This window comes from Saccopteryx leptura, chromosome 1, assembly GCF_036850995.1.
Source record: "Saccopteryx leptura isolate mSacLep1 chromosome 1, mSacLep1_pri_phased_curated, whole genome shotgun sequence".
Lineage (NCBI taxonomy): Eukaryota > Metazoa > Chordata > Mammalia > Chiroptera > Emballonuridae > Saccopteryx > Saccopteryx leptura.
In genome coordinates this window covers 369993297-370065098 of record NC_089503.1, presented here as the reverse complement: position 1 = coordinate 370065098, position 71802 = coordinate 369993297, and the positions used below count along the sequence as shown (strand labels likewise).

Here is a 71802-nt window from a genome sequence, read left to right as displayed (position 1 = left end):
CTATGAAGGTGACATTTTTCTATCTCCGGCACTCACATCTTAACCATCCCATGATTTACTTAAATGATGGGTGCAATCCCATAATTTACTTATATCTGGGCCGGACCAGCCTATTTGAACTAATTAGCTATAAGAATCTACAAGTTCCAGATCCACTGAACAGGTGAAAATCAGTTTATTCTCATGAGTCATTATTTTAAAGCAATGTAAGGCCCAGAGACCACAGTGGAGATATCTTCGAGTTGCCGTTCCTGACTCAGAGAGCACTGTGAGGCAATGCGAGTGTCCTCCCTGCCATCTCAATTGTTCCGGGAGCGATATCTTTTGTCTCCTTGCAGCCTGTCCTCAGCCCTGATTACTCCATTATCCCTTCCATCATGCCTCCTCCTGTATAGAGTGTTTACATTCCCTGTTTGCTTCAACCATTTGATGTGGTTTCTCCAAATGATTGAAATGTGCGTCTTCAGATCTTTTCTCGTGTGTCGGCTGCTCCAACCTGTATAGGTAAATAACAAATGGGAAGGTGTCATTACTACACCTTACTTGCGAGCCACAAAATTATATGGTTCATTTGTAGACCTTCTGGTAAAATAGCCTTTTATGATTCTGAGCTGGAAAATTTGAGGGGATTTCCACTTAACTTCAGGTTACATTCCATGTAACTAATTAGAACATTTCAGCGGCATATGGTATTTCTACTTTTCTTAAAACAAAAATACATCAATTTTTATTCCTGTAAATATTCCCTGCTGGAAGTCCCACCATCTGTCAGTCATGAGGAATGATGAGGACAGGTGTAATATTTGTAGAAGGTTGATAGGTAGAAACCTGGTCCTCACTCCCCCGCTACCGGTTTGCCATCTTTCAAACAAACCCGTCATGTGACTGTACAGATTTATGTGGAAATAAACTCACAATTTATAGAGAATTATTCACTTTTCAAAATAAATGATCATATTTTTATAAATGATCTCTTTAAGTATCTCAAAAGTAAAGCTTTGTTTCACAAACACAAAAACATAACAATTTTAGCAACTCATTTATCGAAGCCTCATTTTATCAGCTAATTAAGAACATGAAAGAAATTGGTGCTTCCTATATATTTATTTTGTGCATATTTTTCTTTGTTCTAAATATACCTTACATTGTTATCTGCTTCCCACAGTCAAATAGGCTAAACTTCTCAGCTGTATGTCTATGGTCCTTTTTAATTAATTTTTTTTTTTTACTTGAGAGAGAGGAGAGAGAAACATTGATTTGTTGTTCCACTTATTTGTATATTCACCGGTTGATTCTTGTATGTGCCCTGACCAGGAATCCAAGCTGCTGGTGATTTAACCAATTGAGCTACCCAGTCAGGGCCCATGGTCCTTTTTAATAAAGACCCAAATTACTGTCTAGATTCAAAAGCCCCACTCAGCTAATCAATAAATATTTGTTGAAGATCTACTATGTTACAGATATTCTTCTAGATACTGGGGATATATCAGCAAATAAGAAATAAAAAGAGTATCCCTGCCCTCGTGCTGCTTACATTCTAACTTGTGTTATATAATAGAAGAGAAAGATCTAAGAAATAAGAAATTTGAGTACTAATCCCTATTTTCCAACTTATTCTTTATTAAACATTTCATTTTTCCCAGCCTCACAGCTGTTCTTCTTATTAAATTATTAGGTTTTTAAAAAAAGATATCTTTTACCTACCCCCTTCACGTGTTTTGAGATTTAACAAAACAGCATTGATACAAAAAGCTATGTACTTAAAAGAATATAAGAGGCATCAGAGGGATATACTGAGGGAAAAGCCATGTTGTATACCCTCAAGGAAGTGCTCGTCTTGTCCAAGGAGATGGCTATGTCAAGAAAGACATATGATGATTAATTACTAAACTGCATGCTGATGACTTTCATTGCAATTGGAGAAATCAATGAGACTCAATCAACTGAAGGAGAATTCCTGAAGAAGGTGGAACGTGGACTGGGTCCTAGGTAATATTAAAATTAGGAAGTTAGAGAAGTCTAGAGATGGACATTGTAATGATGAAATTGATGTACAATGATGAGAACTGCTTGATAAGACTAAAAAAAAATAATCAACCAAATCAAAGGAATGGAAAATATTTTGGAAGCCTTAAAGTCCCAAAGAGGGTTTGATGCAATAGAAAGCCAGTCAAATCCGTGAGCATGAAGAAGAGATTCCGACCGTGCTGTCTTAAGATACTGATTCTACTCTAAGTTTCTCTTAAGAATAAGCATGTCCTGACATTTTCAACCTCTCCCAATGATGAGATGCCTTCCCTCTCCAGACCTAGTCTTCACAGAAGTCTTTGAAGAAGGGGAGAAACATATGTAACCCCTACGTCCCAGAAAAAAACTGTCATCACTATGCCTCTGGTCCTCCACTTGTACCCATTGGGAAAGATTCGAATGGTGAAGCAAATGTTTTTTCTCAGCCTTCCTCTATCAAGCTAAAGAAGAGTACCTTAGTCTCAGTCATATACCCATAAGACATGCCAATCTTGAAGGGATGATGAAATCTGATTTCTATAGGTTTGATCCCTTAATATAGTAAGTGCCTGGAGAAATTGCATTGTTGTTGAGAATATCAAAGTAATGTGGTAAATCAGTTAAGAAAATTTTAACAGAAAACTTCAAATTATAAATGGCATTAAGTGAGAAAAACGTTTCTTTCTCTCTTACATGAAAGAAATCCAGAGGTATGTATGCAGCCCAGTGTTGGCGTAGTGACTCCAGTTGTCAGTGGCTCAAGGCTCTTTCCGTCCTTCAGCTCCATCATCCAGGCCCTGGCTTCCCTTTTTAAGGTTCAGTCCATGGTCCAAGATGACTTCCATCATACCCACGATGCAGGCAAGAGGAATGGGAAGAGACATTCAGAAAAGCCTAACTGTACCCTTTCCAGCTGCGTCTCTCTCTGGGCACCCTTCCCGGAGTCCTGACACTTCACTGCACTTAGGGCTCACTGGCCATGGGACTCTGTGACCCTCGGAGGCTGGGAACGACAGCCTTTCAGCAGGTCTGTAAAACTGAGCTCACTAAGGCTGTAAAGTAACTGCCTTTCAAAGTCTGAATATAAAGTTTTTACAAATGGGAACAGAACAAAGTAAAAAATACTGAGAGTGATAGCCAAAGTAGTAAAGAACAAGATGTCTAAGTATATTTCCTAGGATGAGACGGGAAATCAAAACAAGGACCAGCTGCCAAAACTCCGCCTTTTCTTCTGCCTTAGAGACTGCGGAAGTATGCGTTAATGTACACTCACTCTGATTCTGCGCATATTAACATCCTACATCGCTTAGCTTAGCTCTCTGGGAATAAGTTGCAGACATAGTGCTGCTTTATCTGAAATACTTCAGCACATGTTCCCTAAATGCAAAGACATTCTCTTATTACAGCCACAACACGGTTTTTTTTTAAATCAGAAACTTAGTATTGAGAAAATAGTACTTATAATCTATAACCTTACCTAGATTTCACCAATTATACCAATGACATCTTTTATAGCAAAAGAAAATATCAGATCATGCATGGCATTCAGTTGGTGTATCTCTTTAATCTCCTTTAATATATGAGTGTCCTGGTCCTTCTTTTAGGGTATTAGCAATTAGTTTGTGGTATATCTCTCAAACTGCATTTCTCCAGTGATTCCTCCTTGTAAGGGAGTGACTTGTAAGAAAAGAGTGACTTTACAGAGGAAACACCTGATAGACGCTGTTTGAGCGAAGCAAACAGTTACTATCACCAGTCACAACGCAGATTGGCATCATTTGCCTCCTGACATGACACAATGAGAATGTACAAGTTCTACTTTGTTCCCATCGAGAATGCATAACCTGTGTCTAATTTAATTCTTTCGCTTCTTGTAATGTAATAAAAATCATTCAGAAAATGACTTCCATGGTTCTCCCTTCTATCTATCCTAATTGCATGGTGAACCATGAGCATTTATATCACAAGTACTGAAGTCACTCACCTCATTTGTTCAAGATCTAGACAGTTGGCGTAAGAAGGGTGAAAACTTAAAGGAGAATACTAAGTATATTTTTTTTCACTCTTGACCACAGCTAGATTTCTAGGCTTTCATAAGTTCCTCCACCCTTTATATCTAACCAATTTGTTAGATACATAATATGTCACTATTCCTTTGTATAGAAATATGCAGATCCAGAATCGGGAAAGTTAAAGGGAAAATTTAGTTCCCATCCAATGTTATGGTATTTGAAAGAGACAATAATATTGTTCATGTGTTATTGTTGAACAAATTCCTCAAGTTGGTTCCGATTTCCTCACTCAGATCAAAATACCAAAAATAAAAAAATAAAAAAATTTAAACATTTGTTAAAATAAATTTTCTGTTTCTTTTCCCATGAATGTCCGAAGTATAATATTGCAATTATTTGCATAGAGAGTAAAAGCTATGTTTTCCTCATTGTCTAATAGCAGCCAATGCCAAGATTTAAGTTTCAAAGCCAGATGAGATTTAGTTTCGCATGAAACTCAGGCTACATGGTAATGAAAAGGAACATGTTTTCTTTATCCACATTGGTTATTTATCTTCCTTTGCCATATTCCATTCATTTTAATTTGTTTCATTTTGTATCGGGATTAAAATAGAATGTCTGATTTTAATTACAACTCCTCTGTACAGAACTTTTAAAATATGATTTTTAATGTGAGTTATAACTAACTTCAAATCCTGAAGACAAGACGTGTCCATGGTTTCTAATAACTTTCTTCTAAAGCAGGGGTTCCCAAACTTTTTACACAGGGGGGCCAGTTCACTGCCCCTCAGACCGTTGGAGGGCAGAACAATAAAAAAAAAACATGAACAAATCCCTATGCACACTGCACATATCTTATTTTAAAGTAAAAAAACCAAAATGGGAACAAATACAATATTTAAAATAAAGAAGAAGTAAATTTAAATCAACAAACTGACCAGTATTTCAATGGGAACTATGCTCCTCTCACTGACCACCAATGAAAGACGTGCCCCTTCCGGAAGTGCGGCGGGGACCGGATAAATGGCCTCAGGGGGCCGCATGTGGCCCGCGGGCCGTAGTTTGGGGACCCCTGTTCTAAAGATTGCATGAGTCCCTGGGGACTGGGGCAAATGAGCATCCCTGGGGGGGGGGGGGGAATCAAAGAGAGAAAAGCAAACATAAGTCGGCAGGTAAAAACAGCAAGATTCGCTTTCAACACAGAATAGTCTACTGCCCAATGACGTCAACGATGCCTCGCATTCTCTGCACGGCCCCGAGATTGCCCCTTAGCCTTATCTTTCTACCCCAATTCCCTACATATCAAATATAATAACCAGGCCTCTTCGTATTAGTTCAACTAGAAGTAGCCATGCCCCGCCTCAAGAGATTACTATGATTTATGAGCAGAATGTATTTTTGTTTGCTTGTTTTTTATTTTATTTTAAGAATTACATGGAAAGGGGTGACATTGATCAATAAGAGTACACAGGTTTCAGTAGAATGTATTTTTAACAAACCACATAATGAAATTTCATACCCAGGCTTTAGTATTTTGTTACAATTTCTCGAACATACTGTTTTAAAATAATTAAGTTCTGTTAGTGAAACAAAGGTGGTGTTACTGCTGCTTTTTTTTAAGTCAACTCATTCTGTATAATATTAAGTGAATTAAACCCCTAAACAAAATTATTTGACTACATCAGTGAGCCAGTTTATCCACCATCCTTTGCACATCTCTGTCACTAAGAAAGGGACTGTTTCTTCTTCTTTTTCTCCTCCCTTCAGTGAGATTATTAGCTAGATTAAGAAACAAACTACTAGGTGCACTGGGAGACGTAGACTGACTCTTTATCACCATCCCCGAAAGGAAATTTTATTCATTTATGTATCAGGAAAGATCCCCAGTCCTTCGGCTCAGAGCCCCTCCTAGCTCTGGCCAGCTTCTCTCTGGTCTGCACACAAAACCTTCCTGTACCACGTTCAGGAGGGTAAAGTTGACTCCACTTCATCTGCATTAGCTTTAGAACTCCACCTTCCAATATAACCATGGGAAAATATCTATCCGTACATGCACCTTCCAATACCATTAACAGGATTTTCCAGTTGCAGTTGGGAGGGAATACTTTATATAAATACTTTAACAATTCCTGGCACCCATTTCTCCAATGTCTCTCTTTGGGCTTTTTTCCTTCTCCTCTGCTTACCTTACATTTAAGCTGCACACCCACCATCTCCTATCTAGAGAGTCCCTCTGATTAAGATCAAGTTCTGACCAGTACTGGCTTCCCTCTCAGACGGATCAACTATTTCCATGTATAAGTGGGTTTTAGCCTCATACGCGTTGCTCCCCTGATTGAAGACATAGTCTCAAAGGACAAAGGGATCTGTATTTCAATTCCTTCTCATCTCCAGGCTGTACAGTGGAATAGTGCAGCATGTGAGATAACACATACAGCAAACAGACGCACAACTTTGCCTGATACAGAGAAGCGGCCGTTTAGTGTTAGCACTGCTGTTACTACCTAAGGTGCTAAGGACAAGTAACAGGCATCTCACAAATGTTCGTACAGTCGTGCATGGTTTCTTCACATATTTGATTTTAATTGTTGACCTCCATTCTCTCATGGTTAAGTTACACTGATAAGAAAGTTAGACACATTTGAAAACTGCATTCAGGGAAGAGGAACGGTGAACTGGTAGTGTTTTCCTCAGGGACTATAATTTGTAAAAGTTTACAAACTACTATCATAACAAAAGCATACTCTGGTTCTATCAAATGCAGTACCTCACTATTACTACATTTCTCTTCTCAGAAGAAAGAACCAACATTTTATCACTCATCACAAACTTTTAAGAGTCTGTAAATGTTAATGTGTGTATGTTAGGGTATGTGCTTGTGTCCTTGGGAGCTTTTAACCTATAGACCGGAAGAATTAAAGAGAAAGATACTTGGCCCTGGCAGGTGGCTCCGCAGTGGAGCATCAGCCCGTCATGTGGAAATCCTGCATTTGATTCCCAGTCAGGGCACACAGGGCAAGTGCACATCTGCTTCTCTACCCCTCCCTCTCTCCCTTTTCTCTCTTTCTCTCTCTCTTTCTCTCTTCCCCTCCTGCAGCCATGGCTCAAGTGGTTTGAGGGCATAGGCCCCAGGTGCTGAGGATGGCTCTGTGGAGCCTCCACCTCAGGTACTAAAAATAGCTCTGTTGTGAGCATGACCCCAGATGGGCCAAGTATCGGCCCCAGATGGGGGTTGCTGGGTAGGTCCCGGCTGGAGCACATATGGGAGTCTATCTCTGTATCTCCCTTCTTCTCACTTAAAATATAATAAAATTAAAAAGAGAAAGATACTTAAGTTGTTTCCACTGTGAGAAATAGTAGTGAATTGCAGAAACAAACCAGTAGAAGGTAGAAGAACTGGGGTCTTGTCCAGACCCAAGTATGACCTTAGGCAAGTTTCTTCACCTTTCTACGCCCCACCTTCCCACCCTGTAAAATGATGGGCCTGGCAGGATAGTTCCTTATGTCCCTCCCAGTTCTAACACGCACTCACTGAAGTACTTACACAGAACAATTAGAACTGGCTCTTCAACCCAGTTCTGCTTCCTTAAAGTTGACTGAATTTAGTTAAATTGAAATTTATATTGAGTACTATATATTTTCAATTTATAATAAAAATGTAAAATGTAGTTATCATCCTAAAACTACATAATATAATTTTTTTCTCTCAAATATTAAAGAAAACAAAAGGAGATTAATACTAAGGCCTCTCTGTCTTTTGTACTATAGACTTGTTTGATTATTATGATTTTAAATCTCCTAGAAATTTACAAAGTTATTTGTAATGTCCCATCTTCATGGTTGAACCAGCGGACCCTAGACTGGGGTTTCTCTCAGCACCATTAATATGTTAATAATTATTTGTTGAGGGAGCTGTCCCATGCATTGGTTAATGTTTAACAGCATTCCTGGTCTCTGTCCACTAGATGACAGTATCACCCCCTACACCTCAAACTGTAAAAATTAAAAAAGTCTCTAAACATTTCCAAACTGCCTCTGAGGATCAAAATTATCCCCACGGTGAAGACCACTGGCTGGACAGGAAGTCAGCCCCTCACCATGTGCTATTATCTGTTTTCTTTCCTTTCTGCCCATTTTCTATCTTTCTACAATCATCTCTTTCCTTTCTTCCATCTGATTTCTTTTTTTCGCTTCCTATTAGTCTTCATTATTTCTTTTTTCTGACTCCACTACCTGTGATTTAGTTTTGTCGTTGTTCACGTCACGGGCCTGTATGTCCACATCACTGACCTGCAGAAGTGAAAAAACAACAAAAACCAGCTGACTCTGGGCCTTGATGGACAGCCATAGAGTGGCTCTCAGCTGAGGGAACCAGTGGGAGTCAAGATGGGGCTCAGATCCCATTTCTGTCTTTTATCAGTCCTATGACAGTTTGGGATATTCACTTCATCTCTTTGGGCCTTGGCTTTTTCATCTAAAAGTACTGAAGGAATAATACCTTTTTCATAGACCTTCTGAGGATTAAATTGAGTTCAAATGTTTAATATGCTTAGTTTAGGGTATAGGACATGGTAAGGTTTCAACAAGTGGCAACTCTAATTTATATTCATGCTAGTGTACTAAGAAAAGGAATCTATACTTTAATCATGGTTAAGAGATTTTAAGAAGAGTTCAAAATAGAAATTAAAGTATTGTAGTTGTTGGTTGTTAAAAACGGTAAAATTTAATCAGAGGGAAAAAAAGAAATATAACATAAAGGGCCAAGTTCATGATAGTTATCTTTTTGCCTAGTTAAATCCAAAAATTGCTAATTTAATCAAAGTGTCTATGATGTGACCTTTCACTTAGGAACAACTGCATTTGTTCTCAAATGTAAGTCAGTAATACTAGAATATATTAACACAGGGTGGGACAAAAGTAGGTTTACAGTTGTTCATATGGAAAACAATACCTTAATTAATAATAATACAAGAATAAACTCTAGCCTGACTAGGTGGTAGCACAGTGAATAGAGCATCAGAGTAGGATGCAGAGGACCAAGGTTCGAAACCCTGAAATTGCCAGTTTGAGCACAAGCTCATCTGGTTTGAGCAAGGCTCACCAGCTTGAGCCCAAGGTCCCTGGCTTGAGCAAGGGGTCACTCGGTCTGCTGTAACCCCCCAGTCAATGCACATATGAGAAAGCAATCAATGAACAACTAAGGTGCCGCAATGAAGAATTGATGCTTCTCATCCCTCTCCCTTCCAGTCTGTCTGTCCCTATCTGTCCCTCTCTGTGTCTCTCTCTGTCTCTGTCAAAAAAAAAAATAATAAACTCTGTGTTATCTGTTCTCATAATTGTAAAGCTACTTTTGCCCATGCTGTATAACAATTATTCCAAATGTAGTGTCTCCCTTCTTCCATTGAAGACAAAAGATGTTAGCTGGAAATAATAGTTTAACTCACCAAATCATGTTCAAAGAAAAATTTTAAAGGACTTTGATTTCAAAATGCTAAAGCTGATATGCTGCTCCTTTTCAAGTCTAATAAAACTCTAAAGGCCTGACATCTCTGGTCTCTCTTTGTGGCCAACATCATTTGTTTACATGGAGTCTCTTAGGCAAAAGGTCACTGAGCAGCCAACATCTTGACATGGTCTAAAATTGTGTTCCTCAGTTTTTTAACTAGAACTGAAATGAAAAGTATTTGTAAAAATAACATTAATAAAAAGTGTCATTGCCCCATGACACCAGGTTAAGAATGAATCATGATCAGACATGCATTACAGACTTGTGAAAATCAGAAGAGTGTCTGCCAGGTAAGGCCATAAGCCATGGACTAGATCCTTTTTAGCATCTCTGAGTAGCTGACTACTTGCTGCCTGATCCAGCTCCCTCCATGAGCTGCCATTCAATACATGGAGACACCTAGTCACAGAATCCTGATCCTGGAGTCTGAGACTGAGGGAGGTGAAAGACCAGCCCAGACCAGATAGAATTTTGGTATCCAGGCCAAAACTAGCCTCCTTATCAGTTCATAGTAGAATGGTCTTTGCTTTCCTTAGGCCAATGGCCAAGAGCTACAATGATGATTAGAGATGTGGTCCTGAAGATAGGCTTTCACCAGTGACTGCATAAATCAAGACCTGAGAATGCTTCAGGTGAGACTTTAAGGCAAAAGCCGCCACTGGAAAAACATGGAAGAAATGAAAAGTCTGAAGGAATCTCAAGTGTTGAAGAGGATGTAGAGAAAAAGGAACTCTCATATTCTGTAGGTGGAAATGTATATTTTTACAGCCACTATGGAAAACAGTATGGAGGTTCCTCAAAAATCACTAAGAATACAGCTACCATATGACCCAACAATCCCTATTCTGGGTATCTACCCCCAAATTTGAAAATATTTATTCCTAAAGATCTATGTACCCCTATGTTCTTTGCAGCATTATTCATGGTAGCCAAGACATGGAAACATTTGATGGATGATTAAATAGAGAAGATGTGGTACATATATACAATGGGATACTCCTCAGCCATAAGAAAGGGTAAAATACTGCCATTTGCCAAAACATGGATGGATCTTGAGAGTATCGTGCTAAGTGAAATAAGTCAGACAGAAAAGGACAAGAGCCATATGATTTCACTCATGTGTGAGACATAAACCAAAAAGCCACAGAAACAAACAAGCAAATCAAACAAACTCAGACAGTAGTGTGGTGGTTCCCAGAGGGAAAAGCGGGTGGGGAAGGATGAAGACAGAAGGTAAAGGGAGTCAAATGTATGGTGATGGAAGGAGACATCACCTGAGGTGGTGAGTACACAGTGCAATATATCAATACAACTGACATATTATAGAACTGTACACCTGAAACTGACATAATGTTTTTAACCAATGTCACTCCAATAAATTTAAATATTTGTAAGTCTGGGATCTTGGAGCCTGATAAGGAATAAATAGACCCTACCCCCCACCCCCCCCACACACACACTCCTATGCGTTTCATATACTAATCACTAATTGTGATTTTTATTTAAAATAAAACAAAACTCCTAAGCAAAAAATGTAAAATTTGTCAGTATTAGCATATTTAAACACTAGATAGAATGTAATAGTTACTTAACACTTTAACTTAGAAACTAGAATACCATTTAATATAGTTTCATAGTCAAGCTCACAAACTTCTCATCCTATAGTTATTTGATTTTCCTTACTAAGACAGTAAAGTCTTTCCAAGAAGTTTTCTTCTCTGATTTATCTTTATGTCTGCATAATCCACTGCAAAAAAAATTGGCTCCTAATCAATATTTATTGAAAGAAGGAGCCCCACCAAGCTCTCAGATGGTGTCAGGAGCTGTAATTATGACCTCATTCAAGTTCTCATTCCAGTTCCTTCAAACCCTTCACACAGTCTTCAGACTGAAAGCTCCACATTTTATGTATTGAGCAAAATTCTGAAGGAAACTGGTGAGAGAAAGATGACTAAAAACTGACTGTCCAAGCCCTGGCCAGATAGCTCAGTTGGTTAGAGCATTGTCCCAATATGCCAAGGTGGTGGGTTCAATCCCTGGTCAGGACACATACAAGACTCAAACACTGAATGGTCTCTCTCTCTCTCTCTAAAAATCAATAAATTTAAAAAACCTTTAAAAATGGACTTTTAGTTGGGTCTTATAGTATTTTTCACTTTGTGTAGGTTGTGATAGTAGAGTTAATAAAAATATTTTTACAATGCAGTAGGAAAAGTACATGCTTTATAATTTCTTTATAAATAATAGCAAAAGTTTTATAAAGAATCTTTACATTTCTCTGCAATTAATAAAAGATTTAGAAGAAATTGTTTGTTAGTTGTGTGCTTATTAAATCATGTGAAGATTTTTGATTTTGAAATTATTTATTTATCAATTGATTGATTGATTGATATTTTTATTTATTTAGTGAGAGAGACAGACAGACAGACAGGAAAGGAGAGAGATGAGAAGCATCAACTCATAGTTGCATCACTTTTGTTATTCATTGATTGCTTTCCCACACATGCCTTGATGGGGGGGCTCCAGCCAAGTTAGTGACCCTTTGCTCAAGCCAGTGACCTTGGGCTTCAAACCAGCGACCTTCGGGCTCAAGCCAGCAACCATGGGGTCATGTCTGTGATCCTGTGCTCAAACCAGCTGAACCTGTGCTGAAGCCAGTGACTTCGGGGTTTCCAGCCTGGACCCTGTACCATTGCCTGGTCAGGCTGAAATTATTTATTAAATATACCTTTTGTCAGTTAGAGTGACACTGTATTACTGTAATATAAAGAGCAAAAAGAGTCGTTTATACAAAAGAACCCAGAAACAAAAGTTACTGTTCATTGTCTAGAGTGACAGAGCTCTAACAGCTTAAAGGCTTTTGAAATTTGCTCAGAGGGAGTCTGGCCTGGAGTGTGATCACTGGATAAATCTTCTGCAAAGGATTTATTTCTTTTAGGAATCAAACAAATGTCCCTCAAAAAATGACTGCAAATAATAGCCTACCCGGTCCTTCATTCATACCCTAAATAGACAAATGTCTGTTTCCTTATTTGATACAGCCACCCACGGAAATCCTATGAAATATGGGGAAAAGTGGTAATAACAGAAGTAAAACAATCAGGAACTGACAGCCCAATAAGGCTACTGAGTGTAATTACTGTGTTGCTATTTCTACTAATAGAAATCAGACAGTATGTGCAGCGCATGCAGACACGGGCTCCGAAAATGATCAATTCCGCAGTCAGAGAATCCTTACGCAGATGCAGACATAACGCGCTCTTCCACATTCACATCCCAACGCCAGCCCCTCGCAGGTATTAATCTGCTGAACTCACGATGCCGAGCCTGGGTAGCGGCCTCACGATGTTTCGCCGTTGTAAAGGGTCTCCTGCCCAGCACCCCACCCCCACCCCGACACAGGTCATCTAGGCTCTGCTAGGTGTCCCCTGCAGGGACAGGCAGTTCACCGCAGTCAAAGCTGCCCTGTCCAGTCCTTCACATGTTTAGAAAATCTTTTTCTCACACCGAGTTAAATCTGCCCCCTAGTAACATCTGTCTCGTGATCTTTATCCTGTATCTTTAAAGGGAGAGAATTTTTTTCACCGAAAATGCTTTGAGCAGATTGGAGCCAGCACTTTGCTCTGTGCTGTCAATATAGCTGTGAACAAGATAAATGACATTTTTTTCTCTTCGATGTCTTCCCCAAGATCGACGCCAAATATTAGAAGACAGAGTTCACATCCCCAAGTTTTCTCTGTTCTGTGATGACTATTCCATAGTTTTCTCAGCCCTTTCTCCCTTCACATGGCTTCTAGGACTTTTTTTTTTAATCCCATCACTTTCTTTTAGAGACCTTTCGGTTTATCAGGAACAGTCTTAATTAAAGCACGCCATCCCAACTGAACACAATGCCAGAAATCCAGTTGGGCCAGTTTAGAGGTCTGTGGGATTGCAACTTCTCTAGACCTGAACATATAATCCTTCCTCATGCAATCTGGGATTGCGCTCATGGTCTGTGTGTATCGGTCTCAACAAGTTGTTGAGTATGATGGCAATGTGACAATTGTGTTCCAGAAACAACAAGAACCTCGAGCAGTGGAAAAGTGTAGGTATTTTCATGTCTTTCTCTGTCGGTCTCTGATCTTCCCTTTTACACTTCATGTTTGTGTTGCTTTTATCTTTGTTAGATTGTAGCTTTTGGGATTTGTTCCAAAGTATTAGCCTGTCAAAATATTTTTGAATCCTCTTTCTGTAGTTAAGTGTACTGACAATTACCCCCAATGTTTAGCATCTGAAAAATAACGAATATGTCTTCTAATCCTTCTTCCAAATCACCATTAAAAGAATATATAGATATATATTAGAAAGAATAAGACCAAGAATAAAGTTTCATGGTAAACTATTAAAGCAATTGCTTTGATTTTTTTAAATTAATCAATCAACTTCTTTGGGAGAGAATTATTCAAACAGCTGCAAATCTGTGATGGTCAGAGTGGATTCCATATACTGGGTAGCTTCCTTATGCTAGAGACAATGATAAGCGTTTTCTATGTATCATCTCTTCATCATGACCACCCTTGTGCAATGGTTATTGCTATCCACATGTTTTAAATAATGAGTATGTCACCTATATGGGAAAATGTATCAAAAACTTCATATAAGGAAACTGAGGCTCAGGGAGGTTCAGTAATTTCCCAAAGAGCCAGGCGAGAAAGCGGCAGGTCTGGAATTCACACACACATCTGTCTCACTCCAAAGTGCCTGTCCTTATTCAAATGGCAGGTTGTCCCCAAATACCATCACTGACCTCAGATAGGGGAGCCAGTGAGGAATTTTTGTAATGTCTCCATGATCTGCTGGGACATGACATCTCCCCTCTAATAGATTGATAATGAAAGGAAAGGAGAACATGGAATGACCCGTTCTTCCTCAATCCATGCTGGTTCCTAGGGGTCCCCTCCCTCCCTTCTGGAGTGTAGGACTAGCCACTTTGACAACCTGCACTATTAGTTTCCGGGGAAAACAATCACATGCCTCCTCACCTGTTGCTTCCAGTACTCATGTTTTCCCCTCTTTCTGAAAATGAAGTGTTTTCCAGCCTCTGCTAGTAGACGTTGCTTCCCTTCTACATACTTTATCAAAGGTGACTGACCATAATTTCAAAACTTTTCCTACATCAAGCCATCACGTTTCTAGACTCAGATGTTTGACCTCTTTCAAAGTGCCCAGTAGGTATAAACAATTAAAATAATATCCTCTTTCCCTCGAGTTTCATTCTTATCTTTGTTTGCTTTCTTCTAAGATGATATTCCTAAAAACTTTTTTTGTGTGTGCATGTGTTAATAGCATTATCAAAAGATCAGAATCAATTTTCTTAAAATATCCCCCAGTGGGTCCCAGAAAGCTGAGATTTGGTGACAACACATGTAGAAAGAAATACTTCCATTTTAAATTTTCCATTAATTTCTATGTGATGCTTTCATAAATCTCATAAAGTCCATTCCTAACAAAAGAACTTGGATATCACTCAGTAAATTAATCTCTTTTATAGATGAAAATAGGTGAGGCTTGGAAAGGCCAAAGGACTTGCCCACAATAATAGCTGGCAACTGAAAGACTCGTTTTATGTTAAAGATATAAAAAAGATCATAATGATCATAACATGAATATCATTCTATTTTTTATCAAAAGTAGTCAACGTGAGTTTTAGAAAGTAGTTTCAATATTATGTTAATTTCTCTTAAATCTCCCCTGTACTTAAGAGATACTTCAGCTCTGAAGTTGTACGTTGTTTTTATTCATGCTTTAAAGTTTATATTTCTGCTCTACATTTTTCCACCTGTTTACTTGCAAATTTTCCCTCACTGTTATGTATTGGTCTATTGGTTGCACTTTGAAACTAGATTGTTTAGTGTTCTCACCCTTTGAGATTGCTCCTTCTTAAAGCAATAACATGGAAAATGTCCACAGTGGTGCAACACCTGTCCTCCTGCATTAGTCATGCCGGGAAAAAGCGCACCTCTTCCGTGTTGCATGGCAAATAGCAACTGGCGTGGGAAATTACTGTTCTAAGGGGGTTGCATCATCTACTCCAACCCCCCAATCTTCCATTCCTTAACCTCTTTATCTCCAGGAGACAGGAATTTAAAAACTGTCCTCTTGGCAACCTTGTACCTTCCGATTAAACAGAAAAGCCTAAGGACTTACTTCAGAACATTTAAAATGTGTAATAAAATTACTCCTGCTCCTCAAAAGTCCAAGATAAAGTCGGAGTTTCTCACAGTCACATCAGTTTTCACCCACACAAGTGATTTCAGCTTTACGAATTCATTGATTGAATACTATGGTTAAAGTAAGAAATGCTATTCCCTTTGTAATGTTTGCCTCAAACTGTATAATCATGAAGAGTCAATGTAGACATAATTCCCCCATTGTTTAATGTTTTTTAAACACTGTTAATGCAAACATCAGTCTCTCCTATTTCTTTTCTTCAAACCCAGATCACTGAAACCTCTGTGGTAGCAAAACCCTATAAATCCAAGTGCAGGCGGCCTGACCTGTGGTGGCACCAAAGAGAAAGGGCCCACCTGGGCCAGTTCAAAACCCTGGGCTAGCCCAGTCAAGGCACATATGGGAGTTGATGCTTCCTGTTCCTCCCCCTTCTTGCTCTTTCTCTTTCTCTCTCTCTACTCTCCAAAATAAATAAATCAAATCTTGAGGGAGGCCTGACCTGTGGTGGCGCAGTGGATAAAGCGTCGACCTGGAAATGCTGAGGTCGCTGGTTCGAAACCCTGGGCTTGCCTGGTCAAGGACATATGGGAGTTGATGCTTCCAGCTCCTCCCCCCCTTCTCTCTCTCTCTCTTTCTCTCCCTCTCCTCTCTAAAATGAATAAATAAAAAATAATAAAAATTTAAAAAAAAAAATCTTGAGGGAAAAAAAATCTAAGCATGGGTGATTGAATTGTAGTTTCACACATTCAACAATAATTTTTTCCAAATTGAGGATAAAAATACATAATCAAAATTCTCCAAAAGTATGATCATGAGAAACCCTGAAGCTAGAAACATGGGAGAAAAATGGAGTCGGGTTGTCACAATAAAAAGTAGTTGTCAAGTCTTATTAATCAACTCAACTTGCCATAATGCTTCTGATGGGTACGAACTGGGGATAGTATCTGGGTTTGTCACAGTCAGTCAGTGCTCCCTCTGTCTCTTCTTGTGTATAAATCTAGAACAAAAATAACTCTGAAGAATTTTACTAGTCCCCAAATATTGTCTTTTCATTTTTTTTGGAGGTGACAGGAGGAAAGATAGTGAGGCAGACTCCCACATGCCCTCCCACCAGGATCCAGCCCAGTTCCGGATGCTCAGTACCGAGCTATTTTTATTGCCAGAGGCTGATGAACTCCAACCAAGGCCACGCTGGAACCAATCGATGGTCCCTTCTGTGTGCCTTGACCAGGAATCAAACCAGGGATGTACATACGCCTGGCCAACGTTCTACCCACTGAGCCACAGCCAGGGCCCCCAAATACTGTCTGAACGAAGGAAGGAAGACGGCATCATGGTGCTGTGGGGAAGTGCTGAGTAGTGAGAGGACCTTAATTGGGATTCCCACCTCCGCTTTCCAACCAGGAGCTTAGCAAGCCCTGGCTGACAGAAGTCTTCACTTTGTTGTTTCCAGTGTCTTGAGTCGATGTTGAGATATTAAATTGTTGTACAAAGTGACAATTTGTGAAGTCTCGAATATTCCTTCATCAGTGTTTTAATGAATTCTCACAATCATTCCCATTTCATTGCTCAGTACACTGAAGTTCATGCTAATAATAAGTAGCTTGTCCCATCCCTGAGAATGAAAAGGCTCAGGGCCCTGACTTGACACAATAATCCTAATTCTAAATCTTGTCCCTGTGATTCTATTATTTTTGTATTTTGGGGAAGATAGAAAAGGAAAACCCTGGTGAACTGTGTAATATGATTTAAAAAAAAAAAAAGACAGTTCATAGCCTTAAATCATAGGTGCCAAGGTTAGAAATAGGAGAAAGAAGTCTGTTAAATTTAAATAATTTAAATGATATTTTTAGAACAAAGAAGAAATAAGACGTGACAATGCTAATAGTTGACCTTATTTGAATGTAAAGCTATTTTTCAGAAACTTTTTTAGGTTATAAGCCTACTCCAAAAACCGCCAGCAGAGGGCTCCATGCTAGGTGCATTCTCTTCCCATCAGCGGCTCCCACATTTATCGTAAAATATTCTCTCTGAGGCTAAGAAAAGGAGGGTGTTATTAACTCTCCCGTCTGCTTTTATAAACCAATATAAATATAAGTGAAAGAGGAAAACACAAATATAATTATCTAGGATGTCTCCAGCAAGCCTCGACCTAGGGCGAGCGCGTGCGCGTCCTGAAAAGAAAACACGGGCACTTGGCAAGACGACAGGGAAAAAAAAGAAATAATGATAAAAACACATATTTTAGTCGTTTAATTTCCCTTCGAACCCAGAGTTTGGTTCTCCTATGCATTTGCATTTATTGAGTCCTTGTGGAATCTTTTCTTACATTACGTGGTTGGAGGTTAAAGCGAAATGCAACAGAAAGTTAAGGGCTAGAAAGCCGGCTCAAGTTAGAAAAATTTTCTCAGTGGAGCTTGAACTTTTATTTGTACACTTTTTTGAGGCGTTTGAACTTTTTTCATATACTGAAACAATCGTTTCTAAAAATAGTAGTTATAATAAGAATTCTCTTAGCAATAACAGGTTTTCAAGAACCAAAAGAAATTGCTGAAAAAAGATATTGAGCGAACGTGCAGGATTTGCATATACAAAATCCCGACAGAGGGCGCTGTTGCCCGTCCAATGACTTAGAGAAGGCGCCTAGAAAAAATTTCCCTTGCAATTTCTACGAATTTTTTGAATAATGTCCACGTTGAAAAATCGACTCGGGTTTTAATTATCGCTATGTATGTCTTTGGCTGTCTCTATATATGTGTGTATACATTTTAAATTTATGCATTATTCTTAATAAAACAAGATTGGTTATTTTCAATTTTCCTAAAATATTTATATACATTTTAACCAAATATTGTAAGACATTTCTAATTCTAAAAAATACCCACTATTAGCATAGAATAAAATTCGTATGCAAAATTTGAAATTATACATATATAAGGCTATAAAGTACTTATACCAATATATATTTTAATTGTTTTGTATATAAATTATCTCTCTCAGGGTTTTTTGGTTTATGCTTTAGAGTTTTTTGTGTTTTTTTTTTTCATCAATGAGATACCAAAAATCTGTTTAAAATCTGTCAAAATTGTTTGAAAAAAAATAATTTTTTTCAAATGCTTTTCATTTTAGGTAGAAATAATCTTTAGATTTAAAAGAGAGAGAGAGAGGAGATATTGATTTGAAAGGCAGAAGACAATTATTCCCATTAATAAAATCGCATCTAGAGAATCTGAATTTCCTAGTCTGTAATCTGTATCTTGCAAAATATTGATCTGGCACTGAATTTAGGTCCAGAAAAAGTGGAAGGGGAGAGTAAAACTCGTTTCAAGTACCACTACGACACAATAAAAGTAGGAAGAATGCCTTCCATGTCCAAAACAGCTCTGGGGGCAAAGGAAAAATATCTTTGCTCATGCTTCTCGCGGAAAATCTATATAGATTTTGTATAATTTAAGATATCAATATTTGAAGTAGAGAAAAGGAGGAAGGAAGGAAGGAAGGAAGGAAGGAAGGAAGGAAGGAAGGAAGGAAGGAAGGAAGGAAGGAAGGAAGGAAGGAAGGAAAGAGAAGGAGGGAAGGAGGGGAAGGAGGGAGGGAGGACGGGAAAGGCAACGCATAAAAATTAATACTGGAAATGGAAATGAACATAAGATTCATTTCCAGAGTTCCTTTTGAAGAGCCTTCTTTGTATGCCTTTCATTTAAAAAAATAAATTCAAAGTCTGCCGAATTGTCCATTCTGCACTGTATGAAGCATCCGCTGGCTTCAATCGGTCGATGTCCACCGCGGCTGTCCGGAGCCCTCTCCTGGAATCGTGCCCGTCCCTGTCCGCTCAGCACAGCGCTCAGCGGTCCTGAGATTTACGGACAATTACTCTTTGCAGATCCACTCTTATCAGGTTTAATAACTTCCAGCCCAAACTGCCCTGGTCCCTCCTCATTCCCTCCTGTCATTTCTTTTCTGCCCCAGGGGCAGAGATATTCCCCTGGACTCCCCTTCTGGCTGTGGGGACCCTTCTGCACCCTGAAAGGGAGTCGAGGAGGTGGGGAAAGGGGCAGGAGGTGAATAGTCACTTCGTGAGGAAAGTCAGAAACCCTGTGCCTCGGAGGGGGCCCATTTTCTAGGTTGGGTTAACTTTGTTCTCGTTGTTTACGTTGTCCTTTAGAAAGAAAAGCTATGCCAGTTACCTTACTACGAAAAAACACTCTCAATATAAACAAACAAAACCCCACAAATCCCAAAATATTTTTCACTACTGTCTTTAAAGAACATTCTGCTCAAAACTTCCAAAGGTTGAGGTGATCATGTCCTGATTTCCCATGATTAAAACCACTTAAAAGTTAGAGACAACAGATAGAAATATAAAATGTGCTGTCTCTGCAGAGAAGGCTCGCAGTCCCTCACTGTGTGGACGTGTGCATGTGCCTACGTCGCTCCCAACATCTGAAGGGGGGGGGGGGGGAGGCTTCATAAAATGGAGACTCCAGCCAAGAAAAGAAAAGCACATGGAATCTGTTGAAAATCCGTAAAAACAAGCCCTAAAACGACAACCGGTGCAGAATGAGGTGTAGGTATAGGAGCTAAGTTACCACTGTGTTGGGCAAAATGACCAGAAAATATTACAAATGGTCACCGTGGTGAGCTGGCTTTTTGTTCTGCAGTGACAGAGGTACAGTTTAGGGGGGAAAAAAAAGTTGTGTAGCCATCAACACAGAGATCACCCTTAAAAATCCTCAAATCCACCTTTCAAAATACTCTCCTGCTGAACACACATGAATAGGAGCTTTTGTGTTTAAAAATCTCAGGAACGGTCTCCTTTCTAAAAATCTAGAGAGAAAATGGGGGGCTCTTGGCCCCATGGTTTCTCGTTATGAATTTTAAAGACTTTTAGTTCGTGGCTACAATGATTCATCATTTTCAATATAGAGGTTTTTAAATGTGTATACTTCTATGAATCAGACGGGAACAACCATCTCTCCTTTAAATGCATGTTTAGAGTCTGTGGACTGTGCGTGACCTAGGGGCGCTTATATAACTAAATGTGGGTATCTGGGTGGAAATACGTGTTTATGATTTTTATAATATATATATATATGTCTGTGGCTTGCATCTAACTCCTGTGTGTGCAATAATGTTTTTTTTCTCTCTGCTGAGGCTTTACTTCTCCAGCCTATTGTTTGAGACAACAGATATAAGTTGCGCTGGGAGAGGAGCGTCGGATTTGGTGTGTATCCCCCATTTCCAATTATAGATGGATCATTACAGACAGCGGAGTCCTGAGAAGCCAGACAGCTGCTCCTCACATGAATGCACTCACCTCCTAGAGACCAGGCTGCCATCATGCTCTGGAAGCTGGTGGAGAACGTCAAGTACGAAGATATCTATGAGGTGAGCCCGCACCCCAGGCGCATCTTAAGGGTTTTGCAGATAGAGAATTTGAGCTTCCTGACACCCCAACTCATCTATCTATATATATATATTTTTTAAAAAAAGCTTATTTACTCACAGATTTCCGGGCGGTTTTCTCAGCTTTCTCTTAACTTTTAGAAAACCTGGCTCGGGGAGACTTCGCTCTTCTGGAAAAAGGACTCTAAGGTTGAAATCTGACTACTTTAGCTTAGAAGATTTTTCTTTTTTCTCTCTGTCTTTTATTTTTCTTTCTGTCTTCCTCGCCCTCCCCCCACCCTGAGACTGCGACGGGGAAAGGTGGGCAGAGGAAACCGAGCCTGCTGAATTCTCTCCTCGTTGGGAGTGCGGGAGAGAATCAGGTTTTCAAGCCTCATTGGTGACAGACTCGAGCTTCTATTTTTTATTTTCAATAAAATTTCTGAGATCGATAACGAATGGATCCCAGCCGAGGACGGACTATGAGAAGGAGGGAGGTAGACAGATGGGAGCCGAGAGAGCACAGACCCAGGAGCGGGCACGGTTTTCCCCCTCTTTTCTCGGGTTTTGCTTCTCTGGGGGTCAGAGTGTCCGAACAGCCCCACGTTTGGCCATTTTTAGCGAAATGTGCTGTTTGAGCGCGCACGGTTTTCCAGCGCGGCTCTCCCTCCGGCTGGAGAAGTTGTCCGCCAGCCCAGGCGCCCGCGGCCGGCGGGGTCGGGCGGCGCCCGCGATGCCCTCTCGGTCCCCCGCGCGGGCGGCGCGATGGCGGGGCGGCCACGCGGGGCGCAGCGCGCGCGGCGGGACGGGGCGGAACGGCCGGAGGCGGCCCGCGGAGCCTCGCCCCGGACGGGGATGGCCTCGGAGACCCCGAGTTAGGTGCGAGGGGAAGCGGGGGAGCGAAGACTCCGAGGAGGCCTCGAGGGAGGGAAGAAGGAGAGGCCCCCGGGGAGAGCGAAGGGCGCGGAGGAGTGAGGGGCCGGGCGGGTCGGGGCTGGAGACCGAGCGGCGAGTCTGCCCCGAGCGAGCGGCGGAGAGAGGCGGGACGCGGGAGGCGCAGAGCCCGGGCGGAGAGAGGCGGGACGCGGGCGAGTCTGCCCCGAGCCAGCGGCGGAGAGAGGCGGGACGCGGGACGCGCAGAGCCCCGGCGGCGAGCGCCGGCCGCGCGCGGAGGGACGGAGCTGGCGCAGCGGGACGCACAGAGGCTCCGCTCGGAGCCGCCCTGCGGACCCGGGAAGGGGCGCGCTCGGAGCGCACGCGGGCGCCGGCCGACGCCGCCGGCCCAGCCCCGCGGGACAGACGGGCTCGCCCGCTGCGCCCAGGCTCCCCCGGCTCTGCCCGGCCCTGAATCTGAATTTTGGGCTGTGTGTGTGTGTGTGTGTGTGTGTGTGTGTGTGTGTGTGTGCGCGTGTGAGAGAGAGAGAGAGAGAGAGAGAGGTCTGTCTTTCTGCAGATGAAGCTCGGGGTCCCCTTCCCTCTGTGGTTCTGTATTAACTGGAAGAAAAGCCGTGCCTCCGCCTTGTGGTGTTTGTTTCGGTTCGGCCTCCTCCTTTTCATTCTTTAACAAACGGGAGGAAGACGAAGTCGAAGAGGCTACAAAATAGCGTAAAAAGATTAAAGAAAAAGAAAAAAGAAAAAAGAAAGAAAGTGAGCGGCCGAAGTGGGCATGACACCGGCGGGCATGGGGCCACGCTGTAAACAGCTCGGAGTAGACGCAGAGGGGTGTCAGTGGGTTCTAAATCTAAGCCCTTAGAACTGGCTCTTTGATTAGGAAAAGTAAACTGGCTAAATGAGGAAGGAGGGAGGGCGAGAGATCGGGGAAGGGGTGGAGTGGAAGAGTGGAGAATAAAGAGGGAGGGAGACGGGGGAGAGGCAGAGAAGGAGACGGAATAATGTAGGCATTCCCAGCTGCCTGAATTTTCGGCTCAGAAACAGAGGAGAACCCGCAGCCTGGTTGAAGGAGCCTATTTAAGTCGGGAGGAAGGTTGAACTTTAACAGAAATGGCAGTCAAGCCAGTTGAACGGGTTCCTGAAATATCCGAAAAGGTTTTCTGTTGCCCCTGGCTTTGCCTGGAAATGATAAGTTTAGTGTACCTGAAGATTGATTGCACATATTTTAAATTGGGGTAAAAATCACAGACTGTGGGAGCATTCAAGAGGGGAAGACTACCCAAGGGAGGAAAAGCACCCCATCTCGCCTCGCTCTTTTTCATAAATAAGCAGAACCCCCCATATTCAGTGAAGGGCTGCCAACGTCACTGTAAACAACGGGGCCCACCGGTTTCTTCTTCTCCTCCAGATGAGGAGGCAACGCCTTTCTATTTTGTTTTCTAAGCTGCAGACAGGGCTCCCAGGGCGATCAGGGCTCCCCAGTAGGAAAGTCCCTCTCCAGGAACGAGGACACCCACGTTCTTCACGAGCCCCCCCGCCAGGCTCTCGCTCGCTCGCTGCCTTGTCCGCGGAAGCAGAGGCTGCTTTTACGCGCGTCCCCAGCTCAGTGAATCGAAGTTCTGCCTCTTTCCTGCTAAACTTTTTCCCCAGTCTGCCTTTGCCAGCCCCCTCGTCTGATTACATCTAGTAATTCTCCACTGAATGAACGTCATTTACAATAGTAGGGGAGCTCTGGGCTCGCTGCTGCTTCACGCTCCATTTGTCCTCCATTCTCCCTTTAAAGTACTCGTGTAATATTAATAGTCATGAATATCAATTATTATGAGGCGGTGTAGGCAAGCGGAGGGAGGAAGGGGCGCCGGAGCAGTCTGAGCCCAGCTCCGGGTGGAAGAGGACTGCTTCTGGAGCCCCGAAGAACCGGCGGAAGAAAGAAAAAAAAAAAAAAAGGCCAAAAAGACAGCGAGAGACGGAGGAACAGCTCTGTCTGTGTGTGACAGGCAGCGCCAATCTTGTTGGGGGGGGGGGACTTTTTTTTTTTTTTTTTTTTGATGGCTTCTCCTGGAAACACCTCAAGCTCGGCTACTGTGTCCAGCTCGTTTCTCTGCGGACTTCTTGATTTTTTTTTTTTAATCATTGTTTGATTTTGAGCAGTAACCAGGCTTTTTTTTCCAGATGTTAGTCCACACCTACTCATCCATGGTGAGTTCGGATTCACGTTGTGCCGGAATTGCATGCTCCCTCCTCTCCCCGTCTCCTTCCATCTCTCCGTCTCCGTGTGCGTGTCCGCGTCTCGCTCTCTCTGTCTCCGTCTTCCTTCCAGCGCCTTTGGCTTGGTCATTTAGCACCGTAATTGGACGAGGCTGCAGCTGCTTCTCTCTGCATTGTGTGCGCTCCCTCCGAGCTCCCTCAGTCAGCCGGGGAGGGGGAGGCCAGACAGAAAACTTTTCATTTGCCACTGCAGTTTGGAAATTTAGGTAATAACTATTTCTCCAAAAAAAGAACCATGGGGACTTGACCGTGGCATTTCCACCGAGGAGAGGAAAACGCTTAAACACCCCCCCCCCACACACACACACACACCTCCTTTCTTCACTTAGTTTATCCCTCCAGACAGGACCCCCAGTAACTTGTCAGGGCTTTTTCCTCACCCCCTTCCGACCTCAGGGCCTTCGCATTCACACCCTGGAGGGTAACAGCATTAGATACAGAAAAGCGACCTTAGACACAGCTCCTTCCATCCACAACTCAGTTGAACATGGGCTTAGACTAGGATTTTGAATGAGACCTATTCCAGTCAAACACTACTTAAATGAAGTTCTCTCGGGGAGGGAGGGGGCCGGAAACTCCGTCCAGGCCGGTTCTCGGAGCTCCTGGAATGGCCAGGCAGGGTGGGAGCCCCCCGACAGGACAGCCCAGTGGGTTGCCCGTGCGGGCAGAAGCTGGTTCTGAGCTGGAGGAACAGCACAGAAAACAGTGTGAAGTTTTACTTTATCATGCTTTGGAACTCTGGCAGAGTTAGAAAAAAATTGCTTAAAACACCCAGAAGAGCCAATCCCACGCGCAAGCCTGCTGTATTCCTAATTAAGGAATTCAGACTCGCCTTCCACACGCAGGTGTCCCCCTCGCCGTCTGCGCTGGCTTTGCACCCCCAACTGAAGGCTCGTGTCAGTTACGTGGGGGATTCTCCCCGTTTCCCCCCAAAGCCTTGCCTTGGGGGTTGCTGGAAATCATTTGCCCTGTAAGTCAACCTGGCAGTGTGAGTTGCAGGCTCCTGGCTTCCCCCGTCCCAGGAAGAACGTACTGAGGCCAGGCTGCTCCATTTGTCCTTGTAATATTTTTTCTTTTCCTTCTCTTCCTCTCTCTCTCTCCCTCTCTCCCTCTCTCCCCCCCTCTCTCTCTCCCTCTCTCTCTCCCTCTCTCTCTTCCTCTCCCTCTCTCCTTCTCTCCCTCTCTCCCTCTCTCTCTCCCTCTCTCCCTCTCTCCCTCTCTCCCTCTCTCCCTCTCTCCCTCTCTCCCTCTCTCTCTCCCTCTCTCCCTCTCTCTCTCCCTTTCTCTCTCCCTCTCCCTCTCTCCCTCTCTCCCTCTCTCCCTCTTTCCCTCCCTCTCTCCCTCCCTCTCCCTCTCGCCCTGTCTCCGCTCCCAGGACCGGCACGATGGCGTCCCGAGCCACAGCTCCAGGCTCTCCCAGCTGGGCTCGGTGTCCCAGGGCCCGTACTCGAGCGCCCCGCCGCTGTCCCACACGCCGTCGTCGGACTTCCAGCCGCCCTACTTCCCGCCGCCCTACCAGCCGCTCCCCTACCACCAGAGCCAGGACCCCTACTCCCACGTCAACGACCCCTACTCCCTGAACCCCCTGCACCAGCCCCAGCAGCACCCCTGGGGCCAGCGGCAGCGGCAAGAAGTGGGCTCGGAAGCCGGCTCCCTGCTGCCCCAGCCTCGGGCGGCCCTGCCCCAGCTCTCGGGCCTCGACCCCCGAAGGGACTACCACTCGGTCCGCAGGCCGGACGTGCTGCTGCACTCGGCGCACCACGGCCTGGACGCCGGCATGGGCGACAGCCTCTCGCTGCACGGCCTCGGCCACCCCGGAATGGAAGACGTCCAGGTAACCACAAACAAACGCAAAAAAAAAAACACAAAACCCAATAAATAAATAAATAGCGAGTGCTCCGAGCAGGGGGAGCAGCGGCGGTGAGCCAGCTCTGTCTTCTGTCTGGGAGGCAGTTTCCGTCTTTAAAGAATAGGACCTGGTGCTGTTCACGACATCCAGAACCATTTATGTGTGTAGGTACGTGTATGGCCCTATAGTGACTGTTTCTGGAGGTCCAATCATGAAAGGTAGAACCACTAGAAGTGAAATCATGAAGGAGAAAAATATATGTGTGGATTTGATCAATTAGGGTCCTCAGAATTAAGGCTAGATGTTGGTCTCGCCTTGGCTACCGGCTCCTTCCTGTTCTCTTGCGCTTTGGGTGAGCAGGCTGGGTCCCCTCTTCAGTGCACTGCCACCCCCCCCCCAGCACCTCCCATAACAGGCCCGACCTCGGGCCTTGGCAGGGGAGGCCCGGGTCGCCTCAGGGTCGGGGCTGCTGCGTGGAGGCGCAGGGCCCTCTGTAGGCCTCAGAGGTTCCTGCTGGATTCGCAAAGACTTTGTCAAGCATCACAGTTCACAATGGCTAGGGGGGAAATGTGCTATATTTGTCCAAGCCAGGTATTACTTTGAATGTCCTGTAAGCTGCAGAGCCCTTTTCCAGAATACTTGAGCTCTAGAGTCATCACCCAAGAAATGAAATATTTGTGGGAAGAGACACAGAAAGCCACAATGCTGTTTGGGAGCCCATGAGGACAACTACCATTTTAGAGATTCTTTCCACAGTTTGGTCCATTAAAGGGCTGTGGAGTAATATTCTCCACCTCCCTCTTCCGGCCTCCCCCACCCCCCCTATTAATGCTCACCACTCCTCAAAGCCATCATCCCAATTGAAAGGCGTCACGTGCTTATTTCTTAAAACAAAAGGCTCCAAACACTCCCCCTACTCCCTGCACTATCCCATCTGCAACCTGCACAATGGAGCCCGGTTTGGTTGCGAATACTTGACTAAACTAAACAAAGACACATCAGAGATGATTTCTCAGACCTGTCTGGGTGATTCTGAGCGGGGGCTCCTTTTGCTCCTTAGTTTAAATAGTCTTCAGAAAAGATAAATATGGTTGGAAGGTATTTAATTGACACTTTGGTCTCATTGGCATAGTTGTATACATTATGCATCATTCCAGACGTACCTCTGAAGCGAAGGAAAACACAATGGGAAAGGGAAAGAGGTGTGCAAGTCCTTCTTCTCTACTTTTATTTTTTAAAAATGTATTTTGAACAGTTAAAATATGGTGGCAGCATCGGATGCTGTCTTGCATAGGCTGTGATGGTTTATTGTTTGGAAGGAAATTCAGTTATTTATTATTTACAAAAATGACGGTGTCACCTGATCTGTGGCTGAATTTATCCAGAGTAATAGGAATGGCAGTTCTGTTGATTTAACCAAGCCTGACTGTCCCTGTCTAGAGAAAATCCTCATTTCAGAATACCATAGGAGAAAGGAAATATTTAATAGTTGTGGGTTGTTTCAATGCTTTGGGGTAATGTGTGTCTGGGGGGGAGAGTTTTTAAATTAACCTTTCTGAGTACGGTTCAAAGTGCTAGATAATGAAAGGGGATCAGCTCATCACCATTGCTGTTGGCAACGCTAACATTAGCTGTCACCCCCAACCTGCTGGCGGAGTGGCTCAGGTGACAAACATAGGAATTCTCCCAAAAGAGGTAATGGATTTATTTGGTTTTCGATTTTAAATATGTTTGTGTGTGTGTGTGTGTGTGTAATTGTGAGTTTTGAGTGTTTAGCCAAATAAAAAAGGGCGAGAAATAAAACAAGGTCAGGTCTGTGCCTTCGGGAGAACACCCTTGTCAAAGCGCGGCGAGAAACCCAACGGAAGAGGTGGGGGGAAGGTGCAGGCCCGGCCTCGCGTGCTGCCTGGCTCACCCCCTCTCGGCCCCGTTCTTTCCCTAAAAGCGTCCGTGCAGGTGGACCGGCCAAGTGGGGGGGCCTGTGGATGAGCTCAGTGCAGAGGGACGCAGGGAAGGCACCCCCGCGCCTTTCCCAGACTGGGATGATCTCACCTAGGTGTGCTTGACTGACACAGGGCAGGTGACAAAGACAGGGGAGAGGAGACAGACCTAGGACCACGCTCCCGGTTCCAGAGGGTCCACTTCCGACTTCGGAACCTGGAGCTCAGGGGCTCAAGAACAGGACCCGTCTGGGTTTCAACTTCCCCTGCAGCTAAGGAATGGGTTGGCTTGCCCGGGTCTTTAAAGGGGACCAGAGAGTGCCTTGGCCTACCTTAGTCACTTGTTTGATCTCAAGGGCCAGATGTGCGTTGTGGGTCCCCTGTACCCCCACCCTAGCCCGGACCAGGCAGATCCCGAGGGGGCTGCCCAGCGGTGGGCCTCACAAAGAGGGGTGCTCACCTGGCTGAGGGCTGAGGTGGGGGCTGCTGTGTGACACACACACACACACACACACACACACACACACACACGCCACCGCCCCAACCGTGAGAGAAAAGAAAGAGGAAAGCTAATTAACCAAATGCTTCTAATATTTTTTTAAATGAAACTATAAAACCCTGTCAATTTCTATTTCAATTTACTCACAGGGCCTATTAAACTGGCAAATCGCTGTTTGGGCTCTGGGAACGCTACATTTCAACCATTGTGTGTGGTGGGGGCGCGGGGGAAGGGACAGTGCTAACCATTCACAAAAACTGCATCAGAAAGAAAGAGGGACTGAGATGACACCGAGTTGGGAGTTTGTTTGGTTACCAGGAACACTTTTCTTCCAATCTTTGCTCTCTAATCTCTCAACACCTCTACCGCGCATGACTATAAATATATAAGGATGTTAAGTCAAACCTCCCAACACGCGCGTGCGCGCGCACGCACACACACACACACACACTCAAACACAACCTAGTGTCTTAAAGCAACCTCTGGTATCACTTTTAACTAAAGAAGTCTAGTAATTACGAGTCTGAGTTGTTTTTCTGCGCTTCCGCATGCAGTCCTAATTAAATCTTTACGATCCTCCCTGTGACGATTAAGCTCCAGCATGCTGCGTGAATATCCTGTACAAAAACCCAGCAGGCGGCCGTAATTAGATAGAAAATCAGACAAGAGCCTTCTCATTAACTACCACAACTACCCCACGTCGCTGATGAGGCGTATATCCATATTTACGTACCGACGTGGGGACGAGGTGTGGGGCGCACTGGTCCAGGCCGGTGAGATTGGGGTCTGCCCGCCCCCAGACTCAGGCCAATGTTTCTGTCCCGCGTGGACACGGCGCCACTAGAGACACGTGAGCATAGATAGCCGCGAATCCTGTGTTCGCGCGCGTGTGCGTGGTGGGATCTCGTGAGGAGTTTCGAAGAAGTGACATGAATACATTTCTTTAAAAGGCTTTTTCTTTTCTATTTCTTAAGATGTACAAGGAGCATGTTGCAACATGGAAAATGGTTCTTACTGAGAATAACAATTTTCTTCACCTTTCTGAGAACAGAAGCGTGACTATTAAAAACCAACAGAAACAAATGAACCTGCCCCCTCCATGATTAGATCATCTCGTTCCTACCAGGCCGCTTGTTTGGGGTAGACGGGTCGTCTCTCGTGATGAACACACATCTTGTCTGGGGCGCAGCCTGAGTGGGAGGGACGCGCTGTGCACACACCAGCTTCCCTCACGAACCCTTGGCGATGTACTGCTCTGTAGAGTGTGTGACAAACTTAGGTTTCTGTGGACCAGGGAAGCAGCTGTGCATTTCAGAGAGACCTATCATTTATTTTCATTGCGGGGGTAGGGAAGGGAATCCACTGCTCTGGGAGGCCGTGGGATGTACAGCCAGACAGTAAGAAACTCTTTCCAACGGTTGTTTCCCTTCAGAAGTGCTGCCAACACCCAGGGTGGAAACTCGCCTTCTGAGAGATAAAACTGTGGCACGGAAGGTGAATGCTCCCTGCTGTTCCCTAGGTGCTGACTGGGAGCATCCGGGCCTCCGTGTGTGTCTGTATGTCTGTAGTCACTGTCTTCCTAACAGGTGTGCTTCATGCTGGGAAGCCGCCAAGCAGGGTTGGGACGGGGAGCAACTTGTGCAGGTTTCTCTGAGGGCCTCTGTACGGACTGCAGTCGCTGTGCGGTCCTGGTGGCTTGCAGACGTGTTCCTATGTGTTGTTGTTTGCATTCCATTACGAACTGCTCACACTTTAATTAAAATCCCATAATGTAAACGCTTATGTATTTGTAAAATGACTCTGGAGTTAACATCAACTGGGATAGATTAGAAAAACTGAAACTGCTCTTACTAATATTGCTGAAAATCTTTCCGCTGTTGCCAAGTTTTCACAATTCGTGAGAGCAAATAATATCAAAGTTTATATGTCTATGTAATATCTGTGTTTAATATAATAACTAAAACAATATTGCATCCCAGATGTCTCTCACAGTTGCCTTTCTCCTCTTCTTCCATTGGAAGAATGTATATAATTTGGATGAATTTCATCTCTATGTTGATTTGGAGATAATAATGATAATAATAAAACCTCCCTTTGCGAATTAATATAAATGGAAATAACAGAAACTCCACTTTGGAATGACATGATTTATGTGTGCGATTCTTTAATATCCAGTCAATTTGAATAGTGATGTTTTTATATTCACAGTCAGTTGAAGATGCCAATAACAGCGGCATGAATCTGTTGGACCAGTCTGTCATTAAAAAAGGTATGGATTATCCCCCACCCCCCCAAAGTAAACAAAGTTTTCCTGTGCATTCATGTCTTTATTATGAGTTTTCACTTTGGGGGAATTCATTATTTTATTAGACACAAATGTTTGTTCACAATTATGGAAGAGCGGCTGTCTGGGTGAAAGGGCATGTCGGGAAGAAGGAAACAGGAAGGGAGGAGGGAAATCCCGGGCAGAAACCCGGATGAGAGAGACAGAGGGACAGGGAAGATTGCTGTCTTTCTTATGGTTCATTTGCTAGCAATTCTAGATACTATCTTAAATAATTGCACTACCGTCCTGTGTAGAACTAGCTGGGAGACACAGCTCTCAGAATGGGCTATAATTACTTCATTGATAACTGGAGTTTGCCGAGCTAAGTCCTATGTCACTGAGACTTCCTCCTCTCCTTGTTTTTTGTATTTTATTTTTCAGTGGTAATTTTGTTCCCAGTACTCTGTGTTTTATGAGTTGCTTCTTATTTTTTTTAATTGTGCCAAATGTGTTGCTAAATATGCACATCGTGAGAAACCGAGACAGTCTATGCACATTTCTAAATCTTCCTACATATGCGTTCGTTCATGATTTAGTGCGGCTGTGGAATCACCCCATACTGTTAAAGGGCATGTGATATTAGCAAATGTTTGCAGTCTCTTGTACAGCTGTAAGCAAAATAATTAACTAATTAAACTAATTAAATGTAATTACAATAACTCATTTCAGGCATATTGCAGCTGCTTAATTCCTCCCCCCTTCTCTGACAGTCACTGAAATAATGCCTGGCGATTAGTGTGGCTGTCAAAAGGCCCAAATGTCACTCACATGCCACAAATTTAGGAGCCTGAATGTGTAAACAGAACAATCTTTAATTATCGCAAGAACTGGTGTTTGGAGATACAAATTTTAACTACCGTAACCCCTTTCTTATCTATGCTGGAAAAGGCTTGTCCTTATGTGTGGTGCCAACAATCCCTAGCTTCAATCATTTATGACCCATTGAAGGGTACTTGACTTTCACAAAAACAATCAAAAGATGTTTTGGAAAATAATCCAGAGTCTAGATGATGTAGTAGGAGAGTTGTGAAGTAAGGATTCCAACAATTGTGAGGTTTTCTAAAGTCTTAATTTACAGAGGCAGAGAAAGTAGCTCTGCCAGGTGGGAGGTGGGAGCTGTATTTAAAATGACGCCATTTGGCTTTGGAATGTAATATTTGAGGAACAGTAAGGTTGGGGGCAAAACTATGTTGTGTTGCTTCCAACATCTCTCCTTCTCTTCTTGAGATGATATCATTTCTTCGGTTTTTAATGCCAGGTTTTGGGTCTGCCCAGGTGTCTGGGTGCTCTGATTTGCAACTGTGCAGACAGCTCACTTTCACTATTTCCTCTGGAGTCTTCTCTTTTGGTTAATTGCTGGTTGATGGGGAAAGGGGCGGGGGATGGCGGGAGGCAATTCCTCATTGGCTGTTTTTGTTTCTTTTCTGTTTTAGTTCCCCCTACATTTTCATGGACACCTAGAACTTCTTAACTCAGGGTTCTATATCCTAGAAACAGCATTTGGGCTGGCAGTGGGGCATGCCCAACTGATTAACAATCAAAAGTGTTATAAATAGCCAGGTCAATAAAAATATTTGGAATTGAGCTTGTTTAACCAAATGGAACTGAGAATATCCTTAGATGCGAGATGCTTCCCTTTCAGGGCTTGTGTATGTTTGTCAGCAGAATGGGAATATTTATGGAGATAAGGGTATCTTCAGCAATAAGAAAAAGAGGATATTGACTAAAGTTACTGGTTTTGTTTTGGAAACATGCAGTACTTTTTATGGCCCCAAAAAGCTGTTTTTAAATGCACAACTTAAAACCTCTGAGTGGCATCCTTGTCATTTTATTGATTTAGGGGGTGTGGTATGAATATGAAATGTTTTGTCAACTCTACAATTTAATATTTTTATTTATTTTATTACATGAAGAAAATATCCTATTATACTGTTTTCTCTTTAGAGGGACATGAGCAAAATAGCGATAAGTGATGGATTTGTTTTTCTAAATCACTGTGAACCACTTCAAATATGGTTATGGGTTCATTAGCTTCTCTGTTTTCTGGTCTCCCTTCTTTGCCCCTCCCCCCACTTATGAGCGATGTCTCAAAAAGATTAATTTCATAAAAAGTGAGAAAGTTTTCTGAACAAAATACTTAAAATTTCAACACCTGAAAAAAAAATTTCAGCAACTGTCAGGGGACTTCGTTGCTTAATTTATTTTTCTAATGGACTTTTAAAGAGATTTTTAAATTTTTACCTTGTCAATAAAAAAGAAGTGCCCTAACTGGCCCAGGTTAGGGTATCTCTGCCTGTGTTTATGAAGCCAGAAAATTTAGGCATAAAGGATCTTTCTCCCTCTTTTTCTCTCTCTCCTTGTTGAAGAACCCCCCCCTTCTAAAATGTAACCAGTTCGATTTTTTTTTTTTTTGCCCGTGTTGCTATCACCCCAAAGATTATAGACTAGCTCTCTTGTTATGTTTGCTCTCTGGGCTTAGCTGACATTTCTGCAGTAATTTAGTTAAGAGGAAATGAGTTGTTCCCAGTAGAGAGCAAACGAGTGGAGTGAAGGTAGCCAGCGTGATAAATGGCTCTTTCATTTGAGGATCTCCAGAGCTCGTTTACGGCTAATTTTCTGTATTGGCCCCCTTTGAGCTATTAATGCAATCGGCAGGGACCGTGGCCCCTCTCCTCTTAGCTGCCCCATTAGAGCTCCCATTAAGCTGCCAAGTCTCAGAGTCTCAACTCCGTGGCAGGAGTGGGGGGAATAATGAAAGGTGCTTTTTAAACTCTCCTAATCTAAACCGGCAGAGGGTGGTTAATACGATTTGAAGGGGGCTGGTCAATGAGCAATCAATAAAGTAATAATGAGAAGGATTCGGTACATTAACAGTCTAAAAATCCAACGAGACATTAAAAAATCATTCTTAACTCTCAGTTCCATTAAGATTGGGAGTCTGGGCTGGAGTGGGGGGCGGGATGGTGCCCAGCTAATATCGTGATCACTGCCAACATCCTACAGCTTAACTTAAAAAAAAATTAAAATAACAAAAGGCTCACCTAGGCATTGAGAAAAAGTTTTTGGTGAAACCAGGCCAATATGCAATTGGTTTGACACCTTAGGCAGCAGGGGAAACACTGGGATTTCTTGGAAAGGCTAGGGTGGCTGGAGTCCAAGGTTCAAATGTTGTGGCTGTGGGGCATTTTCGTTGGTCTTAGGGATATCCTGTTTGGTTAGTTTCGGTTCCATCTCCGTTCTCTCCCACTCCCCGCACCCGCAGCCCCGTTATTTCTGGCCCCTTCCCCACATAAACACTTTGATTGCTGTGGACTTTCTTTTGGGTGGGGGAGAGGAAAGAATGTGCCAGTTTCAGTCACAGTGGGTTCTGCTACAATTCTTTCTTCTGACTTAAAAGGTAAAAAGCTCTGAGAGTGTCAGGGCCTCTGAAAGGGGGTGAGCTTCCTCTCCGAAGAAGAGGTTCCCCTTTCCAGTGCTGACGTGGATCCCAGTATTTATTCAAGTAGGAACCCTGAGATATATTCCAATCGCCCAGGGGGTAGTCAGAGTTCATAGAATGTCAAAGCTGGAAAGGTTAGAAACTCTTCTTCAACACCCACCCACCCCCACCCCCACTCCCAGTGAGGAAACTCAGACAGGGTCAATGACTTTCTCAGGTCCCACATGCCAAGTAAGTGATGGAACCCAACTCAGTTCCCAACCTCCTAGACTTTGCCCCTAAAGGAGGCCAACACTGGAGTTTGTAGTTTTTCTTTCTTCTTCTTTTTTTTAATTTAATGTTCCAGCTTCCTTTGTGGGAATCCTTTTATTTTTCAAGATCTCAGTGCTCACATGTATACACTTGTTATCTATACAGGTGGAATAAAATTGAGCCCTCAGGTAGCTGAGAAACAATGCGAGTGTAAGGGAGAGGGTGCTCTGCTGGTGAGAAGTGGGCATTTCAAGCAATGCTCCGCCTCTTGGAGGCTTCCTGGTACAGTTTACATATTTGCATCCCTACGCCTTTCAGAAGGACTTAACTCTTGATTTGATGTCTCCCCTTCTCCTCCACCAGCAGATCAGAGTCTTTTCTGGTCAAATACAAAGATCTCAAAACTACAATTTCATAACAAAGTTTAAAGAATATAAATGAAAAGCTAGCCTATTAGCCCTTTGGCTCTTTATAGTCCACTAGTAAATAATATTTTCCCTAATCAGTTTTTCTTCCTTTTTCTTAAATAAAACTCCAGTCACTGTAAATGAAATATTGGTCAGTTTGTAAATCTTTTTCTTCTCCCCAAAGTAATGCAAGGGAAAAGGAAGGCAGGGAGCAAGTTTTGAGGATGTTACATCCAGAACTTGGCCATGTGATCCAGTGGAAAACTGAAAAGGGAAAAAAAAACACCCCCCAAAACAGGGTTAATGTATGCACAGAAAATTGTAAACATGGAAAGAATGGAAAGCTTCACGCTGAGTTTCGCTCTGCTCCATTTCCTTACCATTTCCTGCTGTCGCTTTCAACCTATCTTAGTCATCTCTGGGTTCCGTGAGCAGGAACAGCATGCTCGTAATTACTAACAAATCAACCGGGTCCTGTTGCTCTCTGGGTTTATTGATAAGCAGGGGGAAAGTAGAAGGGGAAAACAGAAAGAATAAAATAGAGGGTTAATCAGCTGAGCTAAGCAGGTGGGAGGGTGTAGGGCAAGGTAAATGGTAACAGTGCTATGGACTTCAAGTTGGGACAAAAAGCATTTTAGGCTCTAGTCTAGGGGATCCATGCTAACTAAGGTCAGGGTGGAAAAGAGGTTTGTAACCTGAGGCTGAGAAAAGAGAGGTTAGAGATCTGATTACTACTTACATTTAAAAAATGAAAATATCTGAAGCAGGTCTGTTCAAGTAGTCATCTATGGATGAAAAAGAAAAAACCAAAAACCTCTTCTCCCCCTGTCCAGATGGGTGATATGTAGAGGATAATGTATATGCGGAAAGGAAAGTACAGCCCGTGGGAAGGAGCAATATATAAATACATTCCCCAAAGGAAGTAGCTCTTGTCAGGTAAATCAGGCAATTAACAATAGTGAAATTAGAGGGCAGGTTATAAAGCGTCTCTAAAGGCCTTTTAAGAGATTTGGCATCGGGAACTGTGAGAAGCAGGTAAAATTCCCATCCTCAGGAGATATTCAGTTATCTGGGAACTGGACTTACTATGTTTAGCTCAGTGGGTATTTTTTTCTGTTAAAATAGTCTAAGTACTATTTAAATATAAAAATGTTGCTGAATATCAAGTATGACATTCTTATACAACTTATTTCTGTAGTTCAGACCTTGTTAAAAACTCAAAGAGCCATCTATATTTGGGGGGAAAGTTTTCCAGGGTTATCTGACATCAGTTCCCATGAGCATAAATTATTTGTTTATAGAGCTTGAATATCAATCTGAAATATGGAAATCAGACCACTGTGAGGAATAAAATAGATGAAAACAGTTGTGGATGCTGTAGAAGAGAATTAAATGATAGATGTTCCCACCCCAATCACTGTCTATTAAATGCCTTTAACTCCATAACTGACACAAATTTAATTAATACTCACACTTCAACTTTTCATTGGTTCACTCTCAAATGGGAAGCAGCGTCACTGATGAGACCATGAGGAGGGGAATGAGAAAGAAGCAAGCCCCTCTGTAAGTCCCCACCATCACCACGTCAGTGCACAAGATCCCATTACCTAAAATCATTCATTTGCCCAGGGTAAGGTATTGGACTCTGTGGAAAGAGCCAGAAATCAGAAAATCTCTGCTAAGAAGTAGCAAAAGGGAATGCTTCAGTCCCCACACCTACTCCCCTAAGAAAGCCCTTTTCCACAAGGTCTTTGTAAAGGGCTGAATACAATTCAGAGGAAATAAAGGATGAGGGATCTCACTGGCTTTTAGGAGTCTCTAAACAATTGTGGAGGTCTGAGTGCTGGAATCTGTGGTAAAGAGAATGAGCTGTTGCAAAGGTATTGTTAGTCCATTCTACACAAGGGAAATGATACACTTGTTTGACATATAGGGTAGTAGTAGGCTTCAGGTGGCAGGATGAACCTCGCTTTCCACTACCAGGATTATAGGGTGACATGGAGTCTTTATTAAAGAGGGGGAATGGAAGCCTCTTTTTCCATGCCCAATGCATGTCAATAAATCCCCTGGATTGGTGATCAACAAATACTGTTTGACCATTTGGAGGCTTTGTAAACCAATGGGAGAAGCTAGGTTATACGGCAAGCCAGGAGAAGTCACCTGCCCAGTGGATTCTAGAGCCTGCAGAAAAAAAAGGGGGCTTTGGCAGGGCAGAAGACAAGGGAGCGGGTGTGCCAGGACCTGGGAGCTTGACCATTCACTGTTCCTCATTCCCAGCATTCTGGTTGCACTGAGCCCCGCCTCTTCCTGAGGTACAGATGACACTGAGACAATTAAACAGAAATACAGGCTGGAGAGACCGGGTGCGCCTGGGTAGCAGTGGCAACCAGCTGTCAGCTCTTATTAACTTCTGCATAAAACATACCTTGAGTGCGGTTTGTTATCAATTACTTGCCGAAATGAAACAACTGGGGCAAGGCAAGACCACAGCTCAGATGAATTAGAGTGATTGGTTGATTGATCAGGGCACCTGTTGTAAATCATAACTGCTCCAAACAATCACCAGCCGGTGTTTTACGTTAATTTGTAAACAAAATTCATGTCATTGCTGAATTGCTTTCACTGCAGAGGAGCATTTGGGTTCATTTCTAAATGGATCTGTTATTATGATGTAGGAAAGAATGGGATCCACTTCTGAGAAATGAGCAGCTCTTTCGGGTCCAGCTCCTCAGCTTAATGTATAACTCGGCTGTTTTGAGGGCACAGCATCTGATGGGGTCCACCCTCTTGATCCTCTCCAGTGATGACCACGATTTGTGTCGAATGAAAGAGAAGACAGAGGGTCCCATAAAAAACATTGACATTACCATTTTATATTATTCGCAGTGATAATCACCTTCAGGCTTCAGCACCATACGTGATTATCTTCAGGAGACAAATGAGGAAACCAAGATTCAGAGAGGTTCAGTGAGATGTCTAAGGTCACACAGCCAGCACGCGATAGAATAGAATTTGCCTGGTTTCATAGCACAATCCAAACTCTGGATTGCATGTGTATGACTTGTGTAGTGAGCAGGGCTGTGGCAAGTGGCAAGTGACACTCATACGTCGACACACATGGGGTAAATTTCCAGAGGTGCAATGGCTTTTCCATTTGTTTGTACACAGTGCTCTGAACGCACCGCAGCCCCACTGGCACAAACACTTCCTCCTCCAGCGTTCCACTGAGCACCGGTCCTGTGGCCTTGTTCCTGCGCACGTACTGACACATTCTATTAGCCGGTCACCGTGAGCGAAACCCGGTCACCTTTATGGCATTTTTTTCCCTCTCTAGTTCCGGTTCCTCCCAAATCTGTGACTTCCCTGATGATGAATAAAGATGGCTTCCTAGGAGGCATGTCCGTCAACACCGGCGAGGTGTTCTGCTCGGTGCCCGGCCGTCTGTCTCTGCTCAGCTCAACTTCAAAATACAAAGTAACTGTGGGAGAAGTTCAGAGACGGCTGTCGCCCCCCGAATGCCTCAATGCGTCTCTCCTCGGAGGCGTCCTCAGAAGGTAAAACGCGCCCCCCCCCTCCACCAAACTAGTTTTTATGGGGTGGGAGGAGAGGGCTCGCCCTGAGACCGACGTGATGCTGGACGCGGTTGCCTAGCAACCGGGCGGCCACGGCGGCGCACAGTGTGCTGGGAGCATGGGCCACCACGTGCTCGGGCCGCGCGCGCAGTCGTAGCGGTGGGACCCACGCGCTGCAGGCCGGCGCCACGCTCGCGCTACCTTGCTCTCCCACCGATGTTGCGACCCTGGGAACCTTCCACATTCCCAGCTCTGGGCCCCCGGCCCGGTGTCCTGGTCCCTCCTACCCCCAGGACACTTACAGGGCATTCTAGGCCGAGTGCGACCTAGAAGTTACACATGAGTCTCGAAAACAGAAGTTTCAGGGAGTAACCCCCTTCGTACCTGGAATGTACTCTGATGGATCTCTTTCGATTACGATGCAGTTGGCGGCTCAGTTGGTCATAACCCACGAATGCACTGTGCCCCACCATTTGAAAAACTCTGTTCTAGATTTTGTACCTCCTTCTTCAGTAATACTACCATTAATCATAAAAATGATGCCACTTTTGGAGCATTAATAGCTATTCCTTGAGGCCATTAAGATGATCCTCAATATTGGAGGAAGATAATCTGTAGACTTTTTGTGGAAATAGGGAAGAGGGCTTTTATCTTAAGATTTATAACCTCCCCCAAAGTCCCTGCGAACACCCTGAACCCCTTGGTAATAATGACCCTGATAAGGTGACACTGCATGAGATGAACTTTTCCAGTAAGCCTATTTTGGGGGTTGAAAGTTCCTTTCTTTCCTAAAAGTGGCTGTGTGAACAGCATAGCAAGAGAGGTCAGAGTGACTGGTTCTTTCCTTGTATTTTCACCCAGACCTTAGCACAACCAGGGAGAGCCTTGGGGGTAGGGTGTGCTCTACGGGCTTTTCTCACTTTGAATCCCATAGCTGTGCTCCAGTTAGGTTCAGTTTTCAAGTGAGTCCTTTGAGCTCCAGAATGTGGAAGTTTCTTTCAATTACCCCCAGGCCTTGAGCATGTGTGTGTGTGTAAAATTTGCTATGAGATTAAGTGAGATAATATAAAGTGCTTATCACATAACTAAACTCCTTAAAGTGTTAGTTTTACTGTTGTTATGATTACCATCACCATTAGTTTCATGTTTCAGGCTTCCTCCCTCTTCTAACCCAATTCCATTTTATAGCAACTCTTGACCCTTTCCTCCCAAAGCCCACCTGTTTCAGCTGGTGCCTTCTCCTCTCTGAACCACCCAGTTTCTTCCCCTTTTCTGCACAACTGTGCCCACCTAGTTTCAGCTCACCTACTGGTTTCATGACAAGGGAAGACCTTGTGTGTGTGCATGTATGTGCTGCATGTGCGGCTTCTACCTTCTAGACCCACAACCTACACCCTAATTATTCCCATCTGCTACTATTTTTTTTTCTCACGAGATAAAAAAAAAAAAAAGAGTTCATTTTTTTAATGCTCTGTATTGCAGAAATTAAGCAAACCTCAGCAAACTATAGCAAATAACCAAAAGGAAGGGGGGTGTGCTAACCTCAAGTTAAAACCTCTTCAAGCTCCACTGGGCTTTAGATTGCTAAGTCTAAACTTTGTTTCAGGAACACTCCGAGGTTAATCAGAATGTTAATTCTTGCAATTTCAGAGCCAAATCGAAAAATGGGGGGAGATCTTTGCGAGAAAGGCTAGAAAAAATCGGTTTGAATTTACCCGCGGGCAGGCGCAAAGCAGCAAATGTCACGTTACTCACCTCCCTGGTGGAAGGTAAGCAAGACGTGTGGCCATTTCATGAAGTGGCTGAGCTTAACTGTGGGCTGAAGGCTGACATTTTACACATTTCATGATTAACTGGAAATCATTGCAATTGTGTGCCCTTATGAGTGGATGTCAAGCGACTGTTCCAGAGAAGTTCAAAGGTCTTTTTACTTAGAGGGAGCCAGCACTTGCAGAGAGGCCAAGGGACACCGATGAGGATCCCTGTGCTGTGAAGAGTGCTCAGGTCCAGCCTCCAAGCCAGTACAGGGGTCACCTCTGCTGCCGGTGCTGGACAGGGTGTCCGAAATACCCTCTGAACTTTTGCAAGAATAACTCTGTAAATAGCAATTCATTCTATACCCATTCCCCTTCTCAGATTTTTACCTCTGAACCACTGGTAGAAAACACATTGTCTATTTATGAAACTATTGTTTGAAACTTTCATGAATGCCTAATGGTATTTTAAAACTCATGTCACTATCTCCTGCTAATTGATTACAAGGACTTAATCTATCTCCTATCTAATTGATTACATAGGACTTACTGTTACTGAAATACAGCTTGGTAAGGACTGATGCCTAGGAGAAAATTGCATAATAGGCGAGGAAACATGGAGGGGATCATATATGATCTTCAGTGTAGATTCATCGGTTGTGAGTTAAAGGGACATAACTATAACAAGCACATTATCATTTGTTTATCATTTGGGGGTTGGGGATGATATTTTATGGGATGTAATGAAGAGGATCTGCTGTTGAATTTGTGGGATCGGTAAAGGATAGAAAATACAACCAGATGGTCCTAACTGGGGAAGTTGTAGAATGTTCTCTAGAGTCTAACATGTATGTTTTTACCTTCCATTTTCATGAGTGTGATATTATGACACTCGTGTGGAGTTGGTTTTAGGAGGAAGGGATCTTAGAATATTTAAACAGCAACCATAAAGTGATCACGTTTATAGGCACTGCACTTTGTCAGCTTTGAAGTAAGTTGCCTGGCCCAAACTTAGCTTCTAGGGACAACAACCACCAGATAGCCAGACCACACTTAGTAGTAGTTGACTCTCTGCCTGGGGTTTTACTTTTTGCCCTTCAGGGAACTGGTAATATCATGATTCTTATTTTGAAAAGCAGTCAAGGTAATCTCCACCCAAGACAGGAGTTTGGATGGAGAAGGGAGGAAACTGCAATTCTAATATTTGGTTGGCAATTTTCAGTTTTATGAATCATTATAATGACCATGTCTGAAGTCTTTTGTTGTTATTAATCATAACGATGATTAAAAGTAAGAAGTGGTCCTCAAAAATAAGGTAGCCATGGAATCACTGAACATATATATTTTTTCATGTGTGGGATCTTTCCTCAAACACTGAAGGGTAATAGTAATTTATTTGAGAGGGGCTTTCACATAAGTTGTGGGAGCTCTAAGATATCCCAGTTTTCTATAGCTGCCCTGTCACCTTTGTGCAGTAGAAAGTCCTGAAGTAGGAGAATGAGGACAGGGACCTCTGAAGAGGAGAAACCTGAAACCTAATTCACTGGAAAGACAACTTCTATTGTTGCTGGATAGAAATACTAATTCCATATCAATTTTACACACAATCTTTAATATCTATGACATCCACAAACATAAATTTATGTTTGTATATTATTAGTTATTAATAAGAGTTATGGGAAGATACAAAAGATAACACAAAAGATAGGAAGACTTGCACATTTATTTAAAGTGGTGTAACGGACGCTACTAAGAGCGTGGTAATGGCTTGGATATCCAGCCTAGTGTGTAGGTGCAGTTGCAAGGTGGGGCCTGAATATAGCCCCCCACCTTTGCCTTAAGACAAAGCAGGGCGCGGGAGACCAGAAGCTATTCAGGGAATATCTTACTAGGACTTGACTGGAAGGAGGGTCAGGGAGAGTCTGGAAAGAGAAATAGGAGGAAAGTTCGTTCCAACAACTTCAATTACAGCCTGAGAATCATTTTTACTTCAGGCATTTGTCACACCTTTGCTTTTGTCCTTTGCCCCCAACAGCTGGCCTCTTCTGTAAATAATAAGAATTGAGCAGGGAGCCCCTTCTGCCCTGGGATGAGGAGGGTGGGTGCTGATTATTACCTCTGTTGGTGTCTCTTTCAGGAGAAGCTGTTCACTTAGCTCGGGATTTTGGGTATATCTGCGAAACCGAGTTTCCCGCCAAAGCTGTTTCTGAGTATTTGAACCGGCAGCACACGGACCCCAGTGATCTGCACTCCCGAAAAAACATGCTGCTGGCCACCAAGTGAGTGTCACAAATCCCTGACTTCTACCCTGCTGACTCACCTGGCTTGGGAGGAGGCAGAGGGGTGGGCAGGACAGTGCAGGCCCCCTTTTTGGACTGACAGTGCAGCGGTAGAGGTAGCCTTGATTGGCAGCCTGGCGGCTGCTGGCTAGGAAGCCCTCCCGGATCAGCCCGCAGCCCCTTCCTCAATTGGTTATGGGGGGGGGGGGTTTGCCTGTCTCCCCTATTCCCAAATTTCTGGGAGAGGATGGCTTTATGAATCCGAATCCAGGCCTTTTAGCGTTCTCTTCTGCAACTGGGGAAGTCAGGCAGACCTTTGCCAGGTGGGTCCTTGTTCCAATTTGCCCCTGGATTCCTTCGTGCATGTTTCTGCGTGCTTTTCACCTCGCCTTGTCGCATCCACGCAGCCACGTGTGCTCGCTCAGGGTGTCTATATAGCACCCACGTGTGCCCATCTCTACCCACAGCTCTAATTATTCTCTTTCCAATGTTGCAGTTTGGCATCTTTCACAAACGTAAAATTTACTACACGTCCAGAGGGGAAAATAGTAAATCTCTGGCTAAATTTAGGTCTAGAGCTCATTTGAACTTTTACAGTGGGTTTTCTATTTATTTGATTTACTCCTGTCCTTGGCTTCCGTGTCATATTGTTGGTGTTTTACGGCCGGCTCAGGCCTGCAGTGGGCGGCGCTGCGTGCGCCCGCACGTTGCTGTCGCAGGCGCGGCCCAAACAGCGGCGCTCATTTATTTAGTGCTCCAGGACGCGGTTTGTTCCGTTGACAGCGTAATTTAAAGAAATATATGGAAGGCTGAAAAATCATTTGCTCAAATTTGTCCAGATGTTTTTGAGACGTGATTGGAATTTGATTGCCCCTTTCCGCAGGGTCAAAAAATATTAATGTCCCAGAACTTTAATTGCTTACAGACCCTGGTTTGCGCTTTGAAGATTTAAAATGTTTGACTCTAAGCATTTGTTCGCCCCAGTTCAGAATTTCCTTTTTGGCACTTCGGTAATGAGTCCAAACTTAAGGAAAGACTTTAACCATCTCTTCCAACGATCAAAACCTGGCACCCACCCTGTTTTTAGAAGGTTTTCCTCTGATGTAACACTAGCAATAGAATAGATCTTTGTCAGTAAATTGCCCTTCTACCCCTTGCCCTGGTGTCTGGTGGCAGGGGACCAGTTGATGCTTTACAAAAGAGTAAAGGTTCTTTAGGTGGAAAAAATAAAACCAAACTGTATAAATTAAATGACAGGATTCCACAAACAACTCTGTCATTTCCCAAAGGGATGCTTGTAACTACCCCCCTTTGAAGTCTTCTGGCTTCTCTGAGGCCAGCACTGCTTAACCTGATTCTGATGAGTATCAGAATTGGGGGGGGGGGTGTTCAAGATTTTTTTTATGTGGACCGAGCCCCTGAATCGGAATCTGTGGGGGTCGAATCTCTGTATGTGAGCATTTGAAGCCCACAGGTGATTGATTCCCAGGCACCTCCTGGTTAAGAACTGTCCTGTGTTAGGTCAAAACTGTTACCTGTTTTTTCCTGGGCGTGAGGACGTATGTGTGCATTTTGAATAAAGAAACCAGTAGAAAGAGGGTAGAGAGGGGATACTTGTTAGTGTTCTTTACCTACCAGAGTTAAAACAAAACACCTTTCAGCTGCTGCACTGGGGAGGGGAGGAGAGGCGTTCTCTGTCTAGGTCAGCCATCATTCCTCCTGGGGTAAGCTCCTGGGGGAGGATGCCCGAAGGTCACTCACATTAGCCCCGGGGGTACCTGCCCCCATTACCTGTTGGCCACCCAGCTGTCACCAGGTGTCAGGTCATCCCAAAGGGGCCTAGGACTGGAATTCTGTCGTTTTTCTTTTTTCACCACCCTCCCCAGACATGGTGAAGGCAGGCTGATGGAATGAGCCCTCCAGTTGGTAAAAGGCGGTGGCCTTTGGGACACCATGCCTCTGGCTGCCAGTGGAACCAAGCCATTGGACATTCTGGGCTAAAACCCTCCTGTCCACCTCCTATATTAAAATTATCCTCAAATAAGCTCAATCGTAGTTAGGCCCACGGGATTTCTAAGGCTGGGAGATTGCACTAAGTTGTGGGTGCCTTAAGGAAATAAAAAACCTTCAACAAATAAAAATCTACCCTCCTCACTGTCTTAACTATCCACCTTTAGGTTTTATTTACACATTGTAGGAATCCTTTTATATGACAACAATTCTGTTGTACAAGGATTTTCAGTCACCTACACTTGAAAGAAAAAAAAAGGGGGGTGAGGGGAAGAAAAATACCTCCCTTCCCAAATACTGCAGGTAAACAGATTTTTGCTTTGAACAGAATCAGCATTCTCTTCTGCAATAAACAGTTGCTTGCCCTGGGCCATGCAAGGCTCCAGCAATCTGCTTCTGTGCCAGGAACAGGCTTGTGGCCGAGGGGCCTAAATCTTTCAGGGCTTTTTGAGCCTGATCACCAAGAGGTTGGAGAGGCAGTGGAAAGGAGGGGAAAGGGCTTTTAAAACAAGTGCCAGGTTAGAGTGAAAAATTATTGAATATTCAAAATCAATGCTAAAGCCTAGCTGATTTCCCAAAGGCAAAAAGACAGGATGGAGGGGGGGGGAGGAGGGAGCTAGGCTTTAGGATGCAAGGGGTGCATCCCTGCCCCACCCGCGGTTTCCTTTCAGTCCCAGCTGCTCTGGAAGGGCGAAGTCCGGGAGAGGAAACAGAGCGGAATCGCTCACATTAGCCTCGCTCTTCGGCTCTACGGCGACCGGGTGCCTCTGGGCTTGTGCGAGCGTCTCCTTTCTAATGTCAATGACGATGACACTAAGGGTGATTTTGTTGTTGTTGTTCCTCTTCCACCCCTTTGCAGGCAACTTTGTAAAGAATTTACCGATCTGCTGGCGCAGGACCGGACGCCGATTGGGAACAGCCGGCCCAGCCCCATCCTGGAGCCAGGGATCCAGAGCTGCCTCACGCACTTCAGCCTCATCACGCACGGCTTCGGTGCCCCGGCCATTTGCGCCGCGCTCACGGCCCTGCAGAACTATCTCACCGAGGCGCTCAAAGGCATGGACAAGATGTTCTTGAACAACACCACCACTAACAGGCACACGTCTGGGGAAGGCCCAGGTAGTAAAACTGGCGACAAGGAGGAGAAACACAGGAAATGAAAAAAAAAAAAAAAATTTAAAAAGGAAAAAAAATGTTTTAAATACAAAAGGAAAAGAGAAAAAAAATTTAATTTTAGCTTTAAAATATTGGATTGGCTTTGGAAGAATTATATTAGGTAGAATACACATACAATCAAAATTAAAACAAAAAAGCTAAGTAACTTAAAAACTGAGGCGTACAACGGAGCAACAATATCGGTTTTCAGTGTCTATTTCAAGATACCCTTGGAGACAACCGTCCGGATTTTCCACTTCGGTTCTTTCGAATTTAGTAATTCTGATAATAAAAGAAAACCATGTTTTTTCCCCCTTTGGAAAATAAACATAAGACTAAACATGAGAAAACGCTAACTTATTGGAAGAAAATCGGAGAAACTGTTGGTGTCAGTGCTTTGACAGCTGGTTGACTGAAACGCACGAACTTTTTAATTTTTAATATTTTTTTTTAGAAAACGGTCTCGCAGCGCCCGCCCTCCCCTCCCCCTCCCTGTCCCCTCTCCTCTCCCCCCTCCCCCTCCTCCTCCCCCCCCTTTCGGCCACCCTGTCCTACGTTGCCCGTTGCCCCCCCTTCCTCAAGCTGTCACGGGAATCTTCCGGGATGAACACGAGTGTGGTTAGCTCTTTTGCGTTGTGTTTCAGTCCCCTCGATTCCCCCGCCCGCCCCGCGGTTGAAACTCACCGGTGCCCAGCTCCCCGGCCGCGTGCACACTTCGGGAGGGCGAGGGCGAGGGCGGGCGGGGCGGGAGGCCCGCGGAGGCGCAGGTGGCGGCTGCAGCTTTTGGTGCCCGCGGCCGACCAGAGGCTCCCGCGGCTGAGGAAAATCCGGACCAATAAGTTGATTCAGACTCATCAGCAGTTCCTTTCAGAAATGTTACATAGTTCCCACCCTTGCCAGCATTGGCATACAGAGAATCGTGCACTTGTTATAATATTTGTGTCATCTACCAATTTTTAAGAATAGTAAACAAAACAAAACAAACCCCACAATATGAATACGTTGATTAGTATGTAATTCCTTCGGAGGGGTATGTACCATTTCATTCTCTTCTGTTTTCCAAAGCTTTGCCCGCATGGTTTATGAGCTTCTTCAAAGAGGACTGGGGCTTCCTACACAATCTATAAGGTACAGAGAAAAAAAAATCCAATCCCTTTTTAATCAAAGCCTGTATGTCAGAATTCTGCAGGTGCACTTCTTTAAAGAAGCTCAAAGGGAATAATTTAGAAAGTGGCCAATGAGAGATTGAAGCAGTTTTGAATCTAGTTGCTAACAGATACTTCAACATGGAGTTCTAGGGGATGGGTGAGCTGCCAAATGAAGGTCAGGGGAGAAGAGTCAGGGGTCTTGAAGTCCAATATTTTACCAATATTGCCCTGACTTTAAAGTGAATGCTATTTCCTTGGGCTCTTTGGAGATTGTGGGGGTTTTTTCTGGGGGGGGGGGGCAGAGCAGTTTTGGGAGTGGTCATGGGGAGGAGGGTGTGCAAGCTCCTGTGTTTCAGCAACAATCGCTGTCTTACAAGATGCTTTATGAATGAGGCACTTTCCCCCTCCCAGACGTGCACTTGTTTGGGCATATAATGGTAAAATAATGCAAAGTGAAAGGAGATGTATTTCAGCTTTGAGTTTTACCGTCTGATACACTGAGACTATTCCCAATGGATAAAGTTTCGTGCATTCAACATCTCTCACTCCTGGCAGCCCGGCTCCTTTCTCAGGCTTCATTTGACAATTATCAGGAAATAAGATCTGGAACCCATTGCCCCCACCCTCTCCAAAGCAGTGGGAGACCCCCTGGGGAGAGCTGGGTGAGATAGGTCTCTAAATTTAGTATCCATACAGGCACCTCTTTATACAAAGTAAACGTTAGGACCTTTACAACATCCCTTCAAGGTAAAGATTAAGACCCAGGTATCTCTTGCACAGATTTACAGTGAGAACCCTCTGGGACGCACTGGTCTGCCGCACCGGGTGGGTCTTGCCCTGGGGTGGGGGCTTGGAGGGCTGGGTTAGGAACCTGCTGAGAGCTTTGAGCTGACAATTTTATGGAGGAGGCGGTCAGAGAGCTAGTTTCAGGTCTCCAGGAGGGCCCAAGCAAAGTTAGGGTCACACCTCAGCCATCTACCGCTAGCTCCTTTGAGGGGCTCTGCCCTAGAAGAGTTAAAGGAGTCTCCAGGCCAGGAACTAGACCTTAAGGAGAGGGTAGACATCCCATTTCTCCCCAGCTCGGAGCCTGCGCCTTTTTCCGAGGGCCTGGCCGCTTGCATTAGATGTATTCTGATTGCGAAAGGCCGGGAAAAACCACACTGAAAACCATCGTCTCCTTTCCTTGCAGGGCAACGCGCCCCACGCGTGTGACGTGCGAGAGACGCGATGGACGCGCCTTGCTCTTACTGTGCAGGTCCTGAGAGCGTGTGGGCCACTCGCGCCCAGTCGTGTTGAGGACATAGAATCAGCCGCTGGAGGGGCCGCGGGCCGTGTGGGCCCTTCCCGCTCTCGGTCTCATCTTAAGGGCTAAGGCGACCGAGATAGCCCCGTTCTCCAGTAGGTAATGGGGCGGCACCCCGAGGGCTGCAGGCGGGGAGGGCTCTCAGAGCTGCCGAGGCCCTTGGCTAACAGCGGCCACCCTGGTCGCCTGCTCCCAGAGGGCAAGTGGCCTAGAAATGTCCAGGGAACCGGAAGCTTCCCCCGCCGGGGCTAGGACGAACACTCTCTCCATTCTCTGGCTCCTAAAGCGGGTGATGGGATAACAGTGGTCTTACTTGGTTAAGCTGATTTCCATGGCCCATGGTCCTAGTCGTGCGTTCCTCCCACGCCCCACCACATAGAGCTGCGTGCGCGGCTCCTCCGCCCTCCTCACTCTCCCCAACACCCCCACATGGAGACAGCCCACTGCCCTCTGGCCCTCCCTTACTTCCCCTTTCTTGTACGACCCCCGCCCCCTGGCTTTCGTTAGCCAGGCCCGCTATGTTTATCTGATAATTGAGTTATTAAAAGATTTGGTTTCCTTGGGCCCATAAATCAATAAACAGTAGGATTAACGCAAGAGTTTGCCTTTTAAATCAAAGGAAACATTTAAGGCAAGTCTTTTGAGCTTTGTTTTCAAACCAAACAGGTGAGTTGCAGCTCCTCCCCCCCCCACTCTTTACGCAATTTATCAGGCCCCGTGCCCCCGCCCTCCCAAATGCTAGGTCCCAAACCCAAACGACTAAAGACAGAAAGGAGGAGTCGGGATGTGGAACGCTGCCTTCACTTTCCAATTTGCAAGTTCACCTTGGAGGTTCTAAAGATCTCCTGACCAATCTCCGTCCGCCACTGCCTTTTCCTACAGGGCTTTTGAATCTTAGGGGCGCTTCCCCCAAACCCCGTCCAAGGCGGTTCTGGGTGAGGGTTCCATCTCACAGTGATCTTGATCTTCTCCCCCAAACTGAGAATGTACAGCTCCTGCCCCACCCCAATTATCTTGCATCTTCTTTGCTTCTCTCTGACTCCACATCCTTAGCTTTCCCCACCCACACATAAAGAACTGAAGAGGCTTTTCAAAGACCTGGCCGTTTTATTTTCTTTGGCCAAGGAAACCCACTTTCTCTCAAGCAATTATTTCATATCCCAAGAAAAGTTTGGTTGAATGGAAAACCCGAAACTCCAAACTTATCTACACACTGTTCCTCCGTACAAAGCCTTACCTAAAAGGGAACTCGTTCCTACCCAGAGTGTTTATAAGGCGTTTGTCATCACAGCTGATATCCTGTATGCGAAATACATTATATGGAAAGGAAATAACCTTAAACCATCTGACGTTGCTCAAGAGCCCAAACAATGTTTTCCCTCCTGGACCAAGTATGTTAAATTATCGGAGGGGGGGGGGGGAGAAAGAAGAAAAATATCAAAATTCGTTTTTAAAAAGTGGAATGAAAACTATTCTTTGAATGCCAAAATTGACTCCTCTGTTGAGTTGGTCTCTGAGTCACTAACATTGTTTTTGCCATACAATCGAGAAATATCAATCTATTGACTCTTCAGGAGAGAAGCTCTGGAGGGTATCCATGTTAAGTTTGTATATATTTATTTATGCTTAATTTAATGGGAATGTGTAAATATGGCAAGCAAGTAGTTTGGGATTATTTATCTGTGAATCTATACCTCTGTGAATGGGTGGTTTAAAAAAAAAAAAAAAGACCCGCTTGACCCTAGATAGAATCCTATCTGAATTTTTCTGTTCCTTATAGACCAGCTGTTACGGTAATGGGTAGAAATTGGTTTATTGTCCAGTGTTGATCTGATTTACATAAATAAAAAGATCGTTGTGTTTTTGTTGTTTTCATCTTCAGTTTCTTGAATATGAATATTGTTTAATTCTCCAAACACTACAGCCAATAGACTTTTTATTCTTTTTGTCCTCCCTCACTGAAATATAGGTAATGTTTTTGTTTCATCATGAATACATTTTGCTTGTCTGTAAAACGGACACTTTTGATTTCACTAGGAGGTGTTTATAAAATTTTTTAAATTCCAAATTGACACTCTTCTCTATTTCTAACCAGATTTGCAATAAAAGCTCATGTTAATGGTATCACTTGCTTTATTTTGCCCTTGAAAAAAAAAAATGAGGCATCAAATTTACTTCCCAGTATGTAAATTTAGTTACATTATCCAGTAACTACAGAGCTCTGGGTGCAAGTCAGAGCCGATGCTCCCCTCCCCACTGCTAGTAGCCTAGCATTCTGGCACAGTGTTCCTTAAAGACGTTCATGAGAGATGCCCACAGGGATAAGTCTGGAGTGCTGCACCCCAAACGTTGGGATCTAGAGGAGCTAACTGCTTCACTTCAGGACTGAACTCAACCATGACCTCACCGGCAGGGTCAGGCCCTCCATAAACAAATGAGGAAAAGCTCCCTTGACCTGGAGGAGGAAAGGCATAGCTGTCTTGGGAGGTTGGTTCTTACCATAGGCTCGGAGACCGCTTAAAGAAGCCAGAGCTTTTCTCATTTGGGTTAATGGGCTGCAGCCCTGTCTTAATGGGCTGCAGTGATCAAACATCTCAATCTGTATTTCATCCGAAGGCTTGGGCGTCTTCCCTGAGGCTAGGAAAATAAAGTCGTCCAAGATGTTATACCGTTTGGACCAGTCACTGTTTCTTTTTGTAACTCCAGGTCTTTATCTATAAAATGTGGCCCTTCTGAGGTCCTTTCCAACATCAACATTGCCTAGTTTAATTATAAAAAGCAGAAACAGCAATATGTATATGCATTTGAGGATAAGAGGCAAAGTTAAATATAAGCCTAGATTATAAGAGTACTTAACATATAGTTGGTGCTCAGTTACTTAATATACCTCCTATATCACTTTTCTGTTTCTCAGGTAATCATTTCCCATTGGACGACCCTATAGGGAAAGACAGAAAGGAAAATGTAATCTACTTTATGTGAGATTTCCCACTTCATGGTTTCCTTATTAATTAAAAAGTAGGAGGGTTATCATGGCTAGAACTATAAATGATTGAATCAAAGATAAATCTCCTTTCCTCACCCCCAAAAGAAGTAGGAGGAAGGAAAGAAAACCAAAAAAAAGTGTGATTAAGAGGGCATGTAATCTGTTCATTTAGAAACAAAATAGGTATAAGTCTTTGTCTCTGGCTCAACTGTATTACATTGAATTTCTTTTTCATGTGCTTTTTGGAGAAAGTTTGGTTATCATGGGATTACATAAAGGGGTGGCGAATAATTTTCATATCCTATGGCAAATTTTTCTACAGAAGGATTAGCTCTACCTTTGGAGAAACAGACTTGCCATCTATATTATGCTGTAGGTAAATTATAGATCCCCTCTTCCCACCACCATTGGACAGCAAGAGGATCTGAGGCAATCACCTTTACTAGGTAAAACCCAAAGCCCAGCGGGGCCTGAATGTGAGGGAAAAACTGGAGCAAGACCTGGAAAGAAAAACTGGGAAGAGAAGGGCAAACTGGGACGAGAAGGGAAGCCCAACACAGCCTTGGCTAACAAAATGGCCCTGGGCTTCTTTGTTACAGTTCCCTAACCCCTTTGTTACCGTCTTACCAGGCTGCGGAGGAAATGAAGAAAGAGCCGCAACTGAACCGCTAGGCCACCGACCCTGACCACAAGCCCAGCACGGGGACCCTAGGTGACCTTGGAGGAGGTGTCGCTGCAGCCCCTGCCTGCCTAGAGGTAGCCAGTGCAGGTGACCGGTTTACAATGCTCCTGAAACCCATCCGCTGGTATTAGCAGCTTTAAGGGCCCAGATTAAAAATAATGCTAGGAGGAAGACCCGATTATTTTTTATGAGGCCAGCATTTTTTTTCTTCATTTGCAAATAACAGCTCCTTGGGATCTCATCCTAGTGACCCTGGGCAGCCTGCTCCTAAAGCCACCAGAGAAATGCTGGCCCGACGGGCCCTTCCCTTCTCGAGGGCGCTCTCCACTCCCCCACTGAGGCTACCTTCCACGCTTGGACTTCGAGGGCGGTTGTCTGTCATGTTGAAGCCTCTGAAATTAAACGTGCAGCTCAGAAGTCCATTAATTTTAGCTTCCCATTAATCTATTTATAAGTGAGCCAGCTCTGGCTCTATAAATACAGTCCTATAAAATTGAACTCCTTCCCATAAATCTTCCAAGTTGTTTATTTACATGTATTCCCTCGCCCTCTAACGAGCCTCGTTTAACTTAGGGAAGACCCTGGCGGACCGAGCGGCAACGGAGTGTGCTCAGTCCTCCCCAGCTTCCCCGGTGGAGTCGTGGGCTCCTGGGAGGGGACTGCACGGGGAGGGGTGCGGCGAGCGCGCAAAACAGGAGGAAAACTCATTTTTCCTTCTTGTCTCTGTTTCCTTGTTTCTATCCCAAACTCACGCTCTGCATATTTCCCATCACAAGCTCCACTTTGATTTATATCGTCATAAACAGCACTCTTGCAACTGTACTTCCCTCATAGCTTGGGGTGAGCTCCTTTTTCACTTTCCTGGCAGCGACTATTTTTAAATCAGGCCTCATAAATAACCTCCAGGCTTCCTTAGGACGAGGTCAGTCAAACGTCTCCCCCGTCCACTTTCTCAGCTTGAGTCCCTCCTTGCCCCTCCCCCACGCGACAGGTTGGCGCACTCCCAGCAGCCTTTCCCCACGTTCCCGGAGCGCAGCTAGGACACCAATGCGGAGACTGGGCTCCAGCGCGGTGACGCTCATCCCCGGCACGGGGTCTGCCAGCACACGTACCACGCGTGCGCCGCCCCAGCCGGCGCCGAGCGCACGCACACGGCGCCGCGGCCCGCCATAGGCACGCTCTCCGGCTTGCAGGGCAGGGTGCAGTGAGCGCGCACGCGCGGACGCCCACGCGCGCGGACGCACGCACGCACGCACGCTCCGCGGCGCCTCGGGGCGTAATTGCAGGCCCCGCAAAGGTCCCGGACCCGGCCCGCCCTCCCCAGAGGGTGTCTGCTTTGCCGCTCGCAGCTCGAGGCACCGAGTTTGCAAACGACAGCCGCGTGTGCAAGTTGTTTATGCTCCGAATGTGGGAGCGGTTTTGTCACACAAGTTCAGCACGTTCCACACTGGTCAGAGGCTAGCAAGGTCAGGCCGCGACTTTCTGCTCACTTGTTCGAAACCTGTTGGTTTCTGCCCACCCTGCTTTGTTCCCCCGTTTCTCTTCGAAGGGTTGCAGCCTTCTGGGGTTGTAACTCAGGCGAGAGGCGTCCAGACCCAAATAGGGGTCACACCTGCTGCCGGGAGAGGCCTCTGCATAAAAATGTCCTTAAAAAAAATTTTAAAGCAGCATAATAACCCGTGGACTTAGCAAAGCGTGACCTGCCCAGGCGGCACGGAGGGCAGCTCTGGCAATCATCTGTGACTTGACCACCAGTTAACGTCCTGAACGTGCGTGCTCACGGAGATATTAGCAAACATTTCAAGGATGTGGCTGTCAGATGTCATTAGCCAACACACTTAACTGGGAAGAGGGCATGGTCAGGGCATATGTGCATAGGATATTTTAGGGAGGTCAGAATCTGCCTTGTGTAAACAGCCAAATGTTTTTTCAAATGGCTGGAGAAAAGGAGCTGGCTGGTACATGAGCACGGGGATAGAGATGTGGGAAGGGGAGCTTGACTGGGACAAGACATGCAAGTCTTTCCAGTGTAGAAACTAAGACCCAAATTAGGTCTTTGTATTACATAGACTGAGGTGGAGGATCAGGTCAACCCAATGAATTTCAGACTCACGGTGTGAACCATTGAGCCTTAAGCCCCAGAACTCTGTGTCCTAGACTCACAGTGTGAACCATTGAGCCTTAAGTCCCAGAACTCTGTGTCCAGATGTGCAGTTAGAGGCGGGCAGCTGGGAAACACCCAATTACAAGGAAGGGCCCCGTGGCTGTTCAAGTGGACAAAGTGAGTGCAACCGTAATCCGAGTTTTAAAGGAAATATAATTTTAGATAGTTTATACACAGCGGTGGATTTTACTACTAAAATGTACACTGTTCTTGGTTTTGAACGGAGTGGGGAGGGATTGTACTAAATGGTTGGCCAAATCCCAGCTGGTACAAAGAAAACAAGCATCAAACCAAACCTCAGCGAACCATTAACCAGCAACCCCCCACTCCCTAGCCCCCGCAAAGTGGTAGCACTAACTTCGGGATGAGATCAAGGTATTAATTTTGAACCAGGATGAATTTTGTGTGTGTTATCCTCCTAGACAAATAATTCTACCAGGAAACTAGGTGAGAAACCTTTTTTTTGGTTGGGAGTTGTATTTAGGGCTCTTTACACACTCACACACACAGTAGTATCACAGTTTGGGAACACAGGATACTTGCACTAAACAAAGAATAACCACAACAAAAGAACATTTACTCATGTGAATTTTCTTGGTTATGAGAGCCCCGTATGTTAAGAAGAAAAAATATTTTTCGCATCTTGGTATTAGGACTCTTGCTTTCAAGATAGAATTCTGTTGACCACAGATTCCTAAAGATAGGAAATGTCCGAGATTTGAGGCAGAAGCACAGTTCAGTCCTTTTATGGGCAGTTTCACACACTTCCCCTTTTGCTATATTTAGGAGGGGGAGCAAGGCAGGAGCTTTACCAACAAAATAGGCCCACTGAGTGATTCATTCAGTTTTATGTTCAATCTAAATATTCTTTTCTTCTTCAAAGATAAGGACCCTTTAAGACAATGGGGCCAAGCAATCCAAAAGAAGGATCAAGCTGATCTGGCTCCCTGTGACCTTTTCCCCTTCCTTTAATTCTCAGTAGTGAACATCTGTGTTTGGTGGCCAATGTCTGAAAGTAATAAAGGCAATTAGAGCTTTTTATTTTTTCTTCTGGGAGGGGGGCTCGATGCCAGTGTGGAGAGGTAAAAACTTTGTCTATGGTACTGTTTTGCAGGAAGAAACTGAGGGAACAGCAGCCACTAGGCTTTGCTGCTTTGTGGGCCTTGAGGAATCTAGGCTGGTAACCTTGTGCACTGGAGCTGCAGCTAATTCATATTGCTCCTTACCTTACTAGATTGTGACCAGTTTGTTTTTTTTTCCCAGTCCTATCATTTGCCACCTCTATACCAGGACAAGAAGATAATGTCTACCTCACTCTAGCCTTGTTGTGTTTACTTCCAGCTGTGAGGACTGTTAAATTAGGTGCCTGAATACATTCTCACTCTCCCTCCACTTTTGTGAAGGCTCTTCTCTCTCCTCCACCCAAGAACAAACTAAAATCAAACCCAAACTTGCCAAAACACCAACACCTACCACATGCTAATTTATTGAAAAGTGTTTCAGTTTCCAGTGTGTAGAACTGCAAAACTCACCAATCTTGTTGCCATTTCAAAGGGTTGAAGTTGTGAAAGAAGATATTCCAGAGATAACCAATTAGAGAAATGTATCCGCAACACAAATGTCAAGAGTGAAGTAACGCACTTTCTTACTTATGTTGTTGTCCTTATGGTACTTTGCTGTGGATATTTTTATGACCCAAAGCTTGTTCCTTGTTGAGGACATACATCTGATCTCAAATAAGCAAACCATCGCTGGCATGAAACTGTATAACAATTTAAAATTCTTAGGTGATGTTAAAATCGAAAAGTAAAACTATCTCTGCCTATATCTGTATATTTATCTCTTGCAAACTTTGTCAGTTGCAATGATGATTTGGAAAACCCATCCAATTTTTGTTCTCACATTTGTAAAAGTGGGTGTGTCTAAGAACCAGAGAATGAAACTTTAAAACGAGAGTCGAGTTTTCCTTTCAACTGGAAACTGGATGGCTTCTCCATACGTCGTCACTCTAACATCTATACGGAAACATGAGTTTGCAGTTGAGTTGTTCTACATTTCACCTCACATGTGCATAGGCACAGACAGAACACTGTTTTCATTCATCCTTTCTGCTTGATGTTAAACATGTGTTGGGATTTTGGAATTCTGACTGCTCTAGATCATATTTGTGACTTTGTGCTTACATATGCAGCTCAGAAACCTACAAGGTGCTAACTAGGTTATTCTTTCTTTCCTGTTAATATCTCTGTCCTTCTTCCTTTTCTCCCCCCCCCCACTGTTTCCACCCTCCCCAACATTCTGTCAAGCAATAGGCTGTAAAATAGTTATCCAGACCAGCAGCCAGGCAAGTGCCATTGGAGAGTAATTTCTGCCCCAAGCGTTTAGCCCGGGGCAAAGCAAGCGTGCTCTCTAACTGATCAACCTGGATATTTCATTATTCATTAATTTACTGTTTAACCAAATCCTACTCATTATCAGAGGCAACGCTTGGCAGAGCCCAGCGAACAGTAGCAGTTGGTGTCAGGCGTGGAGAATTGGCCCATTTGATCCTGGGCTGTTTTATTATTCAACACCACTGACTGAGAAAAGGTCCATGAATAATAAAGAGCCAAAGCGTGTTTGAACTGAGAAGCATGACACAGCCTTACAAAACAGCAGTTAGAAAATTAAAGGCGAGGTGGCCCAGACTTTGCATTTTTTATCTTGGCTGTGGGCACAGACATTTATACCCTACATTGTTTTCAGTGATATTTTTTTAAGTCCTAAGACAGAGGCATTTGTTTCAATCAGTCTCACCCTTTAAAAACAGACCCTTGAAGAACTCAGGAGCAAACTTAACACAGCAAGAAACAAACATGCCTCCAGATGGGGAACTTGCAAATGCAATTTCTAACCTTGCAATCAGTTCGGTCCTTTGTGGCCCTTCTCAGCTCTGAGGAAGATTTGGATGATTTTAATTCTTTGGACCTGCCATCATTCATACCCTGGGTTGGTTTAATAATATAATTCGTGATGCTGATCAAATGCATGGTAAATTCCTTTTCTGCGCAACTTGTTCTTAGATAAGTTTTTGGGTCCTGAAGCACCTGGCCACAAAGGGCATATAGGAAAGGTGTTAGGGATCCTGTAGGTAATATCCACAATGGTGTTAACACGAGAGAAGGGCCTATGAAATATGTCAGGAGAGAGAGAGTTTATGCTCCCAGAAGCACCTTGTTTGAGTTTACACAGGCAACAGTGGTCAGGAATTCTTTCAGGCTCTGTTAGGTCTGTAAGTGCACAGTTGAGTTAAATATACTTGTTGGATTCATTGATAGTGGCCTGAAGGTATATCTGTCTTTGGGACTGGCCTGTCGTGTCATTGTATTCATGTGTCCTTTTTATTCTTTGATTTATAGTTCTTGAATAAGTGTGATGAGACCTAAAACAGTAATGATAATCGCCTGTTGTATGTTCCCGTCTACCTAGCAGTCCCTTAATTTACCCATTCACAGCCTTATTTCTGCAGAGAATTAGAGCATAGGAACTAGGGGTATTTAATTTGGATGAGCAATATCTGTATAGGAAGAGGTTTCTAGGGACCAATGAAGTCCATATGGGCTGCTCATGCTCGTAAAAATAGTATGTGTATATATTATAAATGTAGGTATATTATAAATGTAGGTATATTATATATATATATATATATATATATATATATATATATATATATATATATATATGTAAAAAGTCTTGCAGGATTCTTTAGAACTTGATCAGGATACCCATCTTATGCTAAGATACTTTGACATACTAATGGCCCTATCCAAAGGTGATGGTGGTGAGATCAAACTTCAAATGGTTTTTAATATTGGAATCTGTAAACAAAGATGGAAAGCACTGGGGGAGGCTTGGCTTATTCTTACCTCAGGAATCTCACTTGCCTGCCTTCAATGCACTTAGAAATTGTTGTCAATATGTTGAATTTAAAATGGGGCAGGATATTAGTATGGAAGAGGATCTTTTAACATCAACAACCTGACTACTTTGTTTTATAGATGCTTGGAGAATGGCTCATCCAACCTTATGCTTGTAGCTCCTGGTAGAAATGCAGTTAGAACTTAAGTTCCAGAGTGTGTTTAGGGCTTTGGTTTTTATTCTAGATATTAGGATCAGGTTTTTTTTCCCCTTACATATCTTTCAGTAGTTTTAAGAAGAGGCCTTCACAAATTCGGATCCCATAGGACTGAACTGTAGTATTTTCAGAAGGACATCCATTACAACAAATACTTTTTGGCATCACAATTTTTGGCATCAATTATACGAATAGGGTGAAAATTGTTCCTCCAACTTAGTTGGGTCTGGGGGCTCAGGATAATAACATAAAGAACTCTATCATTTTCTTTTCTAGTATGGGAACCAGTTTGTTTACTTATTATAAAAAAAAGAGAGTCTATGTTAATATAACTATGACCATGATTGAAATTTATTGCAAATAATGTCCTCTTAGATCATGCCAGGCCACATTCAATCATGAAACCATGTGCCCTTGAGTATGACTACATGTGAAGAACTCGTAACGTGATAAAATTAGACACTATGAGGCAGTTCATCCACTTGAGAATCACAAAGTCCTAGTTCCCCTCTTTCTTCCAGCGTTGCTTCACTGTGAGATGTTGCACCTTAGTCTCCTATGAAGTGTGATTTTAGGACTCCTAAGATTCTGAGGCCACGTTTAATCCTTAGGATTTAGAACTTCAAAGGGTCCAGAAGAGCAGAGTGTGGGAGGAACGGGTCCTCCTAGTCCCTGGAGAAGAGACACTGTTGGAAATTGGGAAGAGGAAAAAATCTTAGCATTTTTCTGGGCTTGATGGATCATAGGGATAAACAGGCATAGTATAAATGTTACCTCATCTGGGAAAAATTTCTCTTCTTACTCCTTTAGCGCCTGTTATAATTACTGTTTTTAATTTCTCTTGCCATGATTTTCAACCCTGGCAGCACACGAAAATCCCCTAGGGAGAGTTAAAAAAAATACTGATGTCCAAGCCCCATCCTCTTTTTTATTTATCTGAGACACTGGTATTGCTTCACAAGATCCTCAGGTGAATCTCATGTACGTCTGGGGTAACAAGTCCATACTTGATATTTTCAGAGCACTTTCTTTAAAATATGTCACTTACCCCATTGTCCTATTAGAAGTCTCTCTCTGGCCACTCATCTTATAAACCTTAAGTGTAAAGATCATGTCTTTATCAGCTTACATATAATGTGGCATATAGTAGTTGCTCATTCATTCAATAGATACTTACTAAGCTTTTCCTAAGTTGTAGCATCTGGGGCTACATCAGTAACAAGACCTGGTTTTTTATGTTGTGAAATTTATTTATAGTCTTTCATCCTTGAAGGCAAGTACAGTATGTTGATCCTGAATTTGTGAATCTATCTAGGGTTAGCTGATAGCTGGCCAAGAGGCATCTTAGTACAACATAGTTGTTGAATACTTCTTATGTTCTAGATTGTGATGGCGAACCTTTTTATAAAAACTGCCCACTTTTGCAGTGCTGGTCAACCTGGTCCCTCCTGCCCATTAGTGGGCATTCCAGCTTTCACGGTGGGCAGTAGCGGAGCAACCAAATGGTGCCACGATTGGCTCACCATGAAAGCTGGACCGGCCACTAATGGGCAGGAGGGATCAGGTTGACCAGCACTGCAAAAGTGGGCAGTTTTTATAAAAAGGTTCGCCATCACGGTTCTAGACCTTGTCCTAAGTCCTGGCCGCATTAGGATAGATGAACCAGCCGCAAGGGCTCCGGGTTTGAGCATACTTTTTTATCTGCCATTTAGATTGGTTCATGCTGTGTTTTCTAAGCCCTGCATATTTGCGAGAATTTTATTTAAACCCCACTTAGATATTCAATGAATCTCAGATTTTTAATATCTAAAAGGTTTCTACAAATTTCTAAAATACCTTATGGTTTCAATCTCTAATGCTACACTCTAGATCAGCGGTTCTCAACCTGTGGGTCACGACCCCGGCGGGGTTGCCTAAAGCCATCGGAAAATACATAATGCATATCAGGTATTTACATTCCGAATCATAACTGTAGCAAAATTACAGTTATGACGTAGCAGTTTATGTACTCTCCCTCTAATCTTTATTTACACTAGTAATTTGTTCTGCAAGTCTTTTCTCCATTGATATGGTAAAAAACAAACTTCTGTTCAGCCAGACCTTTGTTAGATCAGAAATTCTGATTTAAGTGAGTTTCAATTAATGAGGGTTTACTTTATTTGCAACTTAATAGCTTTTGCACCATATATCTTGCTTTTACATTCACATATAACCTTATTAATATATATGTTTTTATACATTTGAAAAATTTCTGCAGAGCTACTGGCTTGGTTCATCAATGAACCTGAGACGTTTCAAATTATTTTATAGCTTCTTAGCAGAGATTTGCCTTAGTCCATCTGTAGCGGTGGAGGAAAAATTCTGTTTCCTTAAGTCCTTTTATAAGGGTGCCAAAAGGTATAAAAATATGAAGCCATTTAATAGCCAGGCTCTTTGAAAGGACCAAGCACACACAGTGTGCGTGCTAGGTTTAATCACACTGATGGATTTACATGTAATGTCTCAATTCCAGGCTCCCTCATTAGTGCAGTCAATCTCGAAGTTCTCCCCGGTGAGCGAAGGGTGAAGGTGACTTCAGCGCTGATGAGAAGACGGCTGGATATTGCCAACACCCCGAAAAAGGCAGTGGGAGAAATCTCTCCCATATGAGGCTATAATCCTAGCTGTGGTCAATGTGTTGAAAGCTTTATATTTCCTGACCACAGGATCTTTCTATAAAATGAACAGGGAGGAGGGATATTCCCAGGATTAGCCAGCTGGCTATTTCTATATGCTTATTAAAATTTCTGGAAGAAATGGTAGGGGCCTTTAAACCCTCTTAAAATATATCCGCTTGAGAAACCATGAGCTTTCCCTTTATCCAAACTATTTAGTGCAAGAGGCCTGGAGAAAATATTTCCAAACTTTAAATTTTTTGACAGTTGCAGCAAAGAAATGGGAATACAGAAAACGGTGGCAGAAACAGCAGTGGTAGCAGAAGCAAGGAGAGAATCCAGATGTCACCTCGTAGGAGATCTGTTTCTCTTCCAGGGACCCGCAGGTCAGGCTTTTTAATTGTGGACAAAACAGTTTCGTTCCATCCCAGGCAGGGTGTGGGGAGGACCAGGCTCCCCCTCTGGGGGCTGCATTTGGAACCTGCTGCCCCTTCGTATTCAGTGTCCACATGCTCTTCCCCCAGCTTGCGGAGCGAATCCCTGAACAATAGTGGCATTAAGGAGAGCCAAGCGCTGGCAACGCATTTGGCTCTTTATTTAGCAAAGAAAAACAAGCAACTTAACACTTCATATTCGTTAAAAGACACTGGGTCATCAGGTAGAAGCGGTATTGAAGTTGAGGTCGTTATATAAGAAATCCTCAAAGTGTTTAGTCGAAACTGCCAGACCCAGAGATATTCTTTCTTCTTCTTTTCTCTTTCTGAGAGAGATTTAATATGTGAAGCCAAGAAAGGCTTTCTCTCCCTCAGTCTCTCTCTCTTCTTATCTATCTCTCCATCTCTCCATCTCTCCATATATATAATTTATCTGTCTATATCTAAGTATACATAGATCTATATCTATATATACGTAGATATAGATACATAAAATGCTGTCCTCCATTTTCTTCTTCCTTTTCCCTGATGTAACCCAGTCTTCGTTTTCAGAGGTAGGGCCCCTAGGATATACATAGAGAAAACCTAATATACTTTTACTCTCTTGAAATTTTACCATTCCAGTTGAGACACTAATAATTTTTCTCTTAATTGGTATATTCAGAACCAGTATATAACTGTGCACATTAATTTGGGCCTTAAGCAAACTCAAAGGAAAATCTTTCGTTGAAAAGTATAATGAAAATAATAGTTTGTATTTGTTTAGCTTTTTACAGTTTATAATGTGCCTTTACCTATTTTGTCTCATTTTTTCCCCCATGCCAAGTTCTCTGAAACACTACAGGTCACATAGAGTTGGTTGAATAAAGGGAGGTTGGCAAGAGTTAAGAGGCTTGTCCAGGGACAAACAGTGAAGAGATTTTCAGTTGATTCTTGAAAGTCTTCTAATTGGCAGTGGCCATCCTTCCACACCAGAGTCCTCTAAATAAAACTAGAAAATGCACCTTTATAAATTTGCAACTATTTAGGTAAATAAGTACAAATCTCTTAGATGATTTTAAAGTGTATGTGCTCCCAATCATTTAGTACCTAAGGTGGGGTTTTATGTCCAGGTCACAGGCAGTGTACAAGGGACAGAAAGAGCACTGGGTTTTGAGAAATGTCACTGTTTTCTAGCGTCTAACCGTCAGGATTGTGAAGCACAGGAATACAGAATGTAAGTTAAATGATTGACCAAAGAAGGAAGGAATGAAGGAATATAAGTATAGAAAGGAAAGCAAGATAGAAGAAATAAAGGAAAGGATGGATTTAAGAATGAGCAGTAAGTGAAATGGCTAATAATACCACTGTTCTTTCTCACTTTAATGCCTGATCTTTAGGACCCTAAAAAATTATGTTTAAATTAGAGTCAACCAAACGTGTAAATAAGACTCTGAGATACAAAAAGACTGTCTTTCTTCCCCCTAAATACTGTATTTTTCGCTCCATAAGATGCACTTTTCCCCCCAAAAGTGGAGGGGAAAATGCCCGTGCATCTTATGGAGTGAAAAACACAGTATTTTATTAAATATTTTAACACACCATTTGGTTTAGAATATATATTTTTTTATTTTTCTCCTTAAAACCCTAGGTGTGTCTTATGGTCAGATGCGTCTTATGGAGCGAAAAATATGGTATCTGTTCTCCAGGATTTTATTTTTGATGCCAGAAATTTTCTTGACCTCTGGCAAAGTTTTATATTTCTTTATTATAAGTAAAAGATTTTGAAACACAAATATACAGGTAAAACAGTACGTAGTATAAATAATTTTCAGTCACAATAGAAAGGGTGGGCTCAGCTTGCTTTCTGTTTGGATGTAGGGAAGTATTCATCATAAAATGTTCTTCGTGCCTTCGATAATGGGGTGAAGTTGCTACTGAATGTCAGTCTCTTAACCAGGGCCATGTGCTTCCCCGTGTGATTCCTGAGAAGAAGATGTCACTGGTGTTATCATTATGCACTTTGACATCTTGCAAAAAAAAAATGCATAGTCTGATCACACAAGGAAACATTATATAAATCCAAATTTAGGGACGCTAATGCAAAACAAATGGTCTGTCTATATGCTTCAAAAATATCAATGTTGTGAAATATAAAGAACAGCCCAGGGACTGTTTCAGATTAAAGAAGATTAAAGAGACATGCATCCAAATGAAATTTATGATCCTGTATTGTGACCTGGATCAAAGGAAAATGTGCTGTTATAAGGATTTATTGGGGAAATTGGTGAAATTTTGATATGGTCAATATATTAGAAAATAATATCTCGTCAATGTTTTGTGATTTGGAAGTTGTACCATGATAAAGGGTGTGGTGTGTGCAACTCATTCTCACGTTCAGGAGAGAGAGAGGGAGGGAAGAAGTTAACATGTTCAAGAGTCTGGGTGAGTACAAAAATTCTTTTATTCTTGAACTACTTGCGGATGTTTGGTAATATTTCTACATAAAAGGTTTTCAAAAACTGGAGAAAGCATTTTCTTTTCAGAGGGGTGTCTTTCTGCTGAAGAAAGGAAAATTGAATTATGCTTTTAGGCTGTGTTTCTGTGACTGATAACAGTTCTCACTGTTGAATGAGAGTAATAGGCTTAGATAATGTCATATTTCTTTACATAAAATGTTAAATGCTAGTATTTTTGAAGGTCCAGTTTGGTCAGACAGTAGAGCTTACACATATGTAGTATATGAGGTAATACTATGTCCAGCATAAAAGTATAATGCAAGATATATCCACACAGACCTAGGCCTAGGTCAGGCATCATTTAGTTCAACATGCTGACCTGGTTTGGGACACCTAAGTTGGGACATTTTGGTAGAGTTTCCTCTCTTTAAAAATAGTCACATGGAGTTGTTAAAAATATTTATAAAGGTTCTTTAAAAGATAAAAAATTTGGCCTGACCTGTGGTGGTACAGTAGATCAAGTGTCGACCTGGAACACTGAGGTTGCCGGTTCAAAACCCTGGGCTTGCCCTGTCAAAGCACATATGGGAGTTGATGCTTCCTGCTCCTCCCCCCTTCTCTCTCTCTCTCTCTCTCTCTCTCTCTCTCTCTCTCTCTCCTCTAAAATGAATAAATAAATAAAAATAATTAAAAAATAAAGAATTTAACAATTAAATGCTTACAGTAGAATAGAATTGTTGTGTTTATTAAACCATTCAGTTAAGCACAGCTGTGGAGAAAACAGACTCTAAGTAATATTTGGAAATAACGATGTTGCAGTTCTGTGTCCTGTCCCGATTTCTTCTCACCACGCCCACGGGAAGCAGCAGACATGGCTAGGAGAACATCTCTGCCCTGGTTCAGGTCCGGCCACCTGTGTTTGCTGTCATCAGCTGGTGTCCCATTGATCCATGGCCCGTGATGACACATTCCATCTTACAGTGGCCTATGTAGGCCTGGTCACTTACCGTATTTTTCACTCCATAAGATGTACTTCTTCCCCCCCAAAGTGGAGGGGATAATGCCCGTGCACCTTATGGAGTGAAAAATACGGTATTTTATTAAGTATTTTAATACACCATTTGGTTCAGAATATTTTTTTTTCTTATTTTTCTCCTTAAAATCCTGGGTATGTCTTATGGTCAGGTGTGTCTCATGGTGCGAAAAATGCGGTACTTGTGTCAGGGCTGATATATGAATTACGAAGAATTCTCACTCCGCCACAGCAAACTTGAGCATTTGAAGTATGAACTCCTATGAGCTGATGTCCATGGCTTTGGCTGTTTGCTCTCTGTCTCTTACTATATGCATTCCTGTTCGTGCTGGAAGTGGGACTGGCCCCCAGTTGTTCCTTGTCCACTCATTCCACAGCTACCCAGAAGTCAAGTAAACATCTCTCCTTCGCAGTAGCAATGCAGAGGTGTCGAAGATTCCCTTGGATTCTGGGGATGGGAAATAGTTCAGAGTTCAGGCTGAGCACTTGCTGAAAAACCCACCTCCCCCACTACTCAAATCATTTATTTTATTGCTACTTCCTGTGTTTTGCTATCAGCGACCCCCCATGACATCTGCAGCCTTTGCTTAAAAGCTGTTCCCTGGCTGCCTTGACTGGCGTTTGCTGTTTAACTGTTTCATGTCCACTCAAATATGTCATGTATATGCCTTCCAGTGATTTCAGTGGGTTTTTTCATGACACAGGTCCTAGATCCAAATTACGATTTTAAAGGAATGCCTGTTTTTTGGGAGGGGTTTTGTTTTGTTTTTAGAGCAGCAGTTTTAGAATTGAGCTATGGCAATGGGGGGAGGGGGAATAGTTGCAAATGCACAAAATCTGTGGGACTCCCCTGAACTTCTTTGCTGTCAAATTTCCACCATAATTCAGACACAGCTGGATAAAATGACAGTGGGGATTTTGGAGTTAGAAAGAGGAAATATGGGGGTTTTCTGCCTATCTATAGACATCCTGATCCTACGTTGTTCCCAGAGAACTAGAGGTTGTACAACTGTCCCGACCTCCACCAGAGAGTGATTTCCGCCATATCTGAGCTAGCTTGGTACCAGAGCAGTCAGAACACAGCTGCTAGCAGGAACTGTCACAAATGTGGAGGCAGCAGCACTGAGAGATTCTTCCTCCAGCAGCCGCCGTTCCTTGGGGCCTCTATAAACACAGCCTCCTATCAGGTTGGCTTACAGATTGCCATAATGTTTACAGATTGTCCTGAAAACGAGATGTCATGTGAGGCGATCCCAGGGTGCCGTTCTTGAAACAAATTCAATATGAAAAATTAAAGCGATATGGGATCTTAGTACAAGTCAAAAACCTATGCAGAATTGTAGATGAAAGGAAGTTAGGACTGTAATTTATGTTATCATGGATGGGGAACATTTATACTAATCATCAGGGCTGGAGGATGAATTTACATAGAGGTAACTGATGAGTCACATAAAAAAAAAAAGCTGATGTAGATAATGGATGAGTAGAGAGAAATACTTCTGGTGTTGGGCCTGAAGTGGTCCTCTGGGTCTGTGTAGCTAACAGTCAGGGAATTATTTTTAACTGTGTATGTAAGAAAAGGCTGAGCACCTTTTTCTCTAGACATCCCTGAACATCGTAAGTCATTACAGGTGTGAAAGCCATGTAAGGGTTTTAAAGCACTACTTACAGATTCCAGAAGAGAAGGCCTGTGTGGTCTGTTTTATTGCAAGCATAGTAAAAATTAGCAGGCCCTATTTATTCATTGTTGATCTGGTGGCAGAGATGTATCTTAATTCTTCGTGTGCTTTAAGTGCTGCTGCTATTATTTGTTGGGAAGTTTCCACTTTTTTTTCCTATTAAATCTTTATTCCAGGAGTTGTGTTTATTTGGCACTAAGTTAAAAGGAGAGGATGTTGTTAAAAGAAGGGACCAATTTACTGTTTCTATTAACACAGCATCACAGTACCTACTGCTACTAAAATCCAACTGAGTCGGTCTCTGAAGTCTGTCATCAAAGGGTAATTTGGGAACTATTAGAATTCACAGATATAATTTTTTAATCTAAAAATATATGTCATGGTAAATGATTGAAATTTTATGCAACATATTTGCTTTCTCTAGGTATTGGTAATATGATAATAACCATATTGTAGTTAAATTTTATTATTTTTTTTCTATGGTATTCATAGAATACTTGAGAGTTTGTATCCTAGAAGTACAGATGCATTAAAAAAATAAAAACTATTGTAAAGAGTTCTGTCTACGCTGACATGTACAAACAAGAGCATTTGAAAGGGGGGCAGGTAATGGGCAACATCGGAAGTATCAGAAGATGAAAGTGGCTGCTAGGGTGGATCGGGCCACATTTTACAACTGAAGTACAGAGCACAACGCAGATTTGGTGAGCTCCAAAGAAATATGGAATAGTACGATCTCTTCCTAAAGGGTGATGATTTAATTGCTGAGAGGTTCCTTTTTCCAGAGAGAGCTCGAATGATTAATAAGGTTGAGTTCTTCTGCAGGACTTTAAACTTCATATTGGGTAGGCGCCATTGAGTGAACACTCCTTCTTACGGGTTTACTGTTTGTGTCCCTGAAAATTCTTATTTTGAAACTTTATTCCCCTTATGATATTATTAGGAGATATTGTCCTTGGGAGATCATCAGGATTAGATTAGGTTACGTAATCAAAACTCTTATGAAGGAGATTAATGCCCTTATCAGAGCGATGAGAGGGCCTTTCTGTTCTCGGCCGTGTGAGAGCACACGGAAAGGTCTGCGGTCTACAGCTTTGAAGAGAGCCACACCAGCACTCAACCCTGTTAGCACCCCGATCATGGACTTCCAGCCTTCAGGACTGTGAGAAAGAAATTCCCGTTGTTAATAAGCTACACAGTCCATGATATTTCTTCTTATAGCAGGCTGACCTATGACAACCTGGAGTCCCACCTGATATTTCCTTCTAGTTTGGGCAAATTGATACCTAGGACATTGTATCTCACCAGTTCCTACTTAACTGCTCATTTAAGAGTCTCAAAAAGACCACCTCTAGTGTTGGCCTATTTGATCTCAACCTGAGTTTTGGATGTCCTAGGAATACATGATTTAAAGCTGGTGAGGTTTTTGAAGGTAACTTAGAGTCAAGTGAACACTACGATTTGTTGGCTGCTCCTCTTGTCACAGGCATTCAGAAGGTAGGAAGTCATAGCCATTCTGTATGCCCCGGGAATCCCTGGATAGAGAACCACCTTATGACTATGCAGGTATAAGGCTATGTGTGACTTAAGTTTGGGTGCATCTACATTGATTTGGCTGCCATCCCTTGTCTTTTCTTTGCAAAAGCTTTTTTTTATGAGGTTATAACAACTTTCTATTTTTTTAAGTTTAAAATTTTTATTTTTAATTTATTTAGCTGACATGGCTTCAGGAGTCCCACTCAATATTCAGCCTTCCCTTGCCTCTTGTAAAGTCTCCTTCCACTCCCTCTTTTCCCCCGTACCCCCCCACCTCCAATACCCCTTTTCCTCTAGCAATAGCTACCCTGTTGTCTGTATAAATATGTTATGTCTGTATAATTTTGGTTAATCCCTTCGCTTTCTTTGATCTCACCCCTGCTTCTCCCTTCCCTCTGACAGTTCTCCATCTGTTCCCTGTGACTCTGCCTTTGTTTCTATTTTGTTCCTCATTTTATTGTGTTCATTAGATTCCACATATAAATGAGATCATATGGTATTTGTCTTTCTCTGCCTGGCTTATTTGACTTAGCATAATAATCTCCAGGTCCATCCATGCTATTGCAAAAGTAAGATTTCCTTCTTTTTCATGGCTGCATAGTATTCCATCTTGTAAATGTACTGCAGCTTTTTTATCCACTTGTCTACTGGTGTACACTTGGGCTATTTCCAGATCTTGGCTATTGCAAACAATGCTGCAATGAACATGGGTAGGCATACCTTCGTTAGAATTAGTGTTTTGGGGTTCTTAGGATATATTCCTAGAAGTAGGAGAGCTGGGTCATAACGCAGTTCCATTTTTAATTTTTTGAGGAAATGCCGAGCTGTTTCCCACAGTGACTATGTGAGTCTGCGTTCCCTCTAGCAGTGGAGCAGGGCTCCCATTCCTCCACACCCTCTCTAGTGCTTGTGATTTGTTAATGAGAGCAGTTATGGCAGGTGTGGGTGTGAGGTGATATCTTATTGTGGTTTTGATTTGCATTTTTCTAATGATTAGTGATGTTGAGCATTTTTTCCTATGCTAATTGGTCATCTGTTTGTCCTCTTTGAAGAAGTGTCTATTTAAGTCCTTTCTTTGCATAGGCTTTTGATGGCAGTGCAAAATAGTAAAACTTATTTTTCTGAAGAAAGAAGTTTTTCTCTCATTTAGCCATCTACATTATGATTTTGCTCCTGGTGCATCTGAAATGGGCCCCACAAATCGGGCTCCTCTGAAGCTGGATGCAAGGACTGCTGAACTCGTGGCTGCTCCAAAGACTCCGTGGCCCTGCGGTGGTGCCTTCTTGTCTATTCTGGTGTTCAAACGTTCAAAGAATGTTTGATGTTCAAATGTTCTTGAAGATATATATGCCTTTATTTTTGCTTGACTTCAGTTTATTGTAACAGGAAAATAAAGCCTGTTACATTCAAGAATTATGCACTAAAATGAGGTCATGATAAAAGAAGGGAACTGCTGTGTCCTTCAGATAACCAGAGAGCAATAAGAAACAATGAAAACGAGATACTGGTATGGTCCAACGGGTCATTTTATTTCTATAACATTAGTATTTTAGAGAGAGCATCGGCTAAGTCATGTGAAGATGATGTCAGTATTCTCTTACAAAAATATGGGACCTCCCTATGAGAATGTGTCTGTCACAAAAGATCTCTTTTATCTCTCTCCAGGAGAAAAGAGGAAACACAAAAAGAAGTGCCTGGTCAGAGCCCCAGTTCCTACTTCTCAGATGCGAAACACCCAGGATGCTATAGAATCGTCACGCCGGGAGCCATGCACGAAGGGCGGTTGTGTGTGTTGGCCCCTCCACAGTCCTCTCCCAGCCTGCAGGAGGACAAGCGAGCCTTACAGAGGATGCCCACTCAGAAGGAAGCAGCACTGACAGCCCCCGAATGAAGATGTGTGGGAGACCATCGCAGGAAACACATTTGGGATAAAAAAGAAAATGAGACCACAACATGTATATCAGGGGTCCCCAAACTACGGCTCACGGGCTGCACACGGCCCCCTGAGGCCATTTATCTGGCCCCAGCCACACTTCCGGAAGCGGCACCTCTTTCATTGGTGGTCAGTGAGAGGAGCACATTGACCATCTCATTAGCCAAAAGCAGGCCCATAGTTCCCATTGAAATACTGGTCAGTTTGTTGATTTAAATTTACTTATTTTTTATTTTAAATATTGTACTTGTTCCCATTTTGTTTTTTTTTACTTTAAAATAAGATATGTGCAGTGTGCATAGGGTTTTGTTCATAGTTTTTTTTATAGTCCGGCCCTCCAACGGTCTGAGGGACAGTGAACTGGCCCCCTGTGTAAAAAGTTTGGGGACCCCTGATGTACATTTTAGTGACACCATGGTTGTTTAAGTGGATGTCTGAAAGAACAATAATATGTGATTACTAAGTATAATTAACCTTCTGAGAAAAACAAAACAAATTACTATGATAAATGTCTAAGCTATGAGAATAATGAAATAGCATATTGGAGATCATTTCTATCAGTATGAAAAGAAGCCCAGGTCAGTTGTCAGGATACTTGGGCATCTGTGCTGGCTCTCTGACCTCGTGTAGCTCTCCTTACTTCCTTGGGCCTTTGTTTCCTCACCTGTAAAATGAGAGAGCTTAGGGTAGACCAGTTGGACTTTATGGACTCTTTCAGCTTTGTGACTCTATACCTTCAAAAGGCATTTTAAGAAACAATCATTTGACCTAAAAAATAAAATATTCTCCTGTTTGGTATATGCCCACCTGACAGCTGGGGGCTCTGTTCAGTCACCTTAATGACAACATTACTGCATTTGTTCAGAAGATTTACAAACACGCTCATTGGCAGGTGCTCCATCATTCTCGGGATCATTCCAAGTGAAATATTTGGAATTGGGTTTGAAATATTTCCTTCTTATTTCTGCCTGGGGAACTTATGAAAAAGAATTAAACAGATCAGCCTAAGTCAGAAGATTCTCTGGTCTGATCCACCTCTTCTAATACTTTATGAGCAGGAAGGAAGGTGATGGCAGTTTTTCATTTTCTACGAGAACGTCAGAGCTTGGAACAATAATGGAGTCTGGAATTGCTCTTCGTAAAAGTGTATGAAATTATCAGCAGAATGGAAGGGAAAGGAGGCCGGTGAGATCAGAGATATACAAATAATTTTCCTATTACAAAGTGGTTTTCTTTCTGTAATGGCATGCAAAGCTGGTCCACCCTGATATCCATGCTGGGTATTTACCTGGTAATTCATTTCTTTGCAGATAACTTCATGCTGTGTTATAATTGTGGTAAATTTTTCCTCTATCTGGAGTTTTCCAAGTGGTATAACACCCAAAGCCAAGTTGCTTCTGTCTTGGATGCAGGTGACTAGACATACAAGTTTGAAGTCCAGACCATGCAGGAGGCACTCCGTGAAAGATAACATGCAAAAGACTAATAAAAATGATGAACTTTAAAAGTCTTGACTACGTTTGCAAGAGTGATAGGGATAAGGCCACTCAAGTATCCCAGGACAAGCCAACCACAATGCCTGCAAGGAACCGGCATTCATGTAACCCTAAGAATGTAAATTGAATAATAATTTTGTAGACTTTCAAGCCACAGAAGATGCCTGGGGTCAAAATTAAATGCAGGAAAAAAAAAGATACTGTGCTTAAAATTCTGTTACAGAAACTTGAAGACTTTGTCAGATTTCCAAGGCTTTCTCTACATAGAAAAAAAAAAACGTTCTGTTGAGCACATGCATAATGTATTATACATGCAGACATTCTAGGGGTTTATGGGTGGTGGTAGAGGGAATAATTATGGACTGCTGTTCAGAGAAAAGGCAAGAGAGAAGACAGAATTGCATTTTAATGCCGCAAGTATTTCAAAGACAAGCTGAG

General features: G+C 43.2%; 1 protein-coding gene across 5 annotated transcripts; it reads left to right on the top strand.

Annotated features, from left to right (window-relative positions):
* The first annotated feature begins 20350 nt into the window (after positions 1-20350).
* Positions 20351-50080, top strand: TFAP2B (transcription factor AP-2 beta). Of its 5 annotated transcripts, XM_066359220.1 has the most exons (11): positions 20351-20407; positions 20990-21126; positions 24187-24213; positions 25658-26116; positions 30779-30839; positions 38329-38548; positions 40217-40335; positions 42458-42599; positions 45469-45728; positions 46830-46892; positions 48102-50080. In XM_066359220.1, exons 2-10 carry the CDS (start codon positions 21046-21048, stop codon positions 46889-46891), a joined length of 1431 nt encoding a protein of 476 aa, XP_066215317.1. In that variant the 5' UTR covers positions 20351-20407; positions 20990-21045; the 3' UTR covers position 46892; positions 48102-50080. The 5 variants fall into 5 exon arrangements, with proteins under 5 accessions (XP_066215317.1, XP_066215319.1, XP_066215318.1 ...); XM_066359219.1 differs by lacking the exon at positions 20351-20407 and adding an exon at positions 20712-20779 and having other exon boundaries at positions 46830-50080; XM_066359222.1 differs by lacking the exon at positions 24187-24213 and having other exon boundaries at positions 46830-50080.
* Positions 50081-71802: the final 21722 nt, after the last annotated feature.

Coding starts and splice junctions, on each gene's coding strand:
- TFAP2B (XM_066359220.1), top strand. CDS start 21,046: ATGCACTCACCTCCTAGAGACCAGGCTGCCATCATGCTCTGGAAGCTG. Junction 26,117..30,778: donor CCGGAATGGAAGACGTCCAG/GTAACCACAAAC, acceptor TTATATTCACAG/TCAGTTGAAGATGCCAATAA. Junction 40,336..42,457: donor ACTCACCTCCCTGGTGGAAG/GTAAGCAAGACG, acceptor TGTCTCTTTCAG/GAGAAGCTGTTCACTTAGCT.